Here is a 72,089-nt window from a genome sequence, read left to right as displayed (position 1 = left end):
GCAGTAGCATTTGGAGCAGGGCCGCCGTGGATCCCACCTCACAGCAACCCGGTAGCAGAGTCTCTGCAGATCCCACCTTGCAGCGGCCTGGGAAGATCAGGGTCGCCACGGAGCCCATCCCGTGGCGACCCGCGAAGAGGAGGCCAAGAAGTGAGAGAGAGGCTGAGGCCCTGTAGTATGTGTGTGTGTGTGTATGAAAGTGAGTTGAGAGACTGTGTGTGGGAGTGAGAGCCTGTATGAGTGGAGAGACAGCATGTGAGAGCCTCTGTATGTGTGTGTTTTGTGAGACAGCATGTGAGTGAGTGCCTGTATGTGTGTGTGTGAAACAGGTTGTGAGATTCAGAGCCTATGTGTTTGTGAGAGAGACAGCATGTGAAAGAGAGAAGTGTGTATTTATGTATGTGAGCAAATGAGAGAAGACAGCAAGCAAAAGTGAAAGCCTGTGTTTATGTGAGATAGCATGTGACAGTGAGACAGCCTGTGTGTGTGTGAGAGAAAGGGAGCATATGAAAGAGAGACTGTGTATTTATGTATGAGAGCAACTGAGAGAAGAGACAGCATGTGAGTGTGAGAGCCTGTGCATGAGAGAGTCAGCATATGAGAATGAGAGCCTGAGTGTGTGTTTGAGGGTAGAAAAGAAACAGAATAAAAAGAGACCATGTAAAAGGAATTGGAAAAAGACCAAGAAAGGAAAGGTGGGAAAAAAAGCCTGTGATCAACCAATTAGAAAACTAAGATCAGATAGCAAAGGTTAAAAAAAAAAAAATCATTTTTTAATTTTTAGTGATTGGCATATGTTATCTTTGGGAATGTGCAAGATTAGCACTTTCACTATACCAATCTTGTGATGTACGAGATCAGCATGGAGGAACTGGAAGCCCTGCAAGTGTGTGTGTGTGTGTGTGTGTGTGAGTGAGTGAGTGAGTGAGTGAGTGAGTGAGTGAGTGAGTGAGAGAGAGAGAGAGAGAGAGAATGGAGATTGCAGGTGGATTCCAACCTGCCAGCAGCTGAAATGAAGATGAGGGCCTGACGCTGCTGGTAGATCCCAACCACAGAAGAGCTGGAGATGCCTATGGGTTTGTCTGAGAGGGAGCGTATGCGTATATATAAGAAAGAGAGGAGATAGTTTGTGCATCCCTCTTCCATTAATCCATGACAATCTCGGGGTGACTGGAAATCAAAGTTTCTAGGTTCTGTTTTTTCATTGTTGCACTGCACAAAGAGTCCGGCTTCTTGTGGTTTCCAGTTCAGTTTTTGTCTGCGTGCTTGTATTTCTACTTTATGGTTGATCTATTCTGTATTTGGTGAGGGTCTGTTTATGTTCTGCGTGTGGGAATGAGGTGAGGCATTCTCCTAATAGGAAGTGTATTAGTGTATTTGGACTTTCAAAGGGTCAAGCCCACACCCAATACACCTCACAATAGGCCTAATACCATAGGGGTTCCAAGTGTCTTTTTTGCAGGGATTTCTGGTTGGCATCACAGCAGTGCATGTAAATACAATGTAAGGGATATTTTTACCTCAGAATACTGTACTTTGATATTTTTCATGTAAAATATAAATGCATAACTCTTAACTGTGTGTGTGTATAATGGGGCAGGGGGTGTTGTGCAAGGCTATAAGGTTCACCTGGAGCACCTAATACCCATTAATGGGGCAGGGGGTGTTGTGCAAGGCTATAAGGTTCACCTGGAGCACCTAATACCCGTGTACCAGCTATGGGTTTGGGGGGGGGGGGGGGGGGGAGGGTGTCAGATTTAAAGTTTGTATCACTGAAGGGAGCTGGGTGTTCTTTTGGTGGGCCCGGGACAGAGAATGAATTAACAGGGAGGGGGGGGGGGAAAGAGCACAGTAATTGTTCACACAAGGCAGCTAAAATGCTAGCACAGGCCCTGCCAAAATCTTAAATCCAGGCCTGGGCATTTGGGCTATATTCTTAGCAGTGTCGACCAGAATAATGGGACAGATTGCATGGATTACTTGGTCTTCATCTGCTACCTTACTGTGTTAGACGTGAGGTAAGATGTAAGGGACCAGAAAGAGCAATGCATGAAGATGGAGAATGTGCAAGAGGGGTCTGGAAGAGAACTCCATGCCCCTAAAATTAATAAAAAAGTTTATAGCTGGCGCAGATTCAGAACATTATTTTCTTAAACAATTTTCAAAAACCCTTGTAGAAGTCTGTAAAGGGGAGACGTGAGAATGTGGTGGGCTCAAGGATGCACTTTCAACTGCTTCATAAGTTTCCTGATTCCAATATTTTTCCTGCACATCCTGACTTGGCAGAAATTTAGAAAAATGCTTTTTTATATTGCAAATGATAACAAATGGCAGGGTTTTGTTTTTTTTTGCCTTCATCCTCTTAACTCGGTGGTTGCCCTAAGCAGTTAAGGGCATGCTCAGTCGAGTTCCTTGGCCTCTTTTCCAGATGTGCAGATGGAGGATGTCATCCAGAGAATTCACGGATTCCAGCCTGCTCTCGCCTCCTTCCCCGATAAAAAGAGAACATGAGAGGAGGAGGAGGAGACACTGATACGAAGCCAAAAAAGTATTACAGACCACGTAAACCCCGTTCACTCACTGCTGCTGAGATTCATGGCGCTCCTCCGGCCACGTTTTCCAGCGCTGCACATTTTTTTCTTTTTTTTTTCTCTGTCTGATATGTGGGTCACGGTCATCCTGGTGCCATGATGGAGGACCCAACTCTGAATCTGGGCAGAAGCAAACCCATGATGACCACAGTGCTCAAGACGATTTGAAAGAATAAGCCAGAAATAACAGCCAAACAAGCAGCAGGTTTGTCCATAAAACATATTTTACCGGACTAACCTAATAACATTTGTGTCCAGCTTTCAAGACCTATGCTGCCTTCCTCAGGTTAAAAGGTCAGTGCAAAAGAATAGACCAGTGATGGAACATCTGCAAGTTATCATCAGAAGGTCAGGGGAGAGGAGGCAAATTCTAATTGTCCGAATATACAAAGCTATCAGGCCAAGCCTTTCTGTAGCACAAATATTTTGAGACATAAATTTTTGCCACCGGTTTTCATTCAGCAGCGAGCTGTGCGGCTTGCTTGTTCTGGACGTACATTTCTGGTTTGACTTGTGTCTCTGCATTTGAAAGATGGAGTTGGATCCCTCCCTGACACAGTCGGGTTTTGAGAAGCACTCTGAAAAATCTTATTTCTTTAGCTCATTTTTTTTTTTGTTCCCCCTCTAAAGTATTTATAGTTCAACAGGAAATGTTCGCCCCCCTGTAAAAATGTCACGAGGCTATCAAACTGATGGATTCAATCTGTGGAACCAGCCCAGGCTATCTAAACAAAACACAAGGATTCATAGCAATGTGCAAAAATTAGACCCTTTGTCCATGACAGCAATAATGGAGCAGAGAGCACTTAATAGAAAGTTAATTGCAGAAACGCCCGCTTTAAGGGAAACGCGTTTCAATAATCAAAAGCCCTGTTTCCTCACCCTATTGTAGAAAAACTAAAAATAGTCACTTCTGACTGGGAATGCTTAGCAAAGAGAACTCTGAAAAGCTGCCTTCCCAGTGTTTTCCTTCTTGTGAACGTTCAGTTGTTAACCCAGGATTCGAGACTTGCGTCCGTCTCCTCCCATGTCTACCCCTCCTCCTTTCCCAAATAATACAAACATACATCTTTATGGTGATAACAAAGGCCGCAGTTTATTAAACTTAACCCGAGCCAACCTCTTAACAACATTCCAAATACCCCAACTTCCCCTTCCTCCGCCGTAGCCCCCCATTCGTTTACACCGCGTCCCGGTGATAAGCTGCCGTTTTGCCCCCCTTTCCCCCTACTCACCCCGCCGCGTCACCAGCGAGGGTAAGCTTGCGGCCTGAGCATCGGCCCCCCCCCTTGCTCGTTAGGCCTTCCCGTGTAGCAGCCCCAAGCTACACGGGCATTCCTCCCCCCCCTCCGAACAGTCAATCACAATTACAAATATACAATCCACCATATGGCTCGGGTTTACCGCCACCACTGCGACAAGCACAACCAAACAACCAATAACATTGCATCCCAGGGAGGGAGGGTGGGAAACACAAACCCCTGCTTGCTCCTCTGCCTGGTTCCCAACTGCCGAGCTCCGCCGCTCGGCTTCCCTATTTATTCCTGACGTTGTACCAATGGCGAAGCAGCATTCGAATTTGCTGCCTCCCCATTGGTACCCTCCACTATGCTCCACCCCCAACCCTACTTATCCCGCCCCAGCTCACCGCCTCCCACGCTCGCTCCTGAGTTACCGGCGGCGACACGGGACAGGCCCGTGTCACCTTCTTTTAGCAGCGCTGAAGCCGTGCCCCTGGCGAGGAGTGGGCAGAGCAAGCGACTGCATACAGATTTCTTCATGCCATGTGCTGGAAGAACAAGCGAAAGATTTTTGGTCTTAAATAAAGTGCAGCACATTCAGGGATCCTACGCCTATAGAAATGTATATTCTGGATTCACAAACAGGGCCTCAGGGGTGCAGCGGATCTGAGCAGGGATGTGCGGTCATTTAAAAGACATGGAAAATGCCCAAAACAGTTGTTGTTTCAATTTTGGTCATTTGCCTCCGAAACAGTGCAAAAATCCTGCAAAATTTTGTTTCGTTTCGCTAGCGTATGCGAAGTGACTTCAGCGTGCTGAAACAAATTAGTGCAGGCCAAAATGCAGAAATGAAACGAAACTAAAACCTCATGCCCCCTCGTGAACCCCCAAGTAAAAAATAGGAAACAAAATGAAAAACAAAACAAAGGTTTTTCCTGTCAACACCTGTAGATTTCAGCAGAAGGGTTTGATCAGGATAGATGTAGTTTGCAAGGCTGGACTTTACTTTCATTTAAGACAGATTAGTAATTATAAAGAATTTAAAAAGAAAATTAAAACCTCTCTCTTTTTGACTGCCTTCAATAATACCCAGGCATCTTACATTTTTCAACTGCGCAGACACCCTTCGGTTATTTCTGCTACCCCTTGGCCTTCACAAACCGCCCGGCACTAGATTGCTTTTGTCTCTAACCTTAATGGTTATTTTTTAATGTTGTTTTGTTTTATTATGTCAAATCTTTTACTATTGTCTTTGAATGCTTATTTTACTGTGTATGTCAGATGGCGGTATACAAACATTTTTAAGTAAATTGGAGAAATAATTACCTGATAATTTCATTTTCCTTAGTGTAGACAGATGGACTCAGGACCAATAGGTATAGTGTACTCCTGTTAGCAGCTGGAGACGGATCAGATTTCAATCTGACGTCAGCCCCTAGTACATATACCCCTGCAGGAAGTACAGCTCTTCAGTATGCTCCTCGAAAAGCATTGTGGATATATGTGTGACTGACTAATTTGAATAACTTGCGTAACTTCATAACTTGAATAAGTTTATTAACTTTATAACTTGGTTAATTTGATTAACTGAATCGGTTGAATTGGCTATAGCTGGAGACCACCAGTGCCCTCAACTGGGAAACGTCGATACCCAGTAGGGTGGGTGCCCTAGATGAAAGAAAGCATGGCTTACCCTTGATTCCCTTGCTCTCGGAGCTGTCCCCTGAGGCTTTCATGAGTAACGGCAGCTGTGGGTGGGATGCTGAGTCCATCTGTCTACACTAAGGAAAACAAAATTATCAGGTAAGTAATTTCTCCATTTCCTAGCGTGTAGCAGATGGACTCAGGACCAATGGGATGTATAAAAGCTACTCCCGAACCGGGTGTGGGAGGCTGCCCGTGACCACTTAGTACTGCCCTTGCAAATGCCGTGTCCTCCCGAGCCTGAACATCCAGATGGTAGAATCTGGAGAAGGTGTGGATGGAGGACCATGTCGCCACCCTGCAGATCTTGGCGGGTGACAGCATCTTGTTTCTGCCCAGGACGCTGCCTGGGCCCTAGTAGAATGGGCCTTGATTTGTAGAGGCAGCGGCTTACCCGCTTCTACGTAGGCCGCCTTGACGACTTCCTTGATCCAGCGGGCTATGGTTGCTCGTGAGGCCGCTTCCCCTTGCTTCTTCCCGCTGTGAAGGACGAATAGGTGGTCTGTCTTTCGTATGGATTCCGAAATCTCCAGATATCTAGCCAGGAGTCTGCCGATGTTGAGGTGGTGTAGACTTTTGGCCTCTTCCGAATTCTTATGTTCATCTGGCGATGGTAGCGAGATGATTTGGTTAAGGTGAAAGTGAGACACCACTTTGGGGAGGAACGAGGGAACCGTGCGCAACTGGATGGTTCCAGGGGTGAGCCTAAGGAACGGCTCACGACAGGACAGTGCTTGCAGCTCGGATATGCGACGGGCTGAGCATACTGCCAGCAGGAAGGCTGTTTTCAATGTTAACTGTCAGAGAGGCAGGCCGCGGAGAGGTCTGAACAAGGCTCCTGCTAAGAAATCCAGGACCAGGTTGAGGTTCCAAAGAGGTACCGGCCACTTTTGGGGTGGTCGGATGTGTTTAACTCCTTTCAGGAAGCAGGAGACATCCGGGTAAGAGGCTATGCTGCCGCCCTCTTTCTTGGCGCCTTAGCATGACAATGTGGCCACCTGTACCTTGATGACCTGTGCGACTCCTCGAACCTCGGAGACCGGAGTCTTAAAAAGATTTCTACCTTATCTTGTCTTCGGCGCTTCCCGGTTTCGTTCCGGGCGGTCTCCAGCTGCGGGGGGAGAGGGCAAATACCTTCACCGCCGCGCTCGAGGATGCACCCGCTGCCTCTCAGCCGTGCCTGAAGTCAGGGGCTAGGTCCCCGCCGAGGATCTGCCGCCGGACCGAGGCTCACCTCCGAGGGACCACGGAAATCACCTCGGGAATTCTCAACTGGGGGAGGGACCCGAGGATATCACCGCAGGAGAGCGGGGCTTGTCTGTAGAGGTAAGTTTTCTTCTGAATTTGGGATTTTTCTCTGTTGAATTTGTTCTAACGCTGTGAGAGCGTGCAGGTAGGTCCCTAACTGCTATGGAGATGGAAAATACTGAAGAGCTGCACTTCCTGCAGGGGTATATGTACTAGGGCTGTCGTCAGATTGAAATCTGATCCGTCTCCAACTGCTATCAGGAGTACACTATACCCATTGGTCCTGAGTCCATCTGCTACACGCTAGGAAAAAATAAATGGAAGATATCCACTGCCTCATTTCAGTCATTCCTTTTCTTATCAATGCTTTTGTGGTTACACATCCCCTCCACCCTATCATGGATGATATAATTCACATCTGGAACAGGGGCGGAGGAGTGAGACTGAGCATGCCCAAAGTGGAGGCAGCAGCTCATTCAGGTGCTAGGGACACTAGCGCGTCCCTAGCGCCTCCTTTTTGACAGGAGCGGCGGCTGTCAGCGGGTTTGACAGCCAACACTCAATTTTGCCGGCGTCTGTTCTCGAGCCCGCTGACAGCCACGAGCTCGGAAACCGGACGCTGGCAAAATTGAGCGTCCGGTTTTCGGCCCGACAGCCACGGGCCGAATTCAAATTTTATTTTTTTTTTACTTTTTTTTACTCTTTGGGACCTCCGACTTAATATCACTATGATATTAAGTCGGAGGGTGCACAGAAAAGCAGTTTTTACTGCTTTTCTGTGCACTTTCCCAGCGCTAATTTCTGAAAGTAAAATGTGCTTGGCTGCACATTTTACTTTCTGTATCCCGCGCGCATACCTAATAGGGCCATCAACATGCATTTGCATGTTGAGGGCGCTATTAGGTGCCGCGGGTTGGACGCGCGTTTTCCTCCCCTTACTGAATAAGGGGTAAGGGAAAACGCGCGTCCAATAGCAGGCTAACAGTGCGCTCCGGAGCGCACTGTACTGTATCGGCCTGTAAGTCAATTTAATTAATAGCAGGTAATGGATTTCTCCTCCAAGAACTTATCCAATCCTTTTTTAAACACAGCTATACTAACTGCACTAACCACATCCTCTGGCAACAAATTCCAGAGTTTAATTGTGCGTTGTGTGAAAAAGAACTTTCTCCGATTAGTTTTAAATGTGCTACATGCTAACTTCATGGAATGCCCTCTAGTCTTTCTATTATTCGAAAGAGTAAATAACCAATTCACATCTACCCGTTCTAGACCTCTCATGATTTTAAACACCTCTATCATATCCCCCCTCAGCCGTCTCTTCTCCAAGCTGAACAGACCTAACCTCTTTAGTCTTTCCTCATAGGGGAGCTGTTCCATTCCCCTTATCATTTTGGTAGCCCTTCTCTGTACCTTCTCCATCGCAATTATATCTTTTTTCAGATGCGGTGACCAGAATCGTACACAGTATTCAAGGTGCGGTCTCACCATGGAGCGATACAGAGGCATTATGACATTTTCCATTTTATTCACCATTCCCTTTCTAATAATTCCCAACAAATAAAAAATTATGCATTCGTAATAACAGATTTTACATGAAAAAAAAGGACATTCAAAGTTAAATATTACAGCAGGCCCTAAAACACCAATATACTTTCCCCTTTGTGCACCCCTTCGTGCAATCCGTAGTGCTAATTTTAGTTAATCTTTGTAACGGATGTGTCTCGTTGTTAACAGTCATATTAATATGTTTGTAATCTTCTCATGTTTGTAAATAGTTATGATGGCTTTATAATGAAGCCGAATGACGGTATATAAAACCTGAGAGATAGATAGATAAATAAATAAATATTTCTTATTAGGAAAACAGAACAAGCCAGGCTGCTGCAGATCCCTAGGCAGAAACTACACGCCAGCAGAATCCATCACCTCAGTCACACATGCAGAACACAGCCAGACCCTCGCCAAATAGAGAATACAATGTACAGACAAAAACTGAACTGAAAACCACAACAAGATAGACAATGTATGCAGTACAACAATGGAAAAATAGAAACAGTTCCATTCCTCATAAAATATCAAACAATAAAATCAAGGAATATAAAACATCAATAATAGTAAAACCATACTAAAACAGAATATTTCAAAATAGCAGTCAAACAGAACACCATCCAATAATTTAAAACTCATATTTAAGACAATGTTCCAAACACCCCAAAAATATTGCAAAACAGTAGGCACATCAAATAACACCCAGTGATTAAAACTAATAAGGATAAGATATCATCCATTGTCCATACCTAGGAACTTTTGATTTCTAGATGCTCCTAGATTGTCATGGCTTGTGGGATGGGGAGGCGGAGATGTTGCACACAAATTTTCTCCTCTCTTATCATACACACACGTTTTCTCCACACACACACACACAGGCTGCCCCACTTATATATGCACACACACTCTTTCTTGCACTCACACACACACACTTACAAGTGCCTTCTCTCACTCACTCCCACTGGCTCCATCTCTCTCACTCACACACACACTCACTCAGGCTCTCTCTCAAACACATATACATCCTCACAGGCTCCTTCTCTGTCTTACTCAAACAACCTTCACACAGGCTTCCTGTCTCTCACACGCACACTCTCACAGGCTCCCTCTCTCTCACACCACACAGACCTACCTTTACTCTCTCATACACTAAGGGTCCCTCTTACACAGATATACCACATTTCCTCTCTCTCTCGGTCACATACAAGCACAGAGTCTCTCTGGCTCTCTCATGCCAGGCCTCTCCCTGACTTCTTCCACCGCGGGCAAGATAGGCTCTGGCCATGGCCCCGCCTGGCTTTTCTCCATGGGCGAGATGGGGTCTGTGCTATGGCCCGCTGGGTCTTTCTGCTTTGTCTTTCTGGCTGCTGGCCAGGGGCTTGTCCTGGCAATTTTGCCGCTGCCCCCTATGGGTTGGCTCTCTAAGCGACCTCCCTGCTTTTCACTTCTTCAGTCCATGTGGCGCAAAGCTCTGGTAGTCGGAGGAATAGGGGAAAGGAGACCCGGGAGAAAGAGGAGCAAAGGGACAAGATGCCGGGGAACGGAGGGAAGAAACGACTGAAGGCCAGAGGGGGAGAAGCATGCTGGGAAACTGGTGGGATAGAGGGGAAGGGAAGGGTGGTGGTGAAATACAGGGAAAGGCATGCACTTCACTACTGCGCCAGGCTCTGCTCTTGTCTGCAGATGGCCCTTGTGGCGCAGTTTCAAAGAGAGTCGGAGATTTGAAAGCAGTGAGAGACTGACTTTATTCTGCTCTCTGTATCTCAAGATAAGAGGAACTATTTAAAAGCAATTAAAATTTCTGAATTTGTTTTTCGGGTTTCTTGAGTTTTGGAAGAGGGCTCAATGCAAAAGTGAAGAAATCAGGATCAGACAGAGAATGGCTTCTTGTAAGGGGGTTAGAGGGAGAACGGTAGCACATATGAAAATGTTCTGCCTAGATGTTAAGGAACAGAATTTAAAGACGTTACGCTGTGTGTGAAACCTGCACAAAGCACACAAACTTTGTTTTTTTAATTAACATGCTGGAAAGCATAACGAGGGTAGGAAGGGACGCGGCCTGCTGGCTTAAATTAAACACTGACAATACATAATCAGATTGCAAGGACCACACTGCATTGGCGCCATGCTCTGACGAGGGGGGGGGGGGAGGGAGGGGGAGAGGCACTGAGCTAGCAGGTGGCAGTGCGAGGCTGAGCCACACAGGATATCCACAAAACGCAAAGCTCTCCGAGGACACTGGCCACACTCGGAGGATCGTGGGAAGTTCCTGATGCCTGCCTCCAGGCGAGGCCTCTTCCATGTTTGGTCTCAGCTGGAAACTGGTCAAACAGCTGAGAAACATCTGGCTGCTAATATGTAATCTGGAAGTCCCGGAGCTTCAACGCGCCCTTAGAGAAATGGTAGTTTAGCAAAAAAAAAAAAAAAAATTGTTTTTGTTTGCTTGGATTCCTATTTGCTGTCCAATGGTTCCTTAAGTAATTGCTTCAGTCTTTAACCTGCTACACTACTTTTTCATCCCCATCTGCACCTTACATGTGATAGCCCGATTAATTATGTAAAATCAACATAATCTTTTTCTCCAAAGGACCTTGGGGTCATACTGGAGCTCTCTCAGGATTTTGCTGGATATTAAGATGTACTAGACGAACATTCATGTGCCCACCCAGCACCGGTGAACAGGGTGAGCCCCAGGGCCACTTCGCTTGCATACTAGGATAGAGAGATTCTTCTCAAATGTGCGGTGAGCAAATTCAATTTATATGATGCAGTAGGTGCACTACCATGGTTAGAAGGGTGGGAGACCCAGGAGGGCAAGGCACAAAAGGGGGCTGAGGTGGGAGGGACACAGATATTTTAAATCTGTAAAACTCGAGTGTGGTCATAAGAACATAAGAAATTGCCATTACTGGGTCAGACCAAGGGTCCATCATGCCCAGCATCCTGTTTCCAACAATGGCCAATCCAGGCTACAAGTACCTGGCAAGTACCCAAAAACTAAGTCTATCCCATGCTACTGATAGCAGTGGATATTTTCTAAGTCATCTTGATTAATTGCAGGTAATGGACTTCTCCTCCAAGAACTTAGCCAAACCTTTTTTAAACCCAGCAAAACTAACTGCACTAATCACATCCTCTGGCAACAAATTCCAGAGCTTAATTGTGCATTGAATGAAAAAGAATTTTCTCGGATTAGTTTTAAATGTGCTAGTTGTTAAATTCATGGAGAGTACCGTAGTCCTTCTATTATCTGAAAGAGTGAATAACTGATTCACATTTACCCATTCTAGACCTCTCATGATTTTAAAGACCTCTATCATACCCCCCCTCCGCCATCTCTTCTCCAAGCTGAACAGACCTAACCTCTTCAGCCTTTCCTCATAGGGAAGCTGTTCCATCCCCTTTATCATTTTGGTCGCCCTTCTCTGTACCTTCTCCAGTGCAACTATATCTTTTTCGAGATGCGGTAACCAGAATTGAACACAGTACTCAAGGTGCGGTCTCACCATGGAGCGATACAGAGGCATTATGACATTTCCGTTTTATTAACCATTCCCTTCCTAATAATTTCTAACATTCTGTTTGCTTTTTTACTGCTGCAGCACATTGATCCTATTTTTCCCTATATGCAACACCTTGCACTTGTCCACATTAAATTTCATCTGCCATTTGGATGCCCAATCTTCCAGTCTTGCAAGGTCCTCCTATAACGTATCACAATCCGCTTGTGATTTAACTACTCTGAATAATTTTGTATCATCTGAAAATATGATAACCTCACTCGTCGTATTCCTTTCCAGATCATTTATATATATATTGAAAAGCACTGGGCCAAGTACGGATCCCTGAGGCACTCCACTGTTTACCCTTTTCCACTGAGAAAATTGCCCATTTAATCCTACTCTCTGTTTTCTGTCTTTTAACCAGTTTGTAATCCACGAAAGGACATCACCACCTATCCCATGACTTTTTAGTTTTCCTAGAAGCCTCTCATGAGGGACTTTGTCAACCGCCTTCTGAAAATCCAAATACACTACATCTACCGGTTCACCTTTATCCGCGTGTTTATTAACCCCTTCAAAAAAATGAAGAAGATTTGTTAGGCAAGACTTCCCTTGGGTAAGTCCATGCTGTATTCCATTAAACCATGCCTTTCTATATGCTTTGCTCAACAGGCAGGTCTCCCTCTCCCTTCCCTTAATCCCGCCAGTTTAAACAAGGTCCATCTTTGAGGATCTGTGGGGCCCAGGCTCTACCCAAGCCAGCTTTAACCGTGAATTAAACTAGAAAATGACATGCTTTCCAAGGCCTTCCAGTTCACCAAAGGAAAGACTGAGCTGTTTATTTCTGGGCAGATGGCAGGTTTCGCTGCCAGGAAAACTTAAGAGAATCACCACAGAATGCCACAACTCATACAACTGCAATTTTTAAATGTATTTGCCCTATCTTTCTTTCTCTCACTTAGAGAAGTGGGACCGCTGCACACACAGTAGTATGTAACTGGAAACCAAAACCTGCTACTTCTTAACAACATTAATAGTGCACTTAAAAAGTACTTCCACCACCACTGGAAAGTATGCAGTCAATAGCTTTAGATTTCTTTCTTTAACGGATTAAAATCAAAGTGTGTGGGCTCTCCACTAGCCTAAGTTAAGCTTAAAAAACTTTGATCTAGAGAATAAAAAGTGTCTGGTTGCACATCTGGCTTCAAATGGTCAGGTTTGGGGCTGGATGGGGGGGAGTGGAAATGGTCCTGGAGCAGATTAGATATGTGAAATGGTTTTTAAACTTTATACTACTGTCTCATGGCGACGACACTTTGGAAGATTGTATATTGGGATTATTTTTTTTCCAAGGAAAGAAAGCACAGTGCCACGAATAACAGACCATTTTTCAACCACAAAGAAAGTGCAGTTTTAGCTAGGATGACGTGCATGGTACACCCTTCAATTTGAAGTCAGTTATTTAACACCCTTACCCTTGTCCCTAAGGAAAGACACTGGTGCGTGCTTTTTTTGTTTGTTTGTTGTTTTTTACGTATCAGCTCATTAGATAACCAGATTTATTCTTTCGTGGAAACAGAGCTGGAATATCATTAGCAGCAGCCATCGGTCAACGTCCAGTTTTAAAGCAAACAGTCTGACAAATCATTAGGCTTCCCCTTTTCCCATTTTACTCCTGAAGAAACGGAACTGGTTTTTTTTGTTTTAGACCGCTTGTTATGATCTCTCTCATTAATGTCCTTTGTCAAAAGGCGTGCAGCGGAATTCCCAGAGTCATGGGAAGCTCATGGGAGCTGCCGCGTGAACACTTCAGCTCTGGCCCCTGGACCTGGACTGAGACCCCTTACCCACAGGCCATCTGAGCTGGGATTTGAACCAGTGGCCCTGAGGTGAAAGGGTGCATAAGGCTGCTGTGACCATTGCCCAGGCCTGTTACAGCAAGTTAAGTGCAGTCTCCTCTGGACATAACACTGATGTGTATAACAGATGGATCTCAAATAAACAACACCCAAACAGCAGACTTGGGGATGGAGATTTTGCAAAGAAGGGGAGCATCCAAAACGTATGCAACTTTAAATCCAAAGAGTATAACATGCACTAGAAGAGAACATCCCCCCCCCCCCCCCCCCCACACACACACAATCAGGAACGTGCATGCACCAGACCTATCATAAATCAGGTGCATTTTCAGTTTATTCTTCTCCATGCAGCCCTCACCTCTTCAGAAGTGTACTGAGGGTCTTAATGCTGGCCCTGTTGCTTGGCCCAGGGGCTGTGATGATAGAGAGAGCGCACAGAAACTGAGCCAGTACATGCTCACAGGTCCAAACCCCTCAGGGCTTCTGTGCAGGAGACCAGGGGAGGGACAAGAGGAGAGGAAGTTAGTTTCCACCCCCTCCATTCCAGTATTGATCCAACCTGGTAAGTAGGTGCCATGCACCCAGATTAACCTGTGCTGAAAGAACAGCATCCCTGGCCTGCAGTATCTCCGTCCTTCTCTCTGCATGTGAGCCAGATATGCCCTGCTTTGTGTCGAACCAAACCCCAAGATACTCCAGCAACTAAACAGGCTGAAGACTGTTCTTGGCCGGATTCACCACCCAGCCAAGCTCTTGCAACAGGGAGATCACTTTGCGGGTCACTAGATGGCTCTCTTCCAGAGACTTGGCATGAATCAGCCAATCTTCTAGATATGGGTTTACTAGAATCCCATCCTTCCTCAATTCTGCCACCACCACCACCATTACTTTGGAGAAGGTTCTGGGAGTGGTGGCCAGACCAAAAGGCAGCGTCCGAAACTGATAATGATGTCCAAACATTGTGAATCATAGAAAACGTTGGTGGTCTAGTCAGATGGAAATATATAGATACATCTTGGATAGATCCAGGGAGGTCAGGAATTCCCCTGCTGTACGGCCATTACCACCGAGCGCAATGTTTCCAAGTGAAAAAGCTTCACCCACAAATGATGGATGACCCCCTTGAGGTCCAGGATGCGACGAAATGAGCTCTCCTTCTTGGGTCCAATGAAACAGATGGAATATCGACCCATATTTTCTTGAGAAGTGGACACTGGAACCACAGCTCTTAGACTGCGAAGCCTTGATAATGTAAAATCCACCGCCTACTTCTTCTGCGGGGAGTGGCAGGGAGACACCATGAGCACATCCCGAGGAACACTGCAAAACTCCAGCGCATATCCTTCTCGTATCACTTCCAGGACCCACTGATCCGTTGTGATTTCGATCCACTTCTGATAAAAGAGAGATGGGGTCCCCCTATCTCCTGTTCCCGTGGGGGGTTGGCATATATTCATTGGGAGGTTCCACTACCTAAGCCCGTAACCTGACAGGGCTGTCTGGGCTGAAAGGACTGAGACCTACCAAAAGGTCGATTCCTCTGAAAAGTCGCTCCTCTATAGGGTCAAAAATGCTTGGATCCTCTAGTACAACCCCTCATGCTAAAGAAGCATGTCGTCTGCTTCTTATCCTCTGGCAACGAAGGAACAGATGATTCGCCCTACTTTCCAGCTAGTTTATCCAACTTGCTTCCAAATGCTGCAAGTCTAGGCATCCCAAACTTAAGTGTGCAACCAGCGCGCCCAATTTGTGCAAACAGATAAATATGCGTCTAACCCAGACGCCACTGTAACCTGGACGCCCAAACCAACGCCTGACTAGGCATCCAAAAACTGGACGCACAACTGAACTGACACCCTGTAGAGGGCAGCTGAACGCTCGGGCAAAAGCGTGCTAAAACACCGCCACTGCCTTTCATGCAGCGTGCAGAGAAAAGCCTCAGAGCGGGGCCAAGCCTATAAAGGCTGCTCAACCCACCAGGCTGCCCCGTCCCTGACCTCCCCTGGGCTGGGACGAATGTTGGAACGGCGCAATTAGTACGGCGACCAGGGAAGGAGGAAGCCCTTCCTAAATCTCTCCTTCTCTGTCTCTGCTTTTTTTTTTTTTTTAACCTTATCTGAGCTCAGTCCTTCCCAGCCGAGTACAGAGATGGTCTTTGGCTGCAGGGGGAGAGGGCATATGCTGTCACCGCCAAGCTCGGCTTCCTGCACCCGCTGCCTTTCATCTGTCCAATCAGCTAAGTCCATGCCGGCTGAAACCAGCTACCGGACAAAGGTACACCTCTGAAGGACCACAGAAATCACATCAGGAATTCTCAACTGGGGGAGGGACTGATTGGTATCACCGCAGGAGAGCGGGGCTAGATTAATTTTCCTTTTATTTCTCCTTCTAAAATCTGAAGCAATCTCCACTAGGAAGATGAACGTCTACCATCTGCTGGAGACGGAGAATACTGGCAGGCTGTCACTGCCGGAGTATATATATCTACTATGACATCAGTTTGCTCCATCTCCATCTGCTGGTAGGTGTGCATAACCCACCGGTCCTGAATCCATCTGTCTGCATGCTAGGAAACCAGCAAACACAACTGTGTTAAGTATCAGTGTTGCAGCGATATGCTGGGCCTTTGCTCAAAAACCTCTCAGCAATGGCTGCATTTTCTTTGGAACAGAGAGTGGTTAGAATCCAGTAAGGTCTTTGCCACTCTTCCACACTCAAGTGAAAGCTGAACAAGCTAGGTATGGGTCCAAAAGTAGTATATAGAGTTAGAATCTAGTTATTTCATAGAAAACCAAGATTTGAGGTAAATGAAGTTCACTCCAAGGACAGGGGATTAGCAGTGGAGTAGTTTAAGGACCACTCCTGGGTTCAAATTAGTTCAATATTCTCAGAACTGATCCCAGAGAGGGGCTAGTGGGAAAGGCTTGTCTTTTTCAGATCATATAAAGATCAAATGTCGGTATATAAAAAAAAAAAAAATAAATATAAAGATCTGTGACAGCATGGCTACTTCAGATGGTGTGGAAAACGTAAGCTTGAGCAACAGTTAAGTTTGGCACCTGAGACTGAATGCAAAATGCATAGAAATCCAAAACAGCAGGAGAGATTTACTCAGAGGCACAAGTCTAGAGCATCGCATTTTGAAAGTGCCAATAAAACTGACCCAGTTCCCCCACTTTCCAGTCTCCAAGGGAGACCCCCCTCTCCCATCTCCCCCTGGTAAATCCAGCCCTGGAGCTCAGCAAACAAAGCCAGAGATCACAGGGCATTCACATGATCTCAAGACTTTTATTCATTCCATTTTTTAAGATGCTTGTCTATTAAAAGCTCCATGCCACTTACAAATTGGCAAGTAGATTATACACAACCTTCAATGGTGCAATATAATGCACATAAAACCAACAGACATTAGACATAAAAATTCACCTACATAATGAGGTTGCAAAAGCAGTGGTGAGAGCCAGGATAATGCTAGGATACGCAGGAAAAAAACATTGCCAGTAGAAAAAAAAGGAAGTGGTAATACCTCGTCACAGGTGATTGGCGAGACCTCATCTGAGTGTTGTGTCTAGTTGTAGAGGCCATGTAGGTGCATTCCAGGGGAGGGGCTATCAAAATGGTGTGGGGTTCTGCCCCATAAGGTAAGAGCTTAAAAGTGCATGCTCTAGGCTAGGGGACAGAAAACACAGGGGGGACATGGTACAGACAAACATTTAAATACCTTACAGGTATAAACGATGCACACGAGACCAGCATTTGAGTGGGAAAATTCTAGAACAAGGACTATGAAGCTGCAAGGGGGTAGCCTCGGGAGTAAGGAAGCATGATTTCTTCACCGGGAGGTGGTGGAGGCATGGGACAGCCTCCCAGGAGAGATGGTGGGGGCAGAAACATAACAAAATTCAAGAAAGCCCGATCTAAGGGCAGACGATCCTGGGCTTCCGGGAAGCTGAGGTACATGTGGACTTTTTGTGTTCTTCTCACTCCATATCTCTGTTACATGCATCAGCCTGAAGTCTTCATCAGCACCCCTCATCCTTTTTATTAGCGATTAGAAGTTTTGGGAGAAGTATCTGAACAACAGAAAAGCGCATGACTCCTGAGTCCTCGCCAGCAGCGCTGTCTTAAAGCAACAGGCTGATTGGGATTTTGCCGTTTACAAAGCTTGTTAGCGCCCTCTGCCGTCCATTGTCTGAACGTAGAAGGATAAGCTCTATTTCTATATTATTTACATCATTTTACAATACACACAGTTTTTCCTCCTTGCTTTCTTTTTGAATAATGTATGACAAATTGGGCTAGTTGTAGTTTATAATGCTAACAATTGCATTAAACATTTGTCTAAGAAGAGATATATATATTTTTTTAGATTTTTTATATTCCACTGTTCGCACTTTTTTCAGCACTTCAATGTGGATTACATTCAGGTACTGTAGGTATTTCCCTATCCCCAGAGGGCTTACAATCTAACGGGCCAATACAGTACAGTAACCCGCCATTGGACACGCGTTTTCCCTTACCCCTTTATTCAGTAAGGGGCCGAAAACGCACGTCCAACCCTCCGAACCTAATAGCGCCCTCAACATGCAAATGCATGTTGATAGCCCTATTAGGTATTCCCGCGCGATCAGAAAACAAAATGTGCAGCCAAGCCGCACATTTTGCTTTCAGAAATTAGCGCCTACCCAAAGGTAGGCGCTAATTTCTTCGGGCACCAGGAAAGTGCACAGAAAAGCAGTAAAAACTGCTTTTCTGTGCACCCTCCAACTTAATATCATGGCAATATTAAGTCGGAGGTCCCGAAGGGTAAAAAAGAAAAAAAAACTTGAAGTCGGCCCACGGCTGTTGGGTCGAAAACCGGATGCTCAATTTTGCCGGCGTCCAGTTTCCGAGTCCGTGGCTGTCAGCGGGCTCAAGAACAGACGTCGGCAAAATTGAGCGTCTGCTGTCAAACCTGCTGACAGCCGCCGCTCTGGGCCAAAAGGAGGCGCTAGTGTCCCTAGCGCCTCCTTTTGCCTGTTTCTACCACCGGGCCTCATTTAAATACTGAATCACACGCTGAATCAGCCTGTAAGTTTGTACCTGAGGCATAGAGGTTAAAGTGACTTGCCCAAGGTCACAAGGAGCGACAATAGGACTCAAACGCTGGTCTCCTGGTTCATAGCCCACTGCTCTAACCACTAGGCTACTCCTCCACTACTATATTAAAGACCATAGTGGTATTAGTCAATATAAAATTATATGAAAAAGTACTGAGAACCATTCAAGCATAACAATCTTATGGAACTTGGAAATTATAGACTATTTTTAGCTGTTGCCAATAAGTCCTGTCCAAGCTTTCGGGTCGATACAGAAAGAAGCACGGGAGAACTGGCGAGCGGCTGCTCTCCCGATGCACGCACAGGCCTGTGTCCTGGGCGCGCGATTTAGTATCGGCCTGCATGCAAATGAGGGCCTGCGGTAAAAGGAGGCGCTAGGGACACTAGCGCATCCCTAGCACCTCCTTTTTGACAGAAGCGGCGGCTGTCAGTGGGTTTGACAGCTGACGCTCAATTCTACCGGCGTTCGGTTCTCGAATCTGCTGACAGCCACGGGTTCGGAAAACGGACACAGGCAAAATTGAGCATCCGTCTTCCAACCAGCAGGCCGTGGGCAGATTTTTAATTTTTTATTATTTTTGGGGGCCTCCGACTTAATATCGCTTTTCTGTACACTTCCCCGGTGCCAGCCAAAGGCAGGCGTTAATTTCTGAAAGTAAATTGTGCAGCTTTGCTGCACATTTTGCTTTCTGTATCGCGCGGGAATGACTATTAGGCCCATCAACATGCATTTGCATGTTGCGGGCGCTATTAGTTTCGGGGGGGGGGGGGGGTGGTGTGTGTTCATTGCGCATTTTCGACGGGTACTAACAGCGTGTTCCGCCAAAGCGCACTTTACTGTATCGGCCCGTTTGGAAGGCAGGAATTGAGAGCTATTTTTCAGGCACTGTACATTTCACTTAAGAGAAAACCCATTTTCATACCTTATATTTACTGAAAGCACAGGAAATAAGGAATCAGAAAGTGAGAACATGCTCATTTCTGGGGCCAGCCTGTGTGCCCAGTGGCAGTGATCTGCACTGCCATGCGTAAGGTCTCCCATTCGATTCGCAGATCGGTCTTTCCACACACCCCTTGGGGATGGCTGGAGCCGCGGAGCGCACAGACAATGTTGTTCACAGCACATGAGGTGGAGAGCTTTGTGGTCACTGTTAAGAGCAACACCTGGGGGACCAGATTTAAAGCCCATGATTCAGGGCTCCCAAAGGAACCCTGGCACACAGCTCCTGGCCTCAGGACTGTTGCCACAATGACTGGACTCAGTACAATGGAGAGAAGGGTCTCTGTTAAAATAGGGGAGGGGAAAGCTCTCAGGTAGCTGCAAATGAAGGGTCGTGGTACCAGAATTACAGCGTTCATTCCGAATGAGCTGAAAGAAAAAGAAAGAAAGAACGAGTGGGTCAACAAAGGAAGAAAAAAAAGGCCCATTTCTAATGTGACTGAATTCTTGTACAGGATCTCTGTACCTTAACTGACTGCTAGAGTGCCTGCTGGATTCCTGTTCCTCTGAGCATTTGATTTTCCTCCCGCCACACTTCCAGCAGAAGCTTCTCACCCGGCTGAGGCAGCAAAGATGAATGCCATGATTAGAAAGGCAAGTCAAAGCAGAGGACACAAAAGTACCTTGGACAAAAGGTACAGAGCTGCACACTGTATAGTTAAACATCAAATTTTGATGGCCAAGTTGTTTTAAATTAAGAAACCTCTGGCACTTGGTATCTTAGCGCGATGACCCTAAAGCTGCCCAACAGAACAATGGTGGAAAGCTGTATAGGAAAAGTTGCTGTGTATTGTATTAAGGGCGAGTGTAAATTTAAAGTGAAGAGCTGTACCCCCCTATGGCTTCAGACACCAGGATTTCTCGGCTTGTCAGGCGTTGCTATCTGCCAATAAACCATGCAAAGGCCCACTTTCACTGGCAAACAATGCAAAGATGCTCCTCACAATGTAAAGTTTTTTTTACCCAGAACCCAGTACAAGCTCCCACTCCTGAAAACACAAAAAACATCTTCTCCCTGCACCCCCTAAAAAAATGTACACGTAATTTTGTTTTAAAGATATAACTCCTTAAGACAGGGGTGAACAAACCTTTTGAGCAGTGCCCCTCCCCCCTTTCCATTCATGCAATTAGTTGGGGCCACCCCAAAGTGGGTCACTATACACACACACACACCCCTAGATGTGAAAGGAAGTCACCAGGCAACCAAGCAGTGACTCAAAACCCACATCTGGTTTCTCTTCAGTTTACTGAAAGGTGTAAGCTCACACACACCCTGTACTCCAGACAGATATTTCACACCCAGACTGACAGTGAAACAGACACCCAGGCACAGAGAGACACAAAGAAGCCACGCAGTTATCCTATACCCAGATACACATAGAAAAATAATGACACCGCACAGAGAGAGACCGAAACGCAACCACACCTAGGGGCCACACCTAGGGGCCAATGCAATGTTGTGCACTCAGGCTAGCACACAGCTTAACCGGTGATTGGACGCGCCAGGCTAACACCCCATGCCATGTAGATGAGGCTGTTAGCTATTCCCCCCCCCCCCATGCAAAAAACCCCCAAAAGACTGCAGTGCATCCAACGCGCACTTTTTAACAAGGCAAATTTAAACGCCAGCCCCCGGATCTGGCATTAAGTCTTGCCACTCATCAAGGGCTCACTAAAAAACCAAAAAATCCTGCTTTCTGTGGTTCCTCCTACTTTTAGTATCATCGCGATAGGGGGGGGGGAACGTCTTGACAGCGACCAGCTTAGGAAATAACCCACAATTGATCCCTACTGCACGGGGCGCCCAGAAGATGTGGCTGTGCATGTGTTTAAAAAAAAAGGGCACCTCGTTTGGATATGCGTTTTTATGTGCAGCTTATTGCATCGGGCCACTAGACAGAAAAACAGAGAAAGAGGCGCATCACCCCCAGAGAGAAGACAGACATCACAGACAGCCAGACATCACACACAGAGGGGGTAATTTTCAAAAGGAGTTACCTGCGTAAATGTAGCTACTATTGTAGCAATTTTCAAAAGCCATTTACTCAAGTAAAGCGCACTTATGTGAGTAAATCCTACAGACAAGTCAATGGCGTATATTGTAGCAATTTTCAAAAACCCACTTACTCAAGTAAAGTGAATTTACTCCAGTAAACCTGGTTTTTACTCGAGTAAATGCTTTTTAAAATCAGGCCCAATGAGTAGAGTACACCAGACAAAGATACACCACACGCCAGCGATACACATAATGGTAAGGGCTGGAAAAATCTTTTAAAAAACTTAGATGCCAGCCAAAATTTTTAAGAGGTAAGTAAAACTCTATCCCACCCAACATTTTTTTTTGTTTAGCTTTTTTACTGTTATCACTAATTTTTCCTAATTTTCTCTATTTTTCTTAGTTTGCTCTTTTTTTTTTTTTTTTATACACTTTTTGCCTTTATTCTCCCTATCTGCACCTGTCTCTCTCTCTCCCCTCCACTTCCCTATTCTCTCTGGCCCCTTTGCCCATTCCCCTCCTCAACCTCAGCAATTCTTTTTCCCTAGCGGGTCCCAGCTGTGATCTCTCTACCTAGCTGGGGACCTGCTCGCAGTAGGAAGCTCTTCCTGGGTCGTGGAATCCTGCAGTGGCTATTCCCACGTCTAGTTCTGGATCTGCCACAGCAGAAGCAGCTCCCATGGAAAGATGCATGGCTAAGCCGTTGCATGCTTACAGTGTTGTCGCTATGTTTGGGTAGCAGCTTCCCTCCTGCGTTTGCAGTGATTCCATGGCACTGAGATTTGACTGTGTAATCCTTTTTAGTTCCCTTCAGGTTTGTTCAAGCACCCCCCCCCCCCCCAGCCTTAAGACATTCTGGCAATTATTAACATTTCCAGAGGGATAGCCACAGCAACCAGAAGTAGCAGAAAAAAGCACAGATTGGTGGCACCTGACGAAGTGAAGTCCTATTGAAGCATAAACTTTTGAAAGTAAGTCTGTTAGGTGCTACTGGCCTCTGTGACTTTTTTTCTTGTAATTGACAATAAGAACATAAGAAGTTGCCATACTGGGTCAGACCAAGGGTCCATCAAGCCCAGCATTCTGTTTCCAACAGTGGCCAAGCCAGGCCATAAGAACCCGGCAATTACCCAGAGGAGCTCCAGAATCTCAATGTGTGGACGAGACGATGGCATAAGGAAGAGGGCTTTACGATTGTTAGGAACTGGGGAACATTCTGGCGAAAGGAAGGATATTCTGAAAGGACAGGCTCCACTTTAACCAGAGTGGAACCAGGCTGCTGGTGCTAACTTTTAAAAAGGAGACAGAGCAGCTTTTAAACTAGAACTTGGGGAAAAGCCGACGGCTGCTCAGCAGCGCATGGGTCAGAGAGTGCTATCTTCAAAAGATACTAACAAAACAGGAAAGTTAGAGCTGCCCAACAGAGAGGTTCCAATAAAGGGAAGAGTCACTCAGGTAATTTTAAGAGCAGATTGATTTAAAAGATTGCAAATTATCCTTGTCAGCTGTGAGGAAGATTGTATATACAAAGAAAAAAAAACTTGTATTTTCGGGCAAATATTTTTTGCTTACTCCATTGTCAGACGATGAAGGTAGCTCCTGAAAGCTAATCAAGAAATATATTAAGTTAGTGCAATTAAAAAAAAAAAGAGTCACAGTTATATAATTTTTTTTATTTGCTAATCTTTATTTTGGAAGGGAAAATGTATATGCACTTATGCTAAATTGTATCTTCCTATTCAGTGCTGAAGAGAATGTTGTGAATTTGTAATGCATGCTCGTACCTTCAGGACCTGTACTAGGGATCAGGCACAGTTTAACACGCAGTTATGTGTACATTTTCTGTATAGAAACTTTGCTGCCGATGCAACAAGTGTTTTGCACAAAAAAATCTGCATGTGTACGAGGAAGGGGAAAAGGGGAATTTGATGTGTTAAGATCATCAGGTGACAGGCAAGCAGAATTGTACGTCTTGCAGCGAGTTGAATTGCCCAGGCCTTTGTTCAGTCCCTCCCCACCAACACAAAAGTACAAGTAATATCACCGCTGCTAATACAAAAACTTCCTCAAATGTTTCTCATAATCTTGAAAAGCATTACCATTTGAACATAGGACAATAATATAGTTTTCCTACACCGTTAATCAGCCCACATGAAGGATTATATATTATAAATATGATATGGTAACTTGCTAATAGTTTATTGGCAGGTCATTTTGGCCACAGTCTACAAAACATTAAATGATTTTGTTCCTAGTCAGAGAAAATCTCTCAAAACTGAAGCATGCTTTAAAAACTCTCTCTCATTTAATGAAAAGCAAACAGTACTAGATCTTCAGTGGAGAGTACCTTACAGAATCATGGGAAGCAGATTATAAAAACATAAGCAGCACAAAAGGTTTACAAACCATCTAACTATGCAAACAGCTGCTTCTTCCCAGTATTCTAGATCAGAAGACAATAAGCTATGAGTACTAGAAAAACTTCCTGTTTCATTTTCTCTCAGTATATTTTAGAAACATGCAGTACTCTGAAAGCCTCTGTGTAACACCCCTATTCCTATATAAACAAAACAAGAAAATAGCCAACAGGCTTTACTACCCCTCTTTTGATTTGTTTATTTCAGAAACATGATAGCAGACAGATTATTAGCTAATGCAGTCTGCCCGTGCATAACTGCTGTTTAGCTTTACAACCCCTTCTACTCCCGGAGAGATCCTCTGCTAGTCCATGAATTCTGATACTGTTCTTGTCTCCATTACCTCTACTGGAAGACTGTTCTATTCATTCACTGCCCTCTCTGTAAATAAATATTTCCTTAGATTACACCCAAGCAGTCTCAGATTTGGGCACAGGCAAAAAAGCAATTGCTTAGGGCACACAATTTTGAAGACACAAAGCACCCAGGCCCAAAAGGACTACAACTGTGCCAAGGAGGTGCCTGCTCTAGCAATCCACTTAACAAGGCACTCTGGGATTTTGGGGTGGTGATACATGAGAAAGGGACTATGTATCAGTTATGAAAACATACAAAAATCAAGATAATGATATGGCAATTGTACAATAAAGAATATCTTGATAACAACCTTAAATCTAGAGTTGCCTTTAATATTCAGTACAATTATTATGACATCTATCCATCCTCACCCATCTATTTCCCCCCCACCATTTAAAAATCAAACAAATCATCAAGTAGACTAAGCCGGAGATCATCTTGGGAAAAAGACCAAAGACTTAGCCTAATTAAATATTCACAAAATAAAAGGGATACAAATAGCTAAATATCCATTGACACACAAACCATAAGATCAGAAAGTGCTCACTTGGTCCCAGAAACCCCTTTAAAGTTTTAGATTCAAGCCATCACATATAGGGTGCCCAAGCTGGCAATCACTGAAGTTCTATTTATTAAAAAAATCCTCTTAGATTTTTAAATAGCTACTATTTAAGAAAACAGATTGGGTAGCATTTTATAGTTTTAATCCCTTCTTACAGCTGGTGCTGCCTTGGTTCCAGAAGGAAGAGTTCTCACATAACAGATGTCACTGAAAGGGCCAGAAAAAAAGTTTGTCATCACAGATTTATTTATTTAAAATCTTTTTTATACCGTCAACTTAAATACCATCACAACGGATAGTTACTATGCATATTAAGTCCTAAAATGCTGCAACGTGGGCCATTACCTTCCAGCATGATCTGTTCTACCAATTCTGTTAATGTGGAACACTAGATCTGTCCCTGACCAGGGGCCAGACTGTGGTTCCTCCTAATGTTCGGCTACGACTCCCAGAGGCTGTGAATGCTAGTGCTGCAGTTCTGGCTGGACCCAGCAATCAAAACACAGGTCTCCTGTGCCCCCCTCCTCCCCCCAAAATGCAAATCAAATAAAAGTTATTCCGCAGGTAGATCAGTAGCACTGCATTGAGTTTCCTGGTGAAGGGTTCCATTTTTAAATTAGTTTTAATGATTTTAAAAGAAATCAAAAGTTCCATTCATTTCTTTCCAGGGGGAGAAAAAACTAAAAATTAGGGCTGCCTCTTAAGGGAAGACCTAGATGCAAAAGATCCTGTACAATAATCTCTGTATAATCTCTTAGTGGTATTTAATATTGAACCAGCATGCGTGAAGAATCCAGAATTCTTTTAGGACTAAATTGGCAAGGAACATTTTCATCCTGAAAGCTGCATTACAAATCTATTTGTGGCAGCAGTCCCATTAGCAGTCTGGAGAGAGAAACATATCACGACAGCGGAAGCAGCGGAAGCCCCTTGCTAGCTGAAAAGGAAGATTCCTCATTCACTGCCAAGATTCCACCTAGTGACAATACCATTTCTAGACCAGCCTTAAACCAGTTCAAGGGAGACACATTTGGATGTCTGAATTCTGAAGCTAAGATCACTACTTTGTTTCCATGAGATTGTCAGAAAATCTCAGATAAAGCAAGTTTCTCTGCCGTAAACAGTTTGCCGTAGATAGCAGGATGAATTAGCCATTACATATTAGTGATGTCATCCAGTGGCACCAAACAACTTGTCTCTCCAAGCTTGTAACGGTTTGAGTTCTACTGAGCATGTGTGGGAGATCTAATGCGGGCATTGCCTCCTGAGTTTCCTCAATCAGTATAAGAGCTGAACATAGCTATGTAGTTGACGCTCCAGAGAGGTGGGCGAGTATTCCATGGCTAATTCATATTGCTATGTACAGAAAACACCATTTATGATAAGTAAACTTGCTTTTTCCAGTGATAAGCACACTGAATTAGTCATTACATGTGGGGAGTCTCAAGCTAAGCATTGCAGCAGAGCAATACTTAATAAGCAACCTAGACGCCACTGGCGAGAGTGGATTACAGCATGAAAACTGCTAGTCCAAACTAGCTCTGTCCTCAAAAGGTTATCAAGGCAGCCAGGGGACGTACATGTGTGAAGACCACATCACAGCTCTGCCTATGTCATTGCTTGGTACTTCTTGCAGATAGATGAGTGACAGAAGCAGCCATGGCTTTAATTGAGTCTAAGTTGCAATCCTGCTGAATTGTAGCAGTGATAAATGCATTTAGCTAACCAGTTGGATAAAGATTGCTTAACTACTGGTATCCCCAACATAGTTCCCTCTAAGCTGAGCATGTAAGTGACTGCTTATACATTTCGAAGCATTGCTCACAGGTTTTACATGTTCGCTCACAATTTTTCTTTGTACTATATACAGAAATGCAATGCTAATACTGGTGCTCAAATTTGTTGGTTTAAAAAAAATTGTTGCACACATGAAAAAAATTGTGCATACCCTAGTCATTCCTTAGAGGGAACATTGATCCTCAAACAGTTGGTGTCATAGGAGACAAAAGAGCTGGTTGGCTTGACAATGAAATTGAGTACATCTCTTATAATATTATGGCTCCTTTGCAGTCCAGTGTGTGGCAGGCTCTCACCCTCGTGCACATGAGGCTTTGGGAAGAAAGTAGGTAGTACAATCAATGGATTGATTAATATGGAAAGCAGATACTATTTTTGGTAGAAATTTTGTGTGGGTTTGAAGAACCACTGTTACAAAACTGTAGATGTGGAGGATAGTGAATGAAAGCTTGGAGTTTGCTAGTTCTTCTCATCGAGGTAACCCTACAAGGAAAAAAGTGTCTTCCAAGTGAGAAACTTCAAGGAAGCGAACTCTAATGGCTCACAAGGAAGCTTCAGCAGTTGGAGGAGGACCACATTGAGATCCAATACGATAGGTGGGATCTCAATGTGGTCATAAAAGGAGTTATAAGCAGGTGAATGGAGATCAGTTTGTTGTCCAAGCAGGCATGGTATGCCAAAATGATAATGCTCAAATGAACTCACACTGAGGAAGTTGCGAGACATGAGTTAGAGAGGTGAAGTAAGTATTGCAAGAGTTGTGGAGACTCGCATGAAAAAGGATTGGAATTAGGTTGTTGGCACCCGATGGAGAATTTTCTCCATTTGAAGGCTTGGCTTTTTTTCTGGTTGAAGGTTTCTGAGACAAAATACATACATCTTTGATTTCTGATCGTAAATGTAGTTGTGCTACTTCTTGACATTCCATCTGTATGCCATGCTCATCTTAGGGTTACAAGGGAATCGGCCTTTTCAGTTGCTGCACCAACACTTTGGAACTCCTTACCCATGGAGCTTGAAGATTGTATTAAGAAATTTAGACTTCTTTTAAAAAGCTTTTTGTTGGAGTAGGATTTCCCTTGACGTTTTCATTAGACTTTCTGACCTTGACTTCCTTTTATATGTGTGGCTTGTAATTATCATTGGTTTTATTGTCTTTTGTGTTTTTATGAGTGTCATTTTTCAGTAAATTGCTTAGACCATTTTGTGTTATGCGATTAATAAATTTTAATAAATGAAATGCATGCTCGCTCAGAAACCAAGCTGTGAGATTGGGATGAAAGAGTGCCCTGTCATCCTGAGTTAGAAGAGCAGGGTCTGATTCTAGAAGTATCGGAGACCTGCTGGAAAGCTTGATGAGATATGCCTACCAAATCTGTCTGAGCCAAACCAATGCAATCAGGATTAGACAGGAACGGTCTTGAAGGATTTTCTGCACTGCTTTGGCAATGAGGGATAATCAGCGGAAAAGCATATCTAAGGCTTTAGCCTCATTCAAGTAGGAAGGGATCCTGTGCTAATCTGCTGTCACTCAGTGGAACTGAGCAGAATTGACTTAATTTTGTGTTTTGATGTAATGCAAACAGGTCCACTGTCAGTAGACTCCAGCAATGTTTGTTTACTACTGATTGCTTCAGAGACCACTCATGAGGTTGAAATACTCTGCTGAGGTGGTCTGTTAGAATATTGGAGACACCTGCCCAATTCCTTCTTCTCAATTATGATCCCATTCCCCCTTATTTGTTGACAAAGAACATGATGACCTGATTGTCCATTTGAATTAGAATGCTTCTCCCTTGGAAGTGCGTGAATATGGTGACGGCGTGCCATATTGCCCTCAGCTCCAGAAGGTTGATTTGAAAGAGACTCTTGTGAGAAGACCAAGTTCCCTAGGTACAGAAACATCTCATATGAGCACCCCAACCCTGGAAGAAGAGTCTGTCATAAGGAAGAGCCGATGAGGGTGTAGTCGAAGTAGAGCGCCATCTGGAGCATATGGGGTCTTAACTACCACTGTAACTCCTGTGCCATTGGTTGTGGGATCCTCACTACTGAAGAGAAAAGTTGCATGAGTTGATCCCATTGAGATTTAAGACACTACTGAAGGTGTCTGATTTGAAGATGGGTCAATGGAACTGAATGGATGGCTACCACCATGTGACCCAATAATAGGGATGTGCATTTGTTTAAAGCCTCAGGTATGTTTAGACAAATGCATAAAATGTGACAAATAAAGGCAATTAATTTCATAGGGGGGAGGGGGGATCCAAAACAAACCTTATTCATTTTAAACGAATGCATCTGGCCTAGGCATTTATTTATTTATTTAAAAGCTTTTATATACCGATGTTCATGTACTGGTACATATCACGTCGGTTTACATAAAACCAAAGTTGGAAATTGCATCGAACAATCGAACATTATATCAAACAAGAGGGTACAAATAACAGGTCTAACATCATGAGAAATTACAGCTAACGCTGAGAACTTATAGATAGAGCTGAAGACGATTTAGGATTAAAATAAACATTATTATTACAAATAATAAATAAATAAACAACAATCAACAAAGTCGGAATTACAACCGACTTAATAAACATGGGTGAAGATTGAAGTAAGTGGAGCCAAACAGGAGAATTAAGGGCTACGGCGTCGTAGTTCTAACGTGATGGGGTATGAAATGAGTGAATCAACCCTAGGGAGAGGCCTTTAAGTGAAGGCTTTTGTAAAAAGCCAAGTTTTTAGCTTCTTTCTGAACGTTCGACTACAGGTTTCTAGACGAAGGTCCGTGGGGAGGGCGTTCCATAGAGTAGGGCTAACAGTTGAGAAAGCTTGTTTCTTAAGAAGTGACTTGGCTGGAGTTCCCAAGTTGAAAAAGTTGAAACCTCTCCTTGGCCTAAGTAGCTGGATCTGATAGGTCTTAGTGATGCGTGGGGACGAAGTGGGTCGCTTAGATCTAACAAAGTTTGGGAATGAATGGCCTTGTGGGTTATGGTTAGTACTTTAAAAATGATTCTATATTTAATAGGGAGCCAGTGAAGGTTTTTTAGAATAGGTGTGATGTGTTCACCTCTCCTAGAGTTAGTTAGAATCCTGGCAGCTGAGTTCTGCAACATTTGTAGTGGTTTGGTTGTGATAGCTGGTAGGCCAATTAGCAGAGAGTTGCAATAGATTTTTGAGAACAGAATTGTTTGGAGGACTGTTCTAAAGTCCTGAAAATGGAGGAGAGGTTTCAACTTTTTCAATACGTGTAGTTTGTGAAAGCATTCTTTCGTTGTGTTTGACAAATTGTTTGAGATTCAGCTTATTGTCGTTGGTGACGCCAAGGTCTCTGACATGTGTGGGTGGGATCCAAGATGGTGTGATTAGATTGCTGGCGGCCTGAAAGTGGTCATCGAAATTGATCAGCATAAGTTCCGTTTTTGAAGTATTGAGAACTAAGTTGAGGCTACTGAGGAGGGAGTTTATGGACTGTAGACACTTGTTCCAGAAGTTGATGTTGTTGGATAAAGATTCAGTGATTGGCAGCAGAATCTGGACGTCATCGGCATATATAAAATGAGTGATCTTTAGGCTTGAGAGCAAATGACAAAGCCCAAGCCGACACCAGATCCTCGGCCAAGTCCTCCCACCAATCACTTACCTAACATGTCTGGCCCCAGCATCAGGCCTAGGTCCAGGTTGAGGCCTCAGTATCAAGACCCAGTCTCTGGGCCAGGCCCTGGGCTCCGCCCTAGGCCCAGGCCTGGATCGAGGCCCTGGCATCGAGATCCAGCTTTCGGGCTGTGCTGCAGTCTGCTCCAATTAAGGAGTGGACGTGGAAGGGAACTTTCCTATCCCTACCCCTACTCTTCCTCTCTCTCCACCCTGACCTCTAAATTTATCCCAGCTATCCTTTTTTTTGTTTTTGAACTTACTTCATGCCCCGAATTGAAGTGCTGGAGACAGAAGAATACTGACAGACTCTAGGTGGCACCTCAGGGATATACAACAGAGTCCATAGAAATTGGTCTGTCTCCACCTGCTTGGAGGGGAGGTAAAAGCCAGGAGTCTGGGCTGATCTGGGTACTTACAGGGAAAAAACAATTACCAAGATGCTCATAAGTGAAAAAAAAAACAAACCCCATGAAATTATAGAAGATCCTCTACAGTTCAAGCATGACTTTAAACTATATAATCCTCATGATCAGCCCCCACTCAGCCCACCTTCATATATACATACATACATATAGAGATATATACATACACACATATACATACACACATACACACACACACATACATATATATACACACATACACACACATACACACACACCCCACCATTTCTACTCAATTCACAAAGTTCAATAACATGTAAAGTTTCCATTTTTTTAGCCAGTAAACATTAGTTCAACTTTCTATTTTCCCAAACTGAAGACATGGCTGCTGTATTTGTAACCTCCTGAAATTTCTTAGTTCCTGCTGGTCAGCTTTGGAAGACAATAATTGAGTTGCAGCATGTAGAATTGATGGATGGTAATGTGAGCAGAAAGCATAGCGCTTACATTTATTTCCAAAATTGCTCATAAGGGGAATTGGAATGAATACAGGTTTTCTTTGCTTTCTTCATAGCAGATTCTACCACATCAAAGTCTGGACTCTTTTGGGCTCTGTACTTGAGGTCTAACCTTCAAGCAATGGGGGGGGTACCTGAAATTGGTGTTTGCTACAGTTTGAGTAGCACCTTGAGAATATCGTGATGTGGTAAAGTGTCTGGTTCAACTGGGGTATCTAGAATGTTAAGAATTACAAGTAGTTCAGTACATGGGTCTTAACCCTTATGGAATGAACACCCACGGACTGTTCCTAATTTCTCCATGATTTTTGAATAAATGAAATCTTCCAGAGGGGACATGCGCTTTGGAGGAGTTGTAGAGGATCTTATGGTATTCCTATAGAGTCCTCAGCGAAGTCCAAAAGGTAGGGGCTCGCTAATCTAGAACTCCAGTGATGAAGAAATCAAAAATCAAGGGGATCCCTCGAATTGAGACTTCAGAAGAATGGCCTTGGCCATAGCTTCTGCTCTACTGGACTCCACTGCAATTGAGCATGTAGATGAAGAGCTTCTAATTTGGGGATCTGATGTTGAGGGTGCACCCAGAGGAGAGCTTGGGACTCCAGCTTGTGGAATTACTGAAGCAAGAGTTGAAAAGCAAGGCTGGAACATTCTAGCCACCTCCTCAGATCGAAAGGTAAAGAAACTCCTCACTAACTAAGCAATTTGATCAAGCAACTGTTGTGTCCCCTGGCATGGGGGTAGGTGGAGGGACATCCTCTTCAGATACTAAAATATCTTCCATCATTACAGGTGGTCTATTCCATAACAGTGGAACTACTCAGACAATCTGCTGTTTCCAGGCAAAGTCTTTCCGCGACAAACCTAGGCAATGTTAGCATTTTGACAACTGGAGGAAGTAAGTTTATTCCTTCCCCCACAGATCGCGGATGACTAGCATATTGCTGTTTAGGAAACCCTGTTAGATTGAAGGTAGCAGAACAGCCTGAGGAAGTTGAATGGGCCATTTAGAAGACTGCAAGGCCTTTGTAGCACATTCCTGAAGAAATCAAGTCGGCAGGAATAAGGATTATCCAGAAAGATCATGGAGTGACACATGCATAGAGTGCATCGATGCTCACATTGGGTGCACCAGTGGATGGTACCAGGAATGCATGGTTGTGTTGGCAAAGTCTCTATGTATCGTACCTGTGCACACGGACTCTAGTGTCAATGCATCAGGCTCCTGGATACACGTTTTGTAGTGCCCTGAGCCACTGGCATTGAAAAGGGACAGTCTAATGCAGGGGTCGGGAACCTATGGCTCGCGAGCCAGATGTGGCTCTTTTGATGGCTGCATCTGGCTCGCAGACAAATCTTTAATAAAAAAGTAAAAATCTTAACAAAACCCCCCACCCTCCTGACGACCCCCAAGACCTCCAAAATTAATTTACTACGGTACAACCCCCCACCCTCCTGCCCCCCCCCCCCCCAAAGACCTGCCAAAAGTCCCTGGAGGTCCAGTGGGGGGTCCAGGAGCGGTCCGGGAGCGATCTCCTGGATTTGGGCTGTCGGCTGCCAGTAGTCAAAATGACGTCGACGGCCCTTTGCCCTTACTATGTCACAGGGGCTACCGCCGCCATTGGTCGACCCCAGTGACATAGTGAGGGCAAAGGGCCGTCGGCGCCATTTTGACTACTGGCAGCCGACAGCCCAAGTCCAGGAGATTGCTCCCGGACCCCCGCTGTACCACCAGGGACTTTTGGCATGTCTTTGGGGGGGGGTGGGGGGGTGGGTTAGGAGGGTGGGGGGTTTTGTTAGATTTTTACTTTATTAAAGATTTGTCTGCGAGCCCTGGATGGACCCCCTGCTGGACCACCAGGGACTTTTGGCAGGTCTTGGGGGGGTGTCAGGAGAGTAGGGGGTTGTAGTAAATTAATTTGGTAGGTCCTGTATGGCATCCAGTAACTATTTCAAATGGACTTAAGAGTTGTAGTTCAAGCTGTTGTACCCCTAATACTAAGTAAAACTGGAGGTAATAGCTCTGGCCAGGGTAACCCAGCTTCATCGACTACAGCCAGTCTAGTTTTAATAGTTTGGTTTATCCGTTACACCTGTTCAGATGACTGGGGATAGTACGAAGAGGGGAGTGTAGTCTATGCTTCATACCCATTGCAGCAGTTACTTGTTTAATTACCTTGTTATGAAACTCTGGTCCTTAGTCACTCAATATATTCAGGTTCTCTCCACCTAAGATATATTCTTTTAGCAAAAGAGTGGCCACTTTATTATTGTGAGTGGGATAGGCTTCAACCTATTTGATAAAGCAGGATATAATTACCAAATATTGATAACCTTGAGCTTTTGGCATATGTATAAAATCCATGTGTAACTGCCCAAAGGGGGCTCAGGAAGGCAGCAGAGCACATTGAGGAAGATAAGTTCCAGAATCAACATTGTTTGGCACACGTTAAGCAGCTCTGCACAAACATTGTAGCTATATGTCCAAACCCAGGGCCATACCACACTTTATGACAGCATTACATTTTTCCCTACACGTGCCATAGGGCGATACATAGGAGCAAGACAGGTAACAGAGTGGTATGCAACCACCCGATCATCCAGTACCATTTTTCATTAGGAGCAGCTTCCTGCAGATCAACAGTATCTTGCGCCATGAAAGAGGTAATGGCTGCCAAAGTGAGAGAGGGGTTTGCTTTCAGGGTAGCATTTTTTTTTGCGGTGGCATCAGCATAGCCATTTCTCCTCAACACTGCTTCTTGTGTATTTGTATGAGCAGCACATTTAAACAATAGCAAGAGCAGCAGGAAGACAGACTGCACCCAGGAGTGCAGAAATAAGTGGGCCATGGCAACTGGGGATGCCTGCCACAGTAATAAATCCTCTCTCCTTCCACAAGCTCCCAAAACCACTCCTCATGCATACCTGGAACCAGTATAAATAATATACACTTACCTTGTGCATACTGGAGTGCACTGGTCAATGCTTGTAATTCTGCAGCTTGAGCCGAAAACATTGAAGGTAAAGGAGCTGACTCAATGCGTCATGTAGACTATGGCATACTCTGCATGCTTAACACCATCCTTAAAGGCAGAGCCATCCGCAAACAGCTCCAGATCAAGATTAGGTAATAGCTCATCATGAAGATCTGGGCAGGGAAGAATTTAAGAGGCAAAGATGAATAAGACAAGCATGGGCGGGAACAAGATCATTGTCTTCTAGTAAAAGCGTAGCAAGGTTTAAAGCAGGACACGGACTTAATTTACAAAGCCATCGAACAGGGCAAGTTCTCATTGACAAACAATTGTGTGACAAATTGAGTGCAGCCTTGCGTGATAACGGCATGCCCAGCATGAGGGATATATACTGTAAAATGGAATAACAACAACATTAGCTGCTGCTCTGATAGCTGTAACAGTAGCAACCACTGCTCACAAGTAATAAGACATGGCATGTGCCACAGAAACCAATTTAGCATTGTCCACAGGACTGGGTAAGAATTGAGAGAACAACCGTTACTTTCAGTTACATACAGATTAAATGATTACTATAATCTGGCAAACCTAAGGCTGCAGCTTGGGCCAGAGCAGGTTTTAAGGTATCAAAAGCTTCTGAAGCTCTTCCTTCCATTCAAGAGTATCAGATGGCACTGAAGATCCCTAAAGTAGGGCCTCCAGAAGAGCTGTCTAGAGGGTATCCTCACTAATCCATTGAGGACAATATCCAATAAGCCCTAAGAAGGCACTCAGCTGTCTGTTTTGGGGAATGGGACCTGTAAAATAGCAGTAATTCAATATGGGGCAACACCACAAGCTCCAGCAGACATGTCCTAGTATCATACTGTTTCTTGGACAAGTTGCAATTTCTTAAGGTCCACCTAATGGTCTTTGTGAACTAAGGTAGTGAGTAATGTGGCTAAATCTTGTAAATGGCTCTATTGATCTGTAGAACAGTGCAAAAGATCAACATGTTGTACTAATGTGCCCTGGAGATTCACAGCAGCCAAATCTTAAATGTAGAAGTTGATTGAAAATAGAGGGGCTTTCAGTGTAGCCCTAGGGTAAACAGGTCCATGTCTATTGTTATCCCCTATAAATAAATGCAAAGAGGAAGGGGCACCGTAAAAATAAAAAAAGGCATCAGTAAGCTCTATGACCGAATATATCATTGGTAGCAGTAAAATCATTTGAGAGGAGGTTTATGCTGGTAACTTGCATGGCACTCTGCCTCTCCATAAAAAGGTACCATATTATGTAAAGATGAATATGTTATAGCATTTAATAAAAAAAAAAAGTTGTTCTCTACAGCTGTTGGCTTTAAGCATCTATTTTTAGAGAACCACAACAGGTTCTTGGATGCACCTTTTTTTGTAGTGAGCTGCACCATTGGCACTGGTGCACTGTAGCTCAAATACATATGGCCCTTTGCCAAAGGAAGGGCTGGCCCCAAGGAATAATACAGTTTCTGCTTCAACTCAGGGCAGCTGACTGAACTTGACTTTGTGGTCCCAGCTTGAATGGAGGGGAGAGTTTATCTAAGGTGACTGATAATGCTGCACTTCAGGGAGAAGAGATTCACAACTCCAGAGAGATTTATGCAGTTCTTCCATGTGCAAAGCCCCAAGGCACCGAGAGCACAGGATCATCCAGCCACAGGCTTCACAGCTCTTCTGCATATGGCTCACACAGAGGCATCGCTAACATAAGTCATGGCTATCGGAAGAGACCTTAGCAAGCTACAGCATCAGTTCTAGCCCTTTTCCCATGAGGTAAACTTTCTTCATTTGAAACATTTTATTTTTTTTGGTAGTGCTGTTTGTGGGGCTGTAGAAGCAGCAAGGCAAGGCCAAAAAAAACAAACAGGTATTGAGCAACAAGTTTAAAATTTGAAGAAAAATGAAGAGGCGAGACAAAGTACACGGCCATGCTTTAACTTGAACAAAAAAAAAAAAATGATCGCAGATGCTCATGAGGCAAAGAGCTTGCCCGCTTGGAAAGAAATCTTTTAGGTGGCACTGGATGTCATCACGCTCACGTAACAGCTAATGCAGGCTGCTTTGATGGAAAAAAAAAAGAAAAACCCATTCCAAGGTCTACAGAATCAAACTTCCACTATAAAAAAAAAACCCCAGCAAAATGGACTCTTCCAACAATCTTCTAGGACCACTCCTAAGGGAAAAATCTGCAGGTTACACAAAAATTCTAACAAAAAAAATTCAGATATAATATTAATGCACACTTTTTATTACATTAAAATCAGGCAATGGTCAGATACAATAAAAAGGCTGCTTATGGAATACTGTTATGTTTTAATTACAGAGGATGTTAAATCCTTATAACTAATATTTTCCTCAAAAAATTACATGGAAATAATTGTTCAGCAACTGAGTAGTTGATGCTGCACTAAAATGTGGCTTTACACAAACACTGAATTAAAAAAAAAAACCAAAAAAAAAAACAACTTAGAACACATTGATTTGTCTTTATTTAAGCTTGCATCCACATTTCAGCAGACTTCAGTGGTCCAAAATAATCAGAAAGCAGTAGTGATTTGCCAGGAATATTACCCAGTAAAGTTCTTTGTACTCATATTTTTTTTTTGTTTCCTCAGAGCAGTTTTTCCTTTCACGAGATTAGCTCCAAGGCAATGGAACAAATGTCTCCACTGAGAAACAAGCCATTGCGCAGAGCAACAATATCTGAATGAAGTTTGTTCAAAAATAAAATAGTTCAAGATGTTAAACCTCAGTATGCTGCAGTGGAGTGTACAGTCGCACATTTTTACTCGTTTCACTGGTGAAAGCTGTAATAGTTAGTGGAGCTGAGTCATCCTGGTAAATTACTTCGCTCATGTCAGCAGCCATGGCCAGCTTTGGGATGATGCAACAGCACTATGTTAGAGGCACTGGCTTGTGAGCCGACTAGGGAGCTCCCAACCCCAGTGCAAAAGAGGAAGAACTAGTGAGAAGAGGGGAAAGGAGAGGTGAGTAAAGAGTTTGCTCCAACAGCACTGCTACTGGCCGCGAGCATCAAGCTTAAAGAATGGCTTAATGAAGGCTTTAAAACCAAAATGCATCATTCACAATAATGGAGAGGGAGAGAGTGCAAACCCTGAATCCCTCACACAAGGCCCAATATTATGGGGAGAAAAAAAAATACAATCTATGCCTTGACTGAAGGTTGTGAAGCAGAAAGTCAAGTCTGCCCCAAATGACTAAGGCATATAAACAAATCCCACACCTTCCATAATTTAGCCTTTACTAGAGGCAGCACAAAGGGAGGGATGACTAAGGTTAGCACACATCCCCATTAGTAGTCCATGGAGCCCAGAACAGAACTGGATTCTAAAAAACCTTTGTGTATAGACTCTAATAAATAGCCCTGAGTTTCAATTCTACTACAAACAAAAAAAAAAAAAAAAGTATACATAAAATGGGAAAAAAAAAAGAGAGAGACTAGGATTGCAGCAAAGTGATTGTGTGTGTATATGTTTTCACAGTTGAGTTAAATATGCCACACGGTTCGATAGTAATAAATTTAAATAGATTTTTCTTGACATCAGAAGTTCAACTATGGACACCGTGGTTACACATGACAGGATTGTTATACCACAACTTATATTTCCAATGAAAAAAATCATTTACAGTATCTCAAGATAGATCGCTTTTGAATGAGAACTTCTCCAGTATTCTGAGGTCTACAAGACGTATCTAGAAAATTGACTACTGTGGAAAATGAAGACATCTTAAATTGAATAAAGGGGTAGGACTCAATTGCTGTAACATTGTCCTTCAGGTGGCTGAGGAAGTTTCATATTTTCTTTAGACATCATTAGACGTCGGAGCTCTTGCAGAACAACTTTGATGCTATATGAATTTAGCCATTTTGCTAGAACTGATATGGCTCTTGGATCCACCTAAAAAAAAAAAACCCAACAAAACAGGATTAATGCTTATTGTGAGATTCAGCAGCCCAACAGCTTATCGACTCTAATGTAGTTTGGAATTTTTTATATAACCAGATTCTCACAGACCTGAGCTCTTTTCCACTCTGTTGTCTATTTTTAGTAAGTTACTTTTCATTTAACAATTAAAAAAACTATTTGGACTATTTTACCCAAACATGCTCCCCACCAACCAGTCCCCCTCCTGCCCCCCCCCCCAAAAAAAAATATTTGTCACCATGCCAGCCCCAAAGATTCCATGAGCTTTCAACTGCATTAAACAAATTGAAAACATTAGCACAACAGAAATTTGGCCTCACCCTTTTCCTGAAAGTCTTGATGACTAACAAGCAGGAATTGGGTGTGATGGATACAGAGACAGAGCGATCAATGTGCAAGCATATAATCTATACAGACCTTCACAGCCCTGAGGATATTTGAGTTTAGTATGTGTAACACACACACACACGACTACCCAATTATTTAGTCGAGCAAGTCAGGTCTGTTTAACCAAAATCAAAGCTTTGAGGTAACAGAATTTTATACATTTAAAACTTTTTTTTTTTTTTTTTTTTACACACACAACACATATATAAAATATAATATGCACGCACACACTCACACAGATGAAATCCACTGTTTTCCAACACAGATTAGCAAACCTACTGATGAGAGCTTTAAACTAGAATCGTCAGGGATGGGTGAACAAAACCCTAAGGTAAGTAAAACATTAAATACTTGTATAGAAATGGGAAAAAAAAAAAAAAAAAGAGGGCAATATCTGGAAAGCTCGAGTCACTAATGCCCTTAGTAAGGGAAATAAAAGTCTCAGATCTAGAGGCAGTCTTTGAAGAAGCTGATTTAGATGTAGTGGCTGTCACAGATTTGGTACACAGAAAACCATGACTAGGATATAGTTATACTGGGCTACAATCTATTCAGGAAGAATTGAGGTGCAGCAATATAATATAAAAATAATATTAAAGCAACAGAATTGCAGGGCTTACAAGGTAGAGAGGAGGTACTATAGGTTAATTTGGAAAGAGAATGGAACATTTATTTATATTGATATAATCTACAGACCTTCCATCACAGAGAGAAGATGGATAGAGATTAAATGGAGAATGATATTTGCAGGATTGCTATGAAAGGGGTGATTTCAATCTGCCGGATGTTGACTGCACTATCCCAGCTACAGTATCATCTAGAAGCAGGGAGATCCTGGATTCTCTGCAAGAAGAACGGTTCTGTCAACTGGTAATGGAACCCACACAGGAGGTGGTGATACTGTCCCCAGATATACTGCCCCCATCAGATATACTGCCCCCATTGGTGCTTACCAATGGGGGCAGTATATCTGATGGTGTAGTTTATGATCATCTGGGATCCAGTGTTAGTGCTGAAGGTTCATTCAAAGATAAGGGTCCTAGACTTCAAAGAAAACTGATAAAATGGGGGGAGTTCCTCAAGGAGCAGTTAGCTCGCTGGGGCAGTAGAAGAGCAGTGGGCAAAACTAAAAAGGAGCTATAAGGGCAACTAACTGTTAGGAAAGTAAATAAAGGAAAGAGGAAAAAGCAGCTGAACAAGTAAGGGAGAAAAGTTTAGTGTTCATGAACCACAAGAGATCACAGAAAGTGAAAGACAAGAAACAATATCTGGAAGAGCTAAGAAGCTGGGAAAATAGGCATGCAAAAATTCAAATGGAGGAAAGATAGCAAACACAGTGAAGTGGAGAAACAAGACTTAAGATATGTTACAGACAGAAGTGCAAAAGTGATATTGTGAGACTCAAGAGGTGAAAAAGAGGAATATGTACAGGCTGAAGAGGCAAAATTGCTTAACAAATATTTCAATTCAGTGTTCACTGTGGAAGGGCCTGGATCAGGACCATATAAAACAGAATTAGAAAGGAGGTAAAACTCAAATTGATTTTCAGAACAGTGCGTTTGTGAGGAGCTAAAGTAGATAAGGCGATGGGGCCAGATGGCATACATCCGAGGGTATTGAGGGAACTTAGAGAAGTCTGACAGCTCCACTGGCGACCTTTTCAATGCTTCTTTAGAGTACAGAGTAGCAGATGTGGTTCCTCTTCATAAAAGTGGAAGTAAGGAAGCAGCTGGGAACCATAGGCCGGTTAGTCTGACCTATGCAATCACTGCTAAAAACAGAGGATAATGCCATTTCTGGAATCTAATGGATTGCAAGATCTGAGGCAGTATGGTTTTACTAAAAGGTAAATCTTGCTCAGTTTCATCTGACATTTCCTTTGATTGGGTGACCAGCGAGCTGGATTGAGGGAAAGTGTTAGACGTTGTGTACTAGGATTTCAATAAGGCCTTTGATAAGGTTCCACACAGGAAACAAATTGAGCACCCTTGATATGGAACCTAGAGTGTCTGGGTGGGAGGCGACAAAGGGTAGTGGTAAATGGAGTTCTCTGAGGAAGGGGATGTTAGTGATGTGCCTCAGTGATCATTTCTAGGATGGGTTCTTTTCAACATTTTCATGAGCAATATAGTGGAGGGAGTGTCAGGAAAAAAGTTTGTCTTTTTGCTGATACTACCAAACTCTACAAGGCAGGCAGCCAGGAAGGTGTGGAAAACATGAGGGATTTAGTGAAGCTGGAGGAATAGTCTAGAAACTAGCAGCTAAGATTTTTTTTTTTAATTAAAAGTAGAATAATGCATTTAGGGTGCAAAACCCAAGAAACGTACAGTATTGGAGGCAAAATTCTTCTAAACACAAAGGAAGAGCAGGATCTGAGAGCGATTGTATCTAGTGATCTTAAGTTGGTCAAACAGGTGGCTAAAGCGACGTCAAAAGCCAGTAAGTTGCTTGGCTGCATAAGGAGAGGAATGGGCAGGAGAAAGCAGGTGGTGATACGGTATTACCCTTGTATAGGTCCCTGATGAGATCTCATTTGGAATACTGTGTAAAATTCTGGAGGCCACACCTTCAAAAGGATATAATCCAGATGGAGTCAGTCCAGAGGGTGGCTACTAAAATGATCAGTGGTCTTTGTTCTAAAGCGTATGGGACAGAAATATCTAAACACGTACGCTCTATAGGAAAGGTGAGAGATTTAAATATCTCAAAGGTTTCCATGCACAGGAGGCTAGTCTCAAGAGAAAGAAAGCTTTAGAAAAATGGGTCATGGGATGAGGGTGAAAAGGAGTAACCTTAGGAAATATTTCTTTACAATGAGGGTAATGGATGCCTCTACCACCTCCCAGTGGAGGTGGTAGAGGCAAAATGGTATCCAAATTCAAGAAAGCATGGGATAAATACATGGGATCTCAAGGGAGTGATGGCAATTACAAGGGCTAGATAAATTGGATGGACGGACAGAGTAGATGGGCCATATAGCTCTGTCTGCTGTCAGGTTTCTGTGATAAACGCCTATCCAAAGTGTAGAAAGTGAGTAATTGAGATATATGGTGGTAGAGACTGCACACTGAACTTGAGTGTATTGTGTGGTAGTAGAGTGGATGGGAGGCAGGAGTGGAGCTTAATTTGCATACCCACTAAGCAGGGCAGGGCAGGGCAACTTTCCTCTCTTTTAGTTAGAATGCATGGCCATGTATGTACCTATGTATATGTTTTTATGCCCACCAGTATCCCTTTCCACTGGTGCACACTGGTAGAAGAGATGCAGTATCTCCCTGTGCATTATAAAGTGCTACAAAACTGTAAATAGTTATGCCTTAGCGCTACATACTTCTATGTTACTTAGTGTAGCTGTGTTTAAAAAGGATTGGATAAGTTCTTGGAGAAGTCCATTACCTGCTATTAATTAAGTTGACTTAGAAAATAGCCACTGCTATTACTAGCAACAGTAGCACGGAATAGACTTAGTTTTTGGGTACTTGCCAGGTTCTTATGACCTGCATTGGCCACTGTTGGAAACAGGATGCTGGGCTTGATGGACCCTTGGTCTGACCCAGTATGGCATGTTCTTATGACAAACTGAAAAATTCTTCAATACAGTGTCTCAGAGCAGATTATTCCTTTTAAAATGTTTTCTTCTGTTTAGTCTTTATTAAAAACTCACAATTTAAGACAATAAATGTAAATCTGCACAATCTGAACAACTGGAATTGAAATTTGAGGACAGGATGTGCAGTAAAAGTAAGCAAATGACAAGTGTAGAATCTCCTGGTCTCCATAACCCATGAAAACAGATAAAATCAAACCCAGCATCCTTTTTCCAACAGTGGCCAATCCAGGCTACAAGAACCTGACAAGTACCCAAAAACTAAGTAGATCCCACCCTACTGATGCCAGTAATAGCAATGGTTATTCCCTAAGTCAACTTGATTGATAGCAGTTAATGGACTTCTCCAAGAACTTAAGAACATTGTCAACAATGTTTTCTAGACCTAAATCTTTATGAACTAGTTCAATGTATCACATCCTCTTCCAAAATAAAGTTATCAAATTTTTAAGTACCTAAATTAAATTATAAAATATTTACGGCATTAGTACCTAACTTATTTATCCTAAACCTTCTGATTTTTGGATGCCTGAAAAAAAATAACTTACCACTCCATTAGAACTATTTACTCCATTCATATTAATTTTTGTTACAAATCTTACAAACGGAGGTGCTTCGGGATATTTAGGACCACACTCTATTTTAAGGCTGTATATTCGGTTTTCATAAATTGTCTGAAAGAAAAATGGTACATCACTAAGTAAAAATATTAGCAGGTATTTTTATACTAGTATATGGATTTGCAACAACATTTATGTGCAAATACCATAAATGTATACAGGCCAGATTTTGATTACTAGCACAAGAGAGGCCCTGAACATCTAAATGCCCTGAAGCAGCCAGTCCCGCACACTGCCATGAAGAGGGCTCCTGGTTTGATTCCTGGGTCCAGACTTCCACACACCAGGTTGTGGAGCACAACTTCCTCCCTTTGCAGCATCCCCAGCCAACCTGTGACCACCATGTGACCATATTTAGAGCCCATGATATAGGGCTCTGGAAGGATCCTTGCTGCACAGCTCCCAGCTTCAGGAACAGAGGAAGGTGGGGCTATTAAAATAAGGGGGAAAAACCCAAGTAGTTGTAAATGAAGGATCATGGCGCTAGGATCCCAGCACTACTTTATTTTTATTTATTAAAGTGTATTAATTGCTTCTGCCAAAGCAATGTACAAAACATACATAAAACCAATATCAAAAATTAGAATAACTGTTCCAACTAAAGCTAGAAAGATGGAGACAGGAGGAATTACCAAGCCAAAAAAAATGTACTTTGAATACTGTTACAGAAACTAAATTCTTATTTTGCATACCAAACATTAGAATTGGAAACTATACCGCAATCTTTGTTCACTGATATAATTAGACCAATTAAAAAAAACAAACAAAAAAAAGACCACAACGTTCAAGAACAAACAAGCTCATTATTCAGAAGTGAATTATGTTCTTAGAAGTTGCATTTTTTTTAAGTCCATAAAATCTAATCTTACACTTACATCCTGCCTTTTCAGACCTACAGTACTACTCAAAGCTGTTTGCAGCATGTGAAGACACTTGATAAAATACCTTGTATTTAAAATACAATTAACAATAAAGGGTCTCACAGCCTACAGAGGACTGCAGTTTGCTCCAGGACCAGACTATTACAACTCTGCATGAACTATGGGAGCGTCATTTCAGAACTGTTCACCAACATCTTCTTCTCTAATAGTTATTTATATAATAGCATCCCTGCCACAATGAGTCAGTTCTACATTTAAACAAGAAAAGAAAAATAAAGTGGTTTGCTCAAAGTTATAGACTGAACTAAATCAGTCTCCAGTTCTTCTTGCCAAATGTTTTGCCCCCAGATTAATTTCTCAGTGTTATGGTTTTTACTACTTACTACCATTAAAACCAGCATGATGAAAAATACCTGCTCTATACAACCAAGCTTAAAACTAAATTCATTTATGAAACATACTTGAAATATCAAACTTAAAAAAACCCTGTTTTTACTACATATCTATAGGTACAGCAATATATAAAAAAATGCTTTTCATTGTCTGCTATTTTCTCCAGCTCCTTCAGAATCAGTCTTTATTAAACTATACCACCATGAGCCTTCGGTCACAAGTCACAACTGCCTGAGATTTTTTCCATTTTAGAACCCACTTAACCCTGTTACAGTCCTCGGCTGGGGGCCACATCCTACAGCTGAGAGCACTAAACCTTGCCACTAGATGTCACCAATGCATAATGAGAGATACCACACTTCCCTGGGGCTGTGAATGCAAGTACCTGCATAACATCCAAAGCTGTCCTAAGAAACCAAAGACTTGACTTCAGAAAAGATAAAGTCTTCCACATGGAAGTGAAGAGCACCTCAAAGCCACCATGCTGGCCCTCTATATGAGCTCATCTTTACTGTGGAAGATCCATATTAAAGACAACATTTTACTGTGGAAGATCCAAATTAAAGACAACATTTTTTTATATAGCTATGGTGGTCAGGAAAAAAAATTCTAACATTATGGCACTATGCCTACTAGATACAAATGTCACTGTATATTCGGGTAAGTAATGCAAATACCAAAAAATGGTTCATTATCTTCTCATTCTCCTGTTTCAATGAGTAGACAGACATACAAAGCAAGTGTTGCATGAATGAACTCAGGCTGCAGAAACATTCTGATTACATTTTGACTTACAAACCAGTTTGAATGGAAGAGGCTTCTTTCTTAAATTGCACCCAAGTCTGTAAAGAGTTTCTCTATCATATCTGTAAATCCACTCTGAAGTGTCATGAAAGGTGGAAAAAAATATCAAGTGCAAACTATAAAACAGCAGCCTCTGCAACTCCTTTATACTCAACAAATGAGGCAGCATTTTAATCGATGACCTCGCACTTACTCTTGGAGGTCCAATAATCATTCCTGTCCATCTTGTGAGTGTCATATCTTCATCATCTTCTAGACCCCAGCTAACTGTCCCATCACCAACTCCTTTCTGACCTTCTTCAAGTTCTTCCAACAGTCGAAAATTGCGGGGAACTTTTACACCTAAAATAATGAGAAAAAGAAATCATAAACAAAACTTGTGAGAATAAAATGCACAATCTATACTAAACAATAAAATTGATTGGCTTTAGTAAGATTTTCATTTCAACACAGTATATTAATGATTAGCACCCTGCATACCTGAAAAGTTGTTTTTATATAAAGCATAGCAAGTCAGATCTCAACAAGAGCAGAAAAAAAATGATATCTACTACAGATCTACAACTGTACAATGCTGACTTATGTGAGGACATCATTTCTTGCCAAGCTACCAGGAAAGGTTCAGAAATATACAAGAAAAAAAATTGAGTCAGCTTTCAATTTGTTAGAAAGAAACAGACAGTGCTAGTCTAAAAATAAAATAATCATTGTACGAATTCAATAAAAGAAAATGTGTGGGCTTTTCCTTAGACTGATGGGTCATGTATTGCACAGACCCTGCTATGATTGAGAATAAAATTACTGCAAGCAGTGGTTCTCAAGCCAGTCCTTGGGACACATTTAGCCAGTCCAGTTTTCAGAATACCCACAATGAATATGCATAAGATAGATTTGCATGCACTGCCTCCATAATTCATTGGCCATGTGTATCCCAAGGACTGGGTTGAGAACCCCTGCCCTAAAGAGTTAACTGCAAGAATGCTCTAAAACAGTAATGTTTGGTTGTGCAATATTTACTTCTATCCCATTCCCAGATACTCAAGGAAAGCTTGGAGTTCATCTTTTACATCTGATATAATGCAAACTATAAACTTCCAAGTATTTAAAATCATGAGAGGTCTAGAACGGGTAGATGTGAATCGGTTATTTACTCTTTCGGATAATAGAAAGACTAGGGGGCACTCCATGAAGTTAGCATGGGGCACATTTAAAACTAATCAGAGAAAGTTCTTTTTCACTCAACGCACAATTAAACTCTGGAATTTGTTGCCAGAGGACGTGGTTAGTGCAGTTAGTATAGCTGTGTTTAAAAAAGGATTGGATAAGTTCTTGGAGAAGTCCATTACCTGCTATTGATTAAGTTGATTTAGAAAATAGCCACTGCTATTACTAGCAACGGTAACATGGAATAGACTTAGTTTTTTTGGGTACTTGCCAGGTTCTTGTGGCCTGGTTTTGGCCTCTGTTGGAAACAGGATGCTGGGCTTGATGGACCCTTGCTCTGATCCAGTATGGCATGTTCTTATGTACTATTACTGGGGAAGCTGATGCCTTTCAACTCTGGAGAGAAGGCTTCAAACTATATAAATCAACTCATATTGCACCAGTCTAAATTCCCATTATATTTGTCTGGCAAATACATTTTAGAAATGAAATGTTTTGACATCCTTCGTGCCATTTTGTCTCATGCTCTTTTAACTGTACCCCCTCCCCCCTTGAACCGTGGATAAGAGTGGGTAAAAGTTCTCTCTTTTAAATTACTACTACACAGACATTATGTAACTGCTTTTGAGCCAGGCTTACTGTGTGAAAAGCTGATTTTTATATATTTATTTTAGTCATGAAAGCTGAAGCACGAGATACAAGGGAAACTTTTTTAGAATTAAATCTATTTTAGATAGAAATATACACTTAAACCTATATGAACATTACTTTGAAAAAAAGATGCATTTCCTTTCAATTTGATTACAAATCCTTACAATTAACTTACTTTATATTCCTATCCAATTTGTCAAAAAAAAGACTGACAAACTGTAAAAATGCTCAAATTATACAAGCATCTCTATACACACATATATATAATAGTCTAATTTGCATCTGAATGATCGATTTGTATGTTGTGGTCATGCAGTTCATGAGGCCTGCAGTACTGACAAATGTGTCAGAAGAGGAACCACTTGACAGCTGTCATTACAGACAGCATCGATAAAGCCCAAGGATAACCCATAAACTGGACATATTCCTAGTTGATAAGAAACCAAAGGACTATAGAAATATATGCAGAGCAGAATCACCAATAAATGCCTGCAACACTCTACAGTGCAAGATGTGAAAATATGTCTAAATAGTTTTTTTCTTATTGAAAATGACATCAGAAAGACATTTTTAAAAACAACTAAATTTGGTATTACACTTCCAGCCTCACATTAGCAAAGTGTGAGACATCTGGCTAGAACAGAATCCAAAGTGGAAACTAATGTGCTCTGAATGGAAGGAATACTATCAATTCCAAATTATGAACAATATTTTGATTTTGTTGCAGAATTAACTGGCATTACCATACAGAAAAATCACAAAGTTATCCTGCTGCAAAAGGCAATAAAAGTAAGGCAAACCAATTGTCAGAGTAACTCAAATAGAAAGAAAGCAGTTAAAATACTTGGGAAAACAATTTATTCTTTAAAATTATCTCAAGTATTGACACATTCTGAAAATTTTAATGACTATGCAAGATGTTTCCTAGAAGTCCAGAAGTCTAGTCCACTATTTACTTACACGCACTATAGTCGTACTGAATATAAAATATGGATTATGCATGAACTATCATGCTTTACAGTATCTTCATGTGTGAAACAAGCTTGGATGCATTTACTCAGACTTACCCCAAACAGCTGGTTCAAGTACTGCAAACCCAAGTTTTAAAGGAAAAAATTCACTGATGAAATTACTCACCTAGCATAACTTTATAGGATTGTATTTATTTGTTGATTTTTATATACCGACATTCGTCGGAACATCATGCCGGTTTACATTGTAACAAAATAACAAGAGAGAGAAATACAACAAACAGGGGGGGGGGGGGGGAGCAGTAATGAAAGAAGAGAGAGGGCAGTAGGAAGGATAGGGAAAGACAGAAATTTGATAGGAACATTTGAAGAAAATAAAATTAACAATAGACAATATGTACAGGTGGGCTGTGCAGTGATGGCAGTGACAGGGAGAGGTGGGGGGAGGGGGGAATGGTAGGGTAGGCTTAAAGGAGGGTGAGGGGAAACTAATAACAGAATTTAGGCGTCACTGCTTAGGGGGGAGAAACACTATTTTGGAGTCTTTGCTCGGGGTGAAGAAAGGGGGAGAAAAGGAGAGTTATCTTAATAACTAAATAAATAAAACTGATTCTTCTACCTAAATGTACACTGAAGTGTTACCAGGTACAGAGTATAACTTGAACAAAATTAATTCAATGAAATTGTCCCAGCTATGACATCTGAGATGTCAAAGCAATCACAAGATTGCACATAGCTAATGTTGATAGAAAAGAATTGCCAGTTTAATGAATAAAAAAAGGTAACTTATTATACCAAGTTACATTCAGATTCTATTTCATCAGGAAACAGTAACAACTAACATATCACTAGGAGTACTTAAAGTAGGCAATTCAACATAGAGAAGACCACCTAGAGCTTAATCTGTAGACAAAAGGGAAGCGAAGGTGAGGGGGTGGGGTGCCAGGGCAGAGGCCAGGTGTGTCTTCTCTCTCCCAGACACACCTGAACACAATTCCTCCTCCTCAACCCAGTGATTCCCCAAAGCGGAGCTGTCCTTTGCCCACCAAAACTAATTTACACCACCAGCTCTGGAAAAAAGGTGACAAAAAACCGCTCTAGGTTATTCCTTTATAAATTAAGCCCTGGGTAACAGACACAATAACGGTTTGAATTAGCACAAGTTTGAAACTTGTGAGCAGTAATGCCAGTCATCAAAGCTTCAGTCCTGGCTTCTACATGACTGGTCACAAGTTTCAAACTTGTACTAATTCAAACTCTTTTTGTGTCTGTTCTTTGAACTGCAGTGTTCCCTACAGATCACACCTGCTCCTCTTGCTCCTTGCAGAACAGGAGGGGAAGGGCTGAATTAGGAAGCAGTGTGGCTGCTCTTTGCTCTTTTTTTTTACTCCCTTTCCCAGGCAGATGCCGGGAGGAAAGGGGCAGGAGCATAGCACCCCTGCCTGTTAAGTCTGAAAAGAAATGGTGGAACTGTGTTCCAGGCCAATCCCCCACAAATTAAGCCCTCAGATCACCACAGAATCAATTCACTACCACTACAACCTAAAAGGTTAGATCAGTGGTTCTCAGGACACAACTGAAAGATAACGCTTACATGCATGACACGCTGAACACATGACCATCATGGGACTTAATATAAGCACATGCTCTGCATCCACAGGAGTCCACCACTTCCTAACAATGGGTGCCGAGCAGAACTAAGATTTTCCTGAACAACTCCCCATACAAAAAGATATTCGGATTCTGGTGTCATCTTAATAACAGCATCACAAACTCCCTCTATTACCAGGTGCATTGTAAAAGAATACAAACAAAGCCCATTCTGTACATGTCATACCAAACCTGCCATACTAAAGCAGCACTAACTCCAAGAAATAAAAAGGCAGCAGTTCACCACCAGTGCAAGATCATATTGAGAAAATACAACAAATAAGACCGATACAAATCCCTACTAGCTAGGGAAGTCCCTCATCTCAGTCACACAAACAGACTAGAGACAACCTACCTTCACCTAATATAGAATAAAATACCACAAATTACAAATGCAGAAACAAAACCTGGAATGGAAACCCCAAGACTTGTGCATGCAGTGCAAAACTGGAGAACTAGAAACAGAAATATATTTCTTCCTGCACTAGCAAAGTTCAAAGAAAGAAGAAATGCCTATTCTCAAAACAGACATAACTCTTGTACCCCGTCACTCCCCTCCATGCCCCCATCACTTCTCCCAACTACTCAATCATCCCTTCAAATGCTCCTATCCCTGTCCAACATTTCTGATGCCCCCCACACCTCTGCATCCTTTTCCCTGTGCCACCTCTCTCCCCTGCACAACTCTCCCTGCCCTTCCCTAGCCAGCATACCCGACCACCTCTCCCTGCTCAGCATCCCCTGACTTCACTTCTCCCCCAACCCAGCAGGCCCCACATCTCCATCTCTCCCTCCACTTCCATCTCTCCTCCCTACCCAGCAGGCCCCAGTCCCTCCTTTTCCCCACCCCTTCCTACCCAGCAACCCAAACTCCTTTTCCTCACCCCTTCCTACCCAGCAGACTCCCATCTCTCAAGGCCTTCCTGCCCAGCTCATTTCCCCCTCCTCCTGACTCCCAGCCAGCATAAGCCTTCAGTCCAAGCCAGAGTCTCCCTCCTGCTTTACCAGCAGCAGATGAGAGTAACTAGCATTGAGGAGAGGAAAAAGATAAGGCAGCAGCAGTGGATCCTAAGGAGCACGCACCTCTCTCCCTCATACTCCTGCTTTCACATCCAGGTCCCATGGGGTGAACAGAGCATCAGCAACCTCACTGCTAGGCCAAGCAGAGGAAGATAAAGTTGGTGACCTGCAGGGCCCATATGAACAGGAGTTGATGATTTCTCCTCTGATTTAGGTGAAGGAGGGAATAACCTCCCACTGGGCCAGGAAGAGGAGAAGGAAGCAAGAGTAGCTTCCTGTCATACCCAAAGGATAAATCAGCCAACTCCAGTCTGATGAGGAAAGAGCAGCCTTCTGCTGGGTCTGTGACACACTAGTTTGTCCCGACACACCTGTTCAGAACCACTGGGTTAGATTATGCATTTGAGAACTTTGTTCTACTGAATGTAGTTTTCCTACATTACTTTGTAAATATTGCTGTTAGGGAAAACTCAAAACTTTGTGTATAATAGAATATAGTTTGTAGGGATATTGTATGCGGTACCATTTCACCTACAACTTGAATATTTTTGTGTGCAACAGTCTCTTGAATTTATCACTAAACTTATTAGTGCTAAGTAGCTGTTACTAGTAGCATTGTAAATTGCACACTTCATTATAGATGAATACTTTAGACAAAATAACACAGCGATGGTATTTAAGAAAAAAGTCTGAACATTAAATTCTTACTAGACCTTGGCTATCAAAAGCTGCTCGCTACCATTCTTCAAAATCAAAGAAATTCATGTAGTTTCACATTTATCTTGCAGCGAACAAACCAGTGTTTCTACAGAAAATAGGCAGACCTGCCATTTGAAACTGAGGAAAGCTGGTTTCAGTGTGTGACCGGATTGGTCTTGTGCTCGTTTCTGCATAAAACAGGAAGATGTTGTGGGGAGCGGAGAGGGGTCGCGGCTTGCCCCCACGCCCCATCACTGGATTTCTATTTTAGTTACCAGCACCACTCTGCGATCCCCTCCCCTCCTGGTCACGATTCAGAAACTAGGTGAGCCCGCTCCAGCGAAAGCCGGTGCTGCAGCAGGCACACCCTGCGCGGGGCAGAGCACGGCCGCCTCCCCCGCCCCCGCCCCCCTCTGCAGCAGCAGCACCACATCCACACAAACGGACCCTCTAAACCAGATAAAGGCCCAGCACGCCCACGGGCGCTCTCCAGTCTCATTTTATTGGGCTGAGTTTCCAACCCCCACCCCAATATCCTCCGTTCCAATTAAGCCGAATCCAGGTCCAGCACTGATAAGAAGAGAAGCCCCGTGGCGACAGAAAGCTCTTCATAACCGCCCCACCAGCTGTTCCCCCCCCCCCTCTCCCCCGAGACCAGGGAAGAATAACCTCATTCATATTCCTTTGTACTGCCAGGCGAAAACAGAAGGTGAAAAGCCGCCGGGGCCCCCCTGACAGAGCAGATTCCCTGCAGCCCAGAAGAAGAGGCCGCGCTCCGGCAAAAGGAAACTTTGACACATTACAGCCTCCCGCGAAGGAGCCCGAAAAGCGCTAAGGGAAGGGTTCAAAACAACACGAGCCCAGCACAAACCGCTCCCGCCGGCGGGGCCGCGCGTTTTCCGGGCCAGGGCAAGCCGCCCCCCTGCCCGTTTCCGTCATTGTTTGTCTCCGCTCAGCCCGCCTGTATCTCACAGCTCACCCGAGCCCGTGGTCGTCGCCATCTTGCGTCGCTGCAAGCCCAGCTCCGGTCTCCTCCTAATCTCCACCCCCTTCCCTGACGTCACCGAACCGAGGGAACGCCGGCCGGAGGAGGAGGCGGCACGCGCGGGCGCCGTTTCACTCTCGCCTCGCTCCCCCCCCCCCCCCCACTCCCTACTTCCTAAAAGACTTGAAGCGAGCGCCCGCAGAGGAACGTTGGATTGGAGGCGACAGTTTGAGTGGGCGTGACTCTGCCAAGTATGTCAGGGGGAAGGGGCGTGTCTCCTCACCAGCCTGCGCCTGTCTTGGGGGCGGGGCGAAGGTTAGGGGGGGGGGGGGAGAACCTTTTTTTTTTTTTTTTTTTTAAAGAATCCTCCAATTCCGAAGACTTTTGAACAGGCCGCGTTTTTAAAAGAGCCGACTATGCAAATGCCGCAAGCAGTTACAGAGAGTTTGAGCGCTATGCTACGACCGATTACCCCGAAAATCTGGGAATGGGCAGGTGCTACTGCTGGAGGAAGTACAGATGTGTATGTGTGCCACCCTCCAAGCAACCATGTGCATGGTAGGCTAGGGCACTCCAGCCCCCACTCTAACCGCACATAATTTCAATAAAATGTAACCATAAATTCACCACCCCCTGCAGCTTGCTTTGTGCAGGTTTTTACTGCAGACCTGATAATAAGAACACAAGAATTGTCATACCGGGTCAGACCCAGAGTTTATCAAACCCAGTATCCCGTTTCCAACAGTGTCCAATCCAGGTCACTAGTACCCGATACGATCCCAAAAAGTAGATAAGGCCCAGAGATATCTAGAGGCTTTCCCTAAGTCGATCTGGCTAATTTGTGGACGTCTCTGATTTATTTTAAATGTGCTATTTACTAAATTCAAGGATTGTCCTCTAGTTTTTGTAATATTTGAAAGATTAAATAAACCGCGTCACATTTACCCTTTCTATTCCACTCATAATTGTATAGACCTCTGTCATTTCCCCCTCAGCCACCTCTTCTCCAAGCTGAACAGCCCTAACCTCTTCATAGGGGAGCCGTTCCAACCCCTTTATCACTTTAGTCACCCTTCTCTCTATCTTTTTCAGTTCAACTATATCTTTTTTTAGATGCAGCAACCAGAACTGCACCCACTACTCTAAGCGCAGTCAGGGCCAGATTTAAAATTATGGCACTCACAGGCAGACAACTCAGGGCAGGGGAATTTTCCCCTGAAAATCAGAGAACAGTAGGGGGAAGTCTCAGATTGCAGGCTCCTTCACAATTTCACACCCAAGGCACATACCAATGTTATCTATGCCTACAGGCAGCCCTGGGGATGGGTCTCAGCATGGAGTGATACGGAAGTATCATGACATTTATTCTCCATTCCTTTCCTAATAATTCCTAACACTTGTTTGCATGCTCGGGGTAGGTGCTGTTGATCTTGGTAAGCCCTGTACGGTGCTCGTCCCGGCCGTGTTGGTGCCGCGACCGGCCCTGCTCACCTCTCGCTGCCCTCAACCAGCTCCGGCTCCTCGTCCCTCGCTGCCGCAACCAGCACCACATACCCCCAGCGTTCCCGGGTATCTCCAGGCCCATCTGGGCCTTCTACTTCGCAACGCTTCTCGCGCCGATGCCGGCCCCGCCCCTAGGCATGCGCACGGACCACGCAGCCCTTTAAAGGGCCCAGCACGGGAAAGCGACCGGTGGCACCCGAAGATGATGTCACATAGACTGGGTATATAAGGCGAGGCCCAGTCCACAGAGGCTCACCTTGGCAATCGGGTCGACACCTCAGGGCTATGAGTTTGCTGTTCTTTGGTCCTGCGTTACCTGCTTCCAGTCTTGTTCCAGTGCTCCTGGGTTCCTCGTTCTCCTTGTCGTACCTCCTCGGACTGATTCACGGTACTGACCTCTGCTTGCCTGACCACGTTTGACCGCTGCCTGGAACCAGACCTCTGCCTGCCTTCTGACCATGTTTGACCTCTGCCTGGAACTGACCTTTGCCTGCCTTCTGACCACATTTGACCTCCGCCTGGAACTGACCTTTGCTCTGACCTTGGAACTGACCCTTGCGTTACACTCTGATACTCTGCTCCCGTGACCACCAGACCAGCCTGCTCAGAGCCTATCTGCAGCCTACATCTGGCTGGACCAATAGGCACAGCCTACTTTGCCCGGAGGACCTTCATCTCTTGTTGCATTCCAGGAGTCTCCAGTGATCCTGGTTCCAGTCTTGCTCCTCCCTTCTTCACTAGCCGTGCACCTTTGCTCGTGGTGGGCACATCCTCTCCAGGAGACCCTACGAGGCCCATCTAAGTCCAGGCAGTCTGGATACCCAAGGGCTCAACCTACGGAAATCCCAGATTGCTATTGGCGAAGCTCCAGCTAGCCTCTGTCTCCTTGTGTGCTCCACCTCCTGATGACAGGCGCTCTCTGGGTCCAACCAGAGGGCCATACCAATCCTGCACCAGGCCAAGGGTCCACCTCCAGCACAACACTGTAGGGACAGGGAAATACCTAGAGTACCTGAATGTAATCCACTTTGAAGTGGCAAAAAGCAGAATATAAAAAATAATCTAAATAAATAACTGGAATGAGCTGATTGATGCATGTGCTTGCCATTAGCAGGTGACACTTATTTATTTAATTTTATTCAGGGACAGGCTGATCTGAGCCAAGCCATCCCTAATATTGCCATGTTGCATCCACAAACTGGGGGGGAGGGGGGCACGCACACATTACTTTCCGTAGATAATTTTCAATGCTGCAAAATCTGGATTGGTTGCCCCTACCACGTAGAGCTATCTAATAATCTAATGCAGTGCCAGTAGGGCCTTTGCATCCATCACACATTACATGCACAAAGGAATCTTATCACTCTTTCTCTCTCTCTACCTTGGAAGCCCCCACTATTTAGTTGTAGGAAACAGCTGAGAGAAAATGGTTAACAGGTGCTTGGTGTGTATACTGTATTGGGGAGCTGCATTATAGTCTAATACTACAGAGCTTTGAAGTGTTAGATATGCAAAGGGAGAGTTGGTTGGTATGAACTAAGTAGTGTAGATTTTGTATGGATGTTTGCTTAATATGGGAGAGTAAATAGGAAGAAGATAAAAGCTGACCTGGACATGTAGAGATATCATAAAGCCATGCAAGGCTGCACCTATGATGTGTTTCTGTAGGTAGACAGAAATAGCTGGACAGATTAGATGAGGCAGGTGGTCTTTTTTTTTTTCACTGTCATCTACTATGTTGCATCTTTGGAGTATTGTATCAAATTCTGGACATCTTGCTTCCCGTCAAACAGAGTCAAGGGGGCCTAGAGAAAGTCAGTACCAAAACGCTTAGGCGTGGAGAAGGATCTAAAATCATTACAGCATAGAGCAGGGGTGGCAAACTGCAGGTATGGAGGGCAGGTGTTTATTTTCCCTTATAAATAGGTACAGACACTAGGTCCAAGGGGTTTAAATATCTTATGCAGGGGTAGTAGGGATATCCTCACAAGGAGAGAACAAGTGTTGCTTACCTGTAACATGTGTTCTCACAGGACAGCAGGATGTTAGTCCTCACATATGGGTGACATCATCAGGATGGAGCCCAATCACGGAAAACTTCTGTCAAAGTTTCCAGAACTTTGACTGGCCCCTACTGGGCATGCCCAGCATGGCACTTACCCTGCAGCCAGCAGGGGTCCCCCTTCAGTCTTATTTGATAGCTACAGGCAGTGCCGAAAAAATAAAACAACAAAATGTTACGAACCCAACACCTCGGGGCAGTGGGCGGGTTTCGTGAGGACTAACATCCTGCTGTCCTGTGAGAACACCTGTTACAGGTAAGCAACACTTGCTTTCTCACAGGACAAGCAGGATGGTAGTCCTCACATATGGGTGAGTACCGAGCTGAGGATGTCCGAATATGCACCAACTGTACCCAACGGCGTGCAACAGGCACAACAACTGGGGTGGAATTTGGTAGAGGGCATCCTGAACCCCACCGGGCAGGCAGAAGGGTGTTGGTACGTCACGTTGGAAATAGGTTACGCAGGACAGACTGGCCGAAGATGGAATCCTGTCTTCTGGCTTTGTCCAAGCAATAATGGGCTGCGAAAGTGTGGAGAGAACTCCAGGTGGCAGCCCTGCAAATATCAGGAAGCGGCGCCGATGGTAGGTGTGCTACTGAAGTCGCCATGGCCCTCACAGAGTGTGCTTTAACACGGTCTTGAAAAGGAATGCCTGCTTGCTGGTAGCAAAAAGATATGCAGTCCATCAACCAGGAGGAGAGAGTCTGCTTACCTACAGGTTGCCCTAATTTGTTAGGATGGAAAGAGACGAATAACTGAGTGCTCTTCCTGTGGGCAACTGTACGGTCTAGGTAGAACGCTAGAGCCTGTTTACAGTCAAGGGTAAGCAGAGCCTGTTCCCCTGGGTTGGAGTGGGGCCTGGGAAAGAAGGTAGGCAGTATAATGGATTGATTAATGTGAAACTCCGAAACTACCTTAGGCAAAAACTTAGGGTGAGTGCGGAGTACCGCCCGGTCCTGCAGGAGTTTAGTGTAAGGCGGATAGGTAACTAGGGCCTGTAACTCACTAACCCTGCGAGCTGAAGTGATAGCCAAAAGGAAAATCACTTTCCATGTGAGATATTTTAGGTCACCGGAGTGAAGAGGTTCAAATGGTGGTTTCATGAGCCGCCCGAGAACCAGATTAAGGTCCCAAGAAGGGGCTGGAGGACGTAGAGGTGGCTTGATATGGAGCAAGCCTTTAAGAAAGCGGGTTACGAGGGGGTTGTTCCGATATAGGGACATCCCCGACACCTTTATGAAAGGCGGCTACCGCACTAGCACAGCAACTAGCCAATGATTTGGTTGGAAACAGCAAACGAGGAAGCTAGTTACTGGATCTAAACATGCCGAAATGAATAAAGCGAAACAAGCAGCACTCTTAAACTTTTTTTTTTTTTTTGGTGCTGCCCTTTGCACCTCAAGTCAGAACCAGGGCTGGGATCAGTACCATAAACCTTCACTTACAACTCTGCTTTCATCTCTGCTCAGCATAGTCAGGGTCTTCAGCCAGTGGCCAAACAGCAGGAAACCTTCTGGGCCTCTGCAATAACTTCTAATAACTGCTCATTTCAAGCACTAGGTGTCACCCTTGCACAATAGCTGAATCCCTTGGCATACGGGGCCTTGCCAACACTGCCCAGGAGCGTAGAACCTCCACTGAAGTCAAAGGCAGATCCCTTTGCGTGGCATCACCACACCGATCCAGATTTTGCTCATTTTATTCAGTGTTTTGTTAGATCTGTAAAGAGGGTATGAGATGAAGTCCGATTTATGCCCACTAAGGATGACTGGTTCCTGCTCTAGTGCTTCCAGTGCATGCTTTTAGATGCAGTACACGTGAGATTAGGGGATGCTTCTCATGCTTGAGCCAGAAAGGACTGTAGGCATATGATAAAAGGTTTGAAGATATTTAAAAAGCTACTTAAAAAGCAGCAGCACCACAAAGGGGGTGGGGGGAGATCGTGCTTTTAGCAGGGGAGGACTGAGCTCAGGTAAACAGAAAAAAAAAAGTAAGGAAGTTTCAGTCCCCCCTCTCTTTTTGCTTACTGGGTCTTCTTCCTTCGGCAGTGGTGGCTCTATGTCTTTAACCCCCTTTCCCTCTCACTTCTCTAGGGAGTTAGAGGAGAGCAGAGGAGACTCGGACGCGGCTGGTTGAGGAATTGTTGATTAGGCTCAGGCCTGTCAGCTGTGTGGTAGGCCTCAGGGGCGATTTTCCCGCTCACATACGACCACAACCTACTTTCTGGGCGCAAATTTGTGCACGTACTCCCCAACACTGGTGGAAGGCATGCAGGAGGCCACCTCGATCCCACTACAGAAGGACTATGGCACCAGACAAAACGGTCTAAGCGCCTGCTTATGTGTAAGGCCAATCCAGCCATCACTCTCTCTTCACCTGTGTCAGTGCTGCTTGGATGCTCAAGGCAATTTGGCTACTTCAGATTTTTCCACTGTGGGGCAGAAGGTGACATGGTAGACATGTCCCCCTCCCCCCTCCCTTGTTCCTGATGACAGAGGTATCTCCGGCAGAAGGGTTGGCTTGGCCCTGGTTTGGATCCATCCTCTCTTTCCTGGGTAGAATTTTTCCAGGGTCTGCAGGCTTTTCTGCAGGGGCGCCCAGCGGAGGAGAAGCAACCTTGAAGAAGGAGTTGCGTACTCACAGCTCTCGTTTGTCAGTCACTGCGGTCAAGCACCACAGGGAGGCTGTCCAGGTTCTTGTGGCCTGGTTTTGGCCTCTGTTGGAAACAGGATGCTGGGCTTGATGGACCCTTGGTCTGACCCAGCATGGCAATTTCTTATGTTCCGGGGGATGTGGATCATGATACCTCAAATGACTCCAAGAGGGACTTGGATTACTCCCCAGTGGAAGGAGGGAGAAATTCCACGTGCTTTGGAACTGCATCGGATTCTGCTCCATTTTTTTTTTTTCACAGAGATGAGTTGCCGAGTCTATTGGCTCAGACCCTGAAGACACTCCGTGTGGACGGGGGTGACATGGTGGGCTTGCAAATGAAAGATTCATTATTAGTCACCTTACGCAAGGCATCCTTTTTCTTTCTCCTTCTGGATCCAATTCAAGAATTGATTGTCCTTGACTGGAGAGCCCCGGAGGAAAATTTTAAAGGGGGGGGGGGGGCACTTTAGCGGTTTATACCCCTTGGATCTAAAGGGAAGGGAGCAGTTGTGAATCCCAAAAGATGAATCCCAAGCAAACCACCAATCCAGTAGGAAGAGGAGCAGCTCTATAAGATGCTCACGAAGGGATTATTCACGCTATCCGTAAGCAGACCTTTGAGGCCATGGCTATAAAGTTGAAGATTGCTTCTTGCTGCTGTCTGGGGGCTCAGGATGGTTTACGTCTCTCTCAGGAGATGCAAGGAGCAGGGTCCGACAGTGGAACCAGGTGCCGCATTCTTAGCCGATGCAAGCTGTGACTTGGTGCAGCTCGACACTTCAAAGATTCCCGGTTTCATCCCTACAGAGGAGCACCTACTCAAAGGTCTCAGTCCTTTCAGCCTAGAAAGCTTTGGGGCCGGGACACCTCGATCTTCACAACAAAGGAGTGCAGGAGATAGGTGGGCATCTCTCTCTTTTATCAGAGGTGGGTCCAGCTTACAACAGACCAGTGGGTCCTGCACATGGTGAAGGATGGCTGTGCTCTGGAATTTTGCCGAATTCTTCCGGATGGCGGTATGGTCTCTCCATGCAACTCTCTACAGAGGACAGTGGCAATGGAGACTTAGGAGTGAGTGCCAAGGTGGTGGCCTGGATTGCAAACTGGTTGACGGACAGAAGACAATGTGTGATGATAAATGGAACTTACTCTGAAGAGAGAGCGGTGTTAAGCGGAGTGCAGCAAGGATCAGTGTTTGGACAGGTCCTTTTCAATATCTTTGAGAGCGACATTGCTGACTGGATAGAAGGTAAGGTTTGTCTCTTTGCGGATGATACTAAGATCTGCAATAGAGTGGACACGCCGGAAGGAGTGGAAAGAATGAAATGGGATTTAAGGAAGCTGCAAGAGTGGGCGAAGATATGGCAGCTGATATTCAATGCCAAGAAGTACAGAGTCATGCATCTGGGGTGTGGAAATCCAAAAGAACTGTATTTGTGGGGTGGGGGGGGGGGGAGGGGTGTGAAGGGCTGATGTGCACAGAGCAAGAGAGGGTCCTTGGGGTGATAGTATCTAGCAATCTGAAGTCAGCAAAACAATGTGACAAGGCGATAGCGAAAGCCAGAAGAATGTTGGGCTGCATAGAGGACTATCTAGTAAGAGAAAGGAAGCGATGATCCCCTTGTACAGGACCTTGGTGAGGCCTTACCTGGAGTACAGTGTTCAGTTCTGGAGACCGTATCTCCAAAGGGACAGAGACAGGATGCAGGCAGTACAGAGAATGGCTACCAAAAAGGTGGAGGGTGTACATAAAATGACTTGAGAGATTGAAGAACCTAAATATGTATATCCTGGAGGAGAGGAGGAGCAGGGATGATATGATACAGACTTTCAGATACTTGAAAAGTTTTAATGATCCATGGTCAACAACAAACCTTTTCCATTGGAAATAAATCAGAACTTGGGGGGGGTCACGATTTGAAACTCCAGGGAGGAAGACTTAGAACCGATGTCAGGAAGTATTTCTTCACTGAGAGAGTGGTGGATGCCTGGAATGCCCTTCCAGAGGAAGTGGTGAAGATGAAAACTGTGAAGGATTTCAAAGGGGCATGGGATAAACACTGTGGATCCATAAAGGCTAGAGGATGGGAATGAAGAGAAGAGCCATGGGGGTGGCTTGCTGGAATGGTGGCTACTACCTAGTGATTACTTCCCTTACTCAATAAGCCTTCACCCAGTTAATGCAACTCCAACATTGCTCTCTGCTTCAATGGCAAGGGGAAATGTGGAAAAGAGAATTTGCATTCAGACAACAACCAACAAGGACTGAATTACACAGTCTGAGTAAACAAATAAGCATGGAGGTAGCTTGCTTATTGCAGCAGTTATTACCATAAACCAATTAAGCCTGATACTTCACTTTGCATATACAGTGTTGCTTTATGCTTCAACAGCAGGGGGAAAAGAGGATTTACATTCAGACAACATCCAACAAGGCATTGATCTGTGCAGTCTGGGTAAACAAGCATTGGGGTAACTTACTTGATGCGGTGGTTACTACCCTTAACCATTAAGCCTTATGATTTACCTTTGATGCAACTGCAACATTACTCTCTGCATCAACAGCAGGGGATGGCAGGAAATTCGAATCAAACAGTTACCAACAAGGGCCTTGAACTTGGTGGTTGGTGAAACAGTTAAGTATGGGAAAATAAGTGTGGGAGCTTGCTGGGCAGACTGGATGGGCCATTTGGCCTTTTTCTGCCATCATGTCTCTGTTAAGGAGGCTGTTGGATTTGAAGGCTGTAATTCCTGTTCCCAGATCACAGGAAAACACAGGGTGCTATTCCATTTATTTTGTCATTCCTAAAAAAGAGGAAGGGGTCTTTTCAGCTCATCCTGGATCTCAAAGGTGTCAAGCAGCATTTGAGTGTGGCTCATTTCCAAATGGAAACTCTAAAGTTCTGTAATAATGGCAGTAGAAACAGGAATTTCTCACCTCTCTTGACCTGCTGGAGGCATATCTCCATATGTCTATTCGTCAGGAACAGTTTCCTACACTTTGCAGTACTGGATTGTCATTATCAATTTCAGGCTCTCCCCTTCGGGCTGGTGCCTACACCTAGGACTTTCTCCAAGATCATGGTGGTGGTAGCAGCAGCAGCTCTGTGCAAGGAGGACATTAGTCTATCCATATATGAACTGGTTGATAACATTTGCATTAACTTTAAGGGCTGGTTAACTGAGCTCTGGCTTCCCATTTGGTTGGAATAAGTGGTTGACTGTTAATAGACAAGTTCAAGGAATCAGTTTGTCCACAGTTTGGCTTTTCCAGAGAATACTGGCAGGCTGTCAGGGTAGGACTATATGTCCATGACATCAGCGAGTCAGTTTTACTCTGTCTCCATCTGGTGGTAGAGGTACATAACCCACGTGTGGCTTGGCCTGCCTTCTTTAGAGGAAAGGAAATCAGGTAAGTAGGAATTTCTCCTTTATTGTCCTCCTCCCCACTCTGAGCACAGCACTCCTTTCCACCTTTCTTAGCCCTTCTCCAGCCGCATCTTGTCCTCAAGTCCATGCCCAGCACATTGTGATCCCCTGCCCAAGCCTGATCCCAACATCCTTCTCCTTTGCCAAGCCTGGTGACACCAGTCACCCACCCTTAACACAACACCATCACACAGCTCACCCCTGCCCAATGACAGCACTCCTACCTACCCAGTCTGACCCTCTTCCCTAAGATTTGTCTCCTCCCAACCTATGGCTACCTTAACCCCAGCCCGATCCCAGCAATCCCTTCACCTCTGCCCAATCTGGGCCTAGTACACTCCTCATCCCCCTCCCTAACTCAACCCCACCCTAATTCCTGACCCCATGCCCCAGCCCGTATCCAGCACAATCTACCTCCTCCACTCACCACCTCCCATTAACCCAAAGAAATACCAAACCACAGCAAAACAATTTCAGCAAAAGTAAAAGAAATGAAAAGGGTCCCCACCCATCAAACCCAATTCAACCAAGCTCTCTACGGCTGCCAACACCTCACCCAATCTTTCCCCACTCCAGCCCTTACGCCGTCGCGGGTCCAGTCGCTTCTGCGCAGCTGCTGCATTACAAAATAGCCGTCAATGAATCAGATATCATTGACATTTCATTGTATGGCAGAATATTCTACACATCATGATGTCAGCCTTGCAGTCACCAGCAGCCATTTTTGGAATTGCTAACTGTTCCATAGTAGCTGGGTCTGGCTGTTGGGGACGGATGGGTTGCACTCCCACGAGCCGTGAACATACTACAGCCACCTGCTCATCATATCAGTTACAATAAGCATAAGGAACCATGAAGGGAGCATTAGAAAGGGAAAAGCAAGATTGCTTGTTGTAAACAATGTTTTGCCATAGCTAGCAGGCTGAATTATCCATAACATGTGATGTGACATCATCCAGTGGCAAAGAACGTACCTCTCTCTGGGGCCAATGCAATAACATGTGGGTTAAAACTAGATGCTGACACTCAGTGTCCAGCATAACACACAGGTTAAAAAAAAAAAAAAGTCACTCCAGCTGCAGTAAGCGAATTGTATGCAAATGCGTCGGGAGTTTAAAGACTGTGGGAAATGGAAAACGTGCAGACAAATCTGAGTTAAATGCACGCTCAGCACAATCTGAATACATATTTTAAACTAAAGGAAGAGGGGAAGACTCTTGTAAGTGATTTGTGCACACAAAGCATTTTTTCTGTGCAGAAATCCCGATTACAGGGCCCAGTGTCAGCACGTCGGCTTCTGTTCAAAGACTGACACTAGCACTGAGAACCTGCCTGCACCTCTCTGCAACTGGGGGTAATCATGAATGCCTTCCTTAGGATTGGATTTCCATGCAAGGGTGCTAAGCAGGACCCAGCTTTATATGCACATTTTTTTGTGAGAACTCCTTGTTGAGTCAGGAATAACATTTGCACACAAAAAATGTGGGTACAAGAGGGTAAAACTGTGCTCTGCTAAACACGTTACTGTGTCAGTGCTGCCCCCCTCATATCTAGTAGAGCTTTTTACACTAAGCAGCACAAGTGGGAACGCTCACGCAGGCGCTGCCTTGTGAGCCTGAGCAGGTGATTTTACAGCTAGGTTAATTCGGAGGGAACCAAAATGGATTTACACTGTTAATAGTCTTACTCCACAGGGCCTGAGCAACGAGACTGTAAAAAACACATTGAGTATTGGTTTGTAGTTCTCTGTCCTATCTCATTTGCATTAACTTCAATTGCCTCTTCATTAGTTCTGATTGGCTGGCGCCTCTTCACGCCAATTCTTCAGCATTAAAAGGATCTTTGTTGTGTTTTACCTGTGCACTCCCGGTCACTCTCTATGCTGAAAGATGCAGGCATGTTTAAACCCCTTTAGTTGAATAAGTTTCCCATCGTTCTTTTGTTTCCACACTCTTCGTTTTACCTTTGTATTTTCAGAACTGTTAAGCTTATTGTCATCCCTCCCAACGCAGCCTCACGGCAAAACACGGGCTCCCTGTCTGGGGACTTGTTGGAATATGATGATGTGCCTTGTGTAAACTGTGGAGTTGCCGAACTACGGGCCGATACAGTAAAGCGCGGCCGCGGTTACCCTGTTTCTAACCCAATTTGGACGCGTAAGGCGAACCCGCGATTCAGTATCAGGTTTTACGCGTCCTTACCGCTTGCCGAAATGGGCGCGTATCCGTCTCCACCCGCCGCATGTATATGATATGTTAATGATCGATTTAGCTATTCCCTCCGCTACAGTAACATGCGCCCAGATTATCGCCCTTTTAACCAGCTTATTTGCCGCGTCTTTAACCTGCATATTTACCGCCTAGCCTGACCTTAGTGTTAGTGTGGTGTTCAGTCAGCTTTGTACCGGACAGCGCCACGGACAACATGTATATTATTGCTCTGGCGCTATTTTTCATTCAGTTGAGAAGCAGAATGAGAAATGCTCGGCAGATTGGAGAGACGAACAGGGGAGCCCAGCAGCAAGGAGAACCCAGCCGACCGGAGAACCCAGCAGCAAGACCGGAGGAGGTATGTGATATGTTTCGGTTCAACTGTACCATCCATCCACATCTGTGGGCGTCTGAGGCTCCGGAGGTGGATGCCTTTACGGACGCTATGCTCCGGATCCAGCGGAGACGTGGACGTCTCTACGGGCACCGGAGAGATGGGCGTCCGTTACGCATCCTGAGGCTCCGGGTCCAGCGGAGACATGGACACCTCTACCGATGCCTATACGGAGCCTTCCTCCTGTGTCTAGAATAAAGCTGTAGTAGACGCTGACGCTGAAATAAGAACGCATAGCTGATTTAAGAATACAAACGTGAGAATACAGTGTTGCAAATCCATGTATGTACTGTTAAATAATTTTTATGTGCTGCCAGTCAAAATGTACACCAGAGAGTCCACAGTGTTGCATATCCATGTATGTGTATGTGTTAAAGGATTTATATGTGTTCATCTATTAATTTCGTGTGTTTGCCTCTGTTGTATTCCATGCAGGCAGAGCACTGTGCCATCGGCAGGCCAGGCCATCAGCCGGCCAGGACATTTCATTCACACACTGACAACTCTGTTTGGCATGTGAGAGCGATATGTTGTCCGAACCTACCGGCTGAGCTCACAGGCAATCTTGTTCCTCTATTAAGATCTGGGCTGCGACCTAGACCCCCAGGCCAATCGCCACCATGCTGTGCCAAGGTTGACTAAACTTCTCAGTGCCTTAAATTTTTTTGGTATCGGAAGTTTTCAAAACCCCATGTCATTGCAGGTATGATGCAGGCCTCCATTTCACAGCATCTGTCACAGGTGTGGAAGTACATAGTCTATCCTACAGATCCAGCTGAGCTGCAACAGATCGCAGTGGGTTCATGGGTATTGCGGGGATGCCAAAAGTGTTGGGTGCTATCGACTGCACTCATATTGCGTTTATCCCCAAGTCGGAACAAGAGAGTGCATTCCGGAATCGCAAGCACTTCCATTCCATGAATGTGCAAGTGGTTTGCGATGCGCACCATCTGATTCTAAATGGTGTAGCGAAGTATCCTGGGAGCTGCCATGACACCTACATTCTCGCACATTCAGCTCTGGGGACCCAATTCACAGAGGGAAAGTATGGTGAAGGTTGGCTACTTAGTAAGTGACAATGGCTACTGCCTGGGATTCTGTCTGTCATTTGTGTGCAGATCTGGGGATGTTCTGGATGATCGGTATACAGTTATGTTTATGATGTTTGGCACTGCAAAGTTGTTTTTGATGCATTCTGGATTATTGATCCTATAGGTGATGGCGGCTATGGGTGTAAGCCCTGGTTGCTAACTCCACTCCAGTCCCCATGCACAGCCGCCGAAAAACGCTACAATGAGGCTCATGGCAGCACCAGAAACATGATTGCGCGCACATTTGGAGTTCTGAAGGGGCATTTCCGATGTCTGGATCGCTCAGGGGGAGCCCTGCAGTACGGTGCAGAAAAGGTGGTGAGCATAATTGTTGCCTGCTGCATGCTACACCACATTTGTCAGAGTTGGTATGGATGCAGAGGTAGACAAAAACTTGCCACCAGATCCACCTGTGGAGCTGGCAGCTGAAGCGGACAACACTGCACGGGGTCATGAAGTCCGACAAAGGATAATTGAAAGTTATTTCTCTTGTAAGTTATTAAATGTCATACATTCGTTTTCCTAACTGCTCTTATAGGACCACTCCTGTCTACAGTGCCCCATACTGATGTGGCGCTTTCATTGTAGTTTATTGCTGTGATTAATTGTAGATATTAATCCTCTCTCTACCTCTACGGGCTATTTACTCTTGTCTTGTTTTTCTTTTTGTTTCAGAAGCTGAGATGGATCTATTTAAAAAGTCACCCCTCAGACCAGAACATATAACAGGAAGATGACCCCTCCATCAAACCCTTTACAATTCAAAGGTTTTCATTGTATCCATATTTTGTTAAATGGTATTTGTCGAGGTAGGAAATGTAAAAATGTTAAAACTTTGTCAACCCATTGAAACCTGATTTATTCTTTCCTCTTGTATGGACATCTAGGCCTTTTCCAGCCACCAAAATATTAATAATAGTCTAGAGTTTTTAATGGTTGAATGTATATCCCTTGATGAGTTACATCGATATAAAGTTTACAAACATTTTACAGACATCTATTTTTCCTTGTATGAATATGAAAGCTTTTCCCAGCAATAAAAACATACTTGTGTTCTGTTTTTCAAGGTTCCATTTACATTTCGTGAAGTATTACATCAATAATGTATGTCTACCCATTGTATACAACATTCTTGTCTTTCCCTGTCTTTTATACCCTAGCAGGTGGAGTGCCCCTCCAGCACCAAGGATCCCCCCCAGGCCCTACTCCTGCCATTTGTGCCTTCATACCAGACCTAGGGGATGGGGTGACATCGACATTATGAACACAGTATGTCCCCCTGCCAACCGCAATGACAATGTTGCTCTTAATTCCCCCTACGGCATGGTCTCTTCCCTTGCCCTACCCATCCTATCCCGCATGTATAAACCTATAAGAATTTTAAAATTTGCTATTATGCTATGTTGCAATAGTCAAGTAAATATTACAATTATTTAAATAAGGGTGGACTTTTCATTGACTCTGCACGACTCTATTGGATTGTTCTCTAACTTGATGAGCCCTGACCCCGTCTGTAATTTGTAGGCCTGCTACTCTATAGCAGTACATGATGCAGTCTGCTAGCTATCTCAACAATAGGCATAGCAGTGGCTAAATCTACAGGCTGTTGGGATCATAACAGATTAATAGGTAAGATGACTGACGAGGCAGAATTCTGCTCCTGTAGTAAGTGAAGGTCTGTTTAATCTTAAACTATGAAGGACTCATCTTCATGGGCGTGAGGTTTCACCAAGAATGAACCAGCTTTCCATTTTTAATCAAGCCATTGTGCTACCGCTGTTTGGTAGAAACTTTGGGTGGGTGCAGAGTAGCACCCTATTTTGAAACAATTGCATAAAAAGGATAATGAACTAATGCCTAAAGTTTGCTGACTTCTGGCTGAGGTTACTGTGAGCAGGAATATTACTGTCTGTCAGAAACTTGAGTGAGGGGGCTGCCAACTGTTCAAAAGAGCAACTTCATCAGTTGTTCCAGGACTGTGCTTAGATCGTGCAAGGAGAAGAGTTAGGTTTTCCTAGCCGTCCCTGCCCCCGATAGCTTCTGTTCGTCTGCTTAAAGTATTTATTAAGCTGCTGTTCTGAGGAAAATCTTATTTATGCAGGGGCTATGGCAATGATTATAATACAGGGACAGAACATATTAGGGAAACAAAAAAAAATAAAATAAAAGAAACCAATTACAAAAGCATGCTTGACATCTAGTGCTGATCAGATTACAATTATTTACTGCTAGCATCTCATAGCTCTGGCATATGTAAAATGCTAAAAAGCCTTAACTTCATAACGTACTAAACAGGATTGGAGCCCAGTGTCTCAGCCACATGGGATATTGCTATCTGGGTCCCTGCTCTGGCGGTTTCTCCCTTCTCAGGACCTCAGTGTAGCAATAGAGGGGACAACCTAGTCCCTAAAGCAACAGGCTGTTCAGCTCTCCAATCTCTGATTGCTGTAGCGGGGAGGAGGCAGCAGAACTCAGATGGGTTATCTTCTTTGGATGGGTAACGATTAAACGACAACAACCCTGAGTGCTTGCACTCCCTGTGCTTTTATGGCCTTACCTATGCATAATTCAGCAACTTAATGCATAGTCAGGTGAAGGCGTAATTAAGGCTTTTAATTGGCTGATTTTGTGCTCTTTTCCCCATCCTTTGTTCCTGCTCCAGGTTCAGCAAGCTGTCAGTCTAAAGGACCAACTATTCAAACTTGACAATGCACTGATTGGGCTACTTCAAGAGTAGAACCTGAGCCATAAAAAGGTCCCTAGTGTTCTGGCTATACAGATTCAGCAAGCCCCAATTGGCTTTGGGTTGCTCTCGGCCTAACTAGCTCCAGCTAGGCTAGGATGGCCTACATATGTCAACTTGGTCATGAACACACAGCTTCTGCAAGTCTCTTATTTCTGCATGTGGCAGCAGATAGCCAAACAGGCCAAGATCCGTTTTTACTGACACAGTTTCTTTGCTGCTTATCCTGTTAGCAAGAATTAGAATATTTACTACAATCCCCCGCAACAGGAGATTTTACAACTGGTGATTTAGTATGTCACAACCTGTTCATGAATTTGGACATTAATGAATGAACAGAGGTGGGCCTAGGCTCAGTTTGAACATGGTAAGCTGCTTTGGCACTGAGATGTACTCTTACTGCTGAGGTGGCAAGTCCTATTCAGAAAGCGAGAGCAGGTAATTTAATGTAATTGTAAGTGAATAGATTCAAAGTGTTATGCTAACCCCATGTGCAAAACCTTTACCAGTTGAAACCATAAGCTGTTTGAGTTGAAGGTTTCCTGGCAGACACTAATATGTCCTCCATTGCTTTAGGGAAGGACAAGTATTATTGAGCATGCAACATACAAGCTTTCAAGCTGAGGAAGGGAGGGAAAGGTTCAGATCAAATACACCCCTCTTCTTGAGTTAAGTATGGATATGATTGGAGAGGTATTGGAGGCTGATTGAAGATCTTTACTGGATATATGAACTAGACATATCTGGGCCACATTAACACAATGAGGATTAGACAGGCTTTATCCGTCAGTACTTTTTCCAGCATTGTGGCTATTAGGGGAAAACTGGTGGGAAAATATGAATGAGATCTGCCTTGCAACCTGGCAGAAATGCATCCTGAGCAGATCTGAAGTTGCTGGGAAGAACTGAGCAAAACTTTACTAGTTTGCTCACAGCCCCAGCACCTCAGACCATTGGATGTTGATTACAGAAGGGACCATTCATATTCTGCTAAACTCAATCTACCAACCTGTTGGAGCTTGCTGGAAGATATAGATTGCTTGCAGTAGCTTGATAGCTGCATACTAATTCCCAGATTTTTTAAATTGCGTCTTCGCACAGAGTCAAAGATCCTGTGTCGCACTTGTTCATGTAGAACCTGGCAACATGATTGTCTGTTTAAACAAGAATGCTCTTCCCTTGAAGGAGGTGAGGGAAAGGTATTAGAATGTACTATAACACTCAATTAAAGGAAGTTGATTCGCCACGAATGACCATACCCCTTGAGTTCAAAAAGAGCCTGTGGAGGGCCCCTAACCATTGGGGAGGCATCTGTTAATAAGGTTACTTAGTTGGGGGCAAAAGGTGTTCCTTCCAGATGAATAAAAGGGGTCCAGCCACAGATTCAATTCCTGCTTCATTTCTTTTGATATCTCCATTGTTGGTAGGGCTGAGTAAACTGGTCCCATTGGATATAAATGGGCACAGTAGAGGAGACAGATGTAGGCAGTCAATTGCTGCTGCCATGTAAGCACCTCTTTGGTAGTTGACTGAGCTAAGTTCAGTAATCTGTGAGCCACTGCCCAGAGTTTGAGCTTCAGCTGAAGGAAGGAAAGCTCTCTCCTGCAAAAGAACTTGAGTTGCTGGAAGGGCATCAGAATAGATTACTTAAAATCCACAAGTAAGGCCAATGATTGTGAGAGGCAGATTGAATGTGCTGCTGCTCCAGCTGGGCCTTTGATGAAGATCATGAGGGCCAGATGCCAAAGGGGGGAACTGTACACTGATAATGGGAAGAGTCCACCATATAACATAGGTATTGCCAAGAGGAGGGATGGAGGGTAATGTGAACACAAAATTCTTTTAGATCCAGAACTTACATCCACTCCCCTTTCTGGAGCAAGGGGAGGAGTGGGTGGAGGGGGATTTGTTTTGAATTGCTCCTGAAATAGATACTTGTTCAGCCTTCTTAAATCCAAGATAAGGCTCAGGCTCCCAGATTTCTTTTGGGGGGGGGGGGGGGGGGTAAGAAATAGGAGGAGTAGAACATCTGGCCATAGAGATGGGGAGGAACCGCTTTTAAGCACCCATTGTTCAAGGAGTGACTCCAGTGCCAGGCACAGCTATGTGGAACGAGATGGATTTGAACTGAAGGCTGAACTATAAGGACATGCTGAGGAAAGGTTTGTTTTGGGTTTTTTTTAAAACATAGCCTTAAAGTGCTATTTGGAGGTTGCTGACACAAGGCGACTAAATAAAAGCTTTGAAAATTCTTTATGAAAACATGGAGGTACAGATCCTGTACTAGTTCCTGGATAAAGAGACTGAAGGAGCTCACAAGGTGCAACATCAGAGTAGGAATTCCCTCACATACAGGCCGATACAGTAAAAGTCGCGGGAGAGCAGGCGACCTGGCGCATGCACAGATTCACTAAATTAATTTATTTAAATTCGGGCTCATGGCAAAAAGAGGCACTAGGGACACTAGCACATCCCTAGTGCCTCTTTTCGGACAGGAGCAGCGGCTGGCAGTGGGTTTAACAGCCAACGCTCAATTTTGCCGGCGACAGTTCTAGAGCCTGACGACAGGCATGGGTTCGGAAACTGGGCGCCAGCAAAATTGAGCATCTGGTTTCAACCCATGAGCCGCAGGCCCATTTCCAATTTTTTTTTTTTAAACTTTGGGGGGCCTCACACTTAATATCGCCATGCTATTAAGTCGGAGGGTGCACAGAAAAGCAGTTTTTACTGCTTTTCTGTGCACTTCCCCAGCGCCAGCAGCAATTAACGCCTATCTTTGGGTAGGTGCTAATTTCTTAAAGTAAAATGTGCAGCTTGGCTGCACATTTTGCTTTCTGAATCGCGCAGAAATACCTAATAGGGCCATCAACATGCATTTGCCTGTTGCAGGTGCTATTAGGTTCGGGAGGTTTGGATGTGCGTTTTGGACTGAATAAGGGGTAAAGCTAGCACGTCAAAAACGCACGTCCAATCACAGGTTAATAGTGCGCTCCGCCGGAGCACACTGTACTGTATCAGCCTGATACTGAGTAGAGTGAAAAGCTCTAGTAGCTATGAGGGATAAATGCTTTCAGTACCAACTAGAGGACATCAATGCCTATGTTATGGCTTATTCAGCCTTGCTAATTGATAGAAAATAAAGTTTGCATAGAGTTAAAGGTTGTTGCCATGGTCTTTGGTGCAATTGAACTAGCAAAGCGTAATTGGTCCGAAACTGATTCAGCAAATTCCAATGTAAAATATGGAGCAGGCTATTTACATTGGGAACAGCATCTCATAAGACAGGTCTATTGCAATGCTTTTCTAGCCAATCAGAACAAATATTTACAAATCCCTCCCCAACAAAATCAAAACAGCATTTAGATACTATTCCCTGCATAAAACATAAGGTGCCAAATTTGAAAAATCTACCATCTTCCTGTAGGTAAAATGCTGTGGCTACAGGACCACTTCATACCATGTCCGAGAGAGCATGGAGAAATTGCTTCCCTGATAATTTTGATGGACTCGGGACCAATGGGTTATGCTCCCCTACCAGCAGATGGAAAAGCTGATGGTACAGTATATATAGTGCTGCAGTGACCCCAGCCTGCCAGCATTCTCTTCAAAAGCAAAAAAAAGACTTAATTAAAAAAAACAAAAACCCCCACACATGATCAAAAACAGGTAACCAGCAACTGTACTCAACCAAAACCATAAACATTAAATTCACATAAGATTCTAGGTACTCCAAGTTAGGGA

The 72,089-nt window shown here is 44.2% G+C and overlaps 1 protein-coding gene across 4 annotated transcripts; it reads right to left on the bottom strand.

The window, feature by feature from the left end:
- Positions 1-36,705: 36,705 nt before the first annotated feature.
- On the bottom strand, positions 36,706-52,406 carry LOC115098042 (ubiquitin-conjugating enzyme E2 variant 1). 4 transcript variants are annotated; one of them, XM_029614334.1, is made up of 4 exons: positions 52,252-52,406; positions 45,311-45,459; positions 42,968-43,093; positions 36,706-38,398 (listed from the first exon to the last, which is right to left on the bottom strand). In XM_029614334.1, the coding sequence occupies exons 1-4, from the start codon at positions 52,271-52,273 to the stop codon at positions 38,252-38,254; spliced, it is 444 nt and encodes a 147-aa protein (XP_029470194.1). In that variant the 5' UTR covers positions 52,274-52,406; the 3' UTR covers positions 36,706-38,251. The 4 variants fall into 4 exon arrangements, with proteins under 4 accessions (XP_029470194.1, XP_029470192.1, XP_029470191.1 ...); XM_029614332.1 differs by lacking the exon at positions 52,252-52,406 and adding an exon at positions 51,720-51,786; XM_029614331.1 differs by lacking the exon at positions 52,252-52,406 and adding an exon at positions 51,398-51,537.
- Between the last annotated feature and the right edge of the window lie 19,683 nt (positions 52,407-72,089).

The sequence above is a fragment of the Rhinatrema bivittatum genome, chromosome 8 (genome assembly GCF_901001135.1).
Source record: "Rhinatrema bivittatum chromosome 8, aRhiBiv1.1, whole genome shotgun sequence".
In the NCBI taxonomy this organism is placed as follows: domain Eukaryota; kingdom Metazoa; phylum Chordata; class Amphibia; order Gymnophiona; family Rhinatrematidae; genus Rhinatrema; species Rhinatrema bivittatum.
This window is presented reverse-complemented; position numbering and strand designations above follow the sequence as displayed.

Coding starts and splice junctions, on each gene's coding strand:
- LOC115098042 (XM_029614331.1), bottom strand. CDS start 51,524: ATGGGGCGTGGGGGCAAGCCGCGACCCCTCTCCGCTCCCCACAACATC. Junction 45,460..51,397: donor TCCTCAGTTTCAAATGGCAG/GTCTGCCTATTT, acceptor TCATTATTTTAG/GTGTAAAAGTTCCCCGCAAT. Junction 43,094..45,310: donor TGATTATTGGACCTCCAAGA/GTAAGTGCGAGG, acceptor TTTTTCTTTCAG/ACAATTTATGAAAACCGAAT.